We start from the raw sequence: 70,697 nt of genomic DNA, 5'->3' as shown, positions 1-70,697 counted from the left end.
TGGAATAGAACCCGGGGTGGTATTGTGCAAGGCCAGGGCCCTGACCTTTGTCTTATCTGGCCATTGATTGCATTTTTTAAACGCACAGAATCAGTAGCTTTTTCAATTCCTCATAGGCTTTTAGTTTGTTTGGTTTTCTTTGTGCAGGAGGGCCTGCCAAGCAGTGGTGTGAGGCCACCAGGACTAAGCCCAGCCTTGCCTGGCCTTCTGTGGTACTGGGGGTCAAACTTGATGGACAAGCACTCCTGCCCTTAGAGCTATCTTCCATCTCCGTATGTTAAGGTTTTTGGAAACGTGAAAATGAGAAGTAAATGTGCCTGTTTCTTTCCTTTGCGATTTCAGAGCCTTGGTACAAAGCATGCTTGAGAAATGTGATCAGTTTCTCTGGTCTCAGGCAGGCCTGAGTAGAAGAAGATTCAGCAGTCGTCAATGTATTTTGGGAGATCATGAGCCCTGCGCCTGAACCTGCTGCATGTGTTTGTTCAAGGGCAGGACCAGCCTACCTCCTTTGGGGAGTACACTTTAAGTAACCCTCTGCCATCTGACTCTCTCTGGGACTGCCCGTATTTCTCCATCAAAGATGAGTTGTAGCACTGTATCACTGTCCTCTTGTTGTTCATCGATTTGCTCGAGCGGGCACCAGTAATATCTCCATTCTGAAACTTGTTGTTGTTTTGCGCATATCGAATAAACAACAGGTAGCTTTTCAGGCTCTGCCCTGTGGGCAGGATGCTCTCAGTAGCTTGATGGGCTCTTCAAGAGGGACTGAGCAATTAATCTTTCATGTCAGCCGAGTGCAAGGCAAACTCCCTACCTGCTGTGGTTCAGTAATGGTTGAAAATTCACTGCTGAAGAGAGTACTCTGCAATCCAATTCTGAACGGTCACAGTACCGCCACCCATGTCTCAACTACAGTATTACTTGCCCCTTTCCGCTGGAGTGGAACAATTCTCGGCCATCAGGAAGCAGAAGTACCTTGTCCTGGGCACATGAATACAAAGTATAATTTATAGGAGTTGATCTTTACAGGTTACATGAGAATATTGCAAAACTTCTGAGATAGGACCTGGTGTCATGGGATTGACACACAGAATTTATGAAATAATGAAGATACAAAGGAGATGATTTAAGTCAAACTGCTTCTTATGAGCTCATGTTTAGTACTTACCCAGTATTTGTTCTCTTCTACTTTGAACCTCTGTACAGCTAACGTATTCCTAACAATATTTTATCTCAAATCTTTCCTAAACAAAATCGCCAAAAAGAAAAAACCAGGCTGCTCAGAGCCTGAGTTTCCCAGCTTCTAGTGGGGGAAGAGGCCTGACCTGCCGAGGAATTCTCAAGTTCAAGCAGCTGACTATCTTACTTTCCCATGCCAAGAGCCGGCAAATCCTCAAAGTACTGGGACAGCTCCTGAGATCTGTTTCTATCTCTGGCCAGTGAGTCCAAGTGACATGGCAGTGTGGATTCCTAGAGCATCCTTGGCGTGGGTTAATAGTTCTCACCTGTACTCAGTTACAAGGGCAGGATTCACACTAGACCAACCTGAACAAATTAACCTGAAACTAGACACCATTGTCTGCAAGCAGTGTCAGCAAACCCTATTCAGAAGCTCTTTTTGAATAAACCTATTGGGAAAGAATAAAAAAAAAGAGAAAGGAAGGGGGGAGGGGAAAAGAAAGAAGGGTCAGGGCCAGAGATATGTTACAGCCGGTAGGGCATTTGTCTTGCATGCAGCTGACCTTTCCTGCAGTGTTTCATCCCTGGCAACCTTTATGGTCTCCCAATTCCTCCAGGAGTAAGCCCTGAGTCCTGACAGATGTGTCAAAGAATTTTAAAAAGGAATGGACAGCCTTTGGACACCCGATCATGCTTCATGTAATGTCCTGAGGGGAACTGTATGCTGTTCTCGACTCATATTCATGTTCGCTATAGGCAGGAGTTGGATGACCCCAACTGGCTGGAACAAGGATTTCTGGCTTAGAATAAAGGTTGTGCTATCTCAGTTGGGGGTCACTGGAGGCGAATTCATAGTACAATGGGTAGGGCATTTGTTTTGTATGAGATCCAAGCTGGTTTCAGTCCCTGGAATCCCATATGGTCCCCGGACCACCGCCAGGAGTGATTCCTGAGTACAGAGTAGGAATAAACCCAGAGTGTCACCAGGTGTGATCCTGAAAGGAAAAAAAGAGAGAAAGAAACCTCCGTGAGGGGTAAGAGTAATATAGTACAGAAGGTAGAGCACTTGCTTTGCACGAAACCAACCTGTCTTCCATTCCTGGCATCCCATAGAATCCCCTGAGCACTGCCAGGTATGATCCCTGAGTGCAGAACCAGAGGAAACAAATCTGAGCAACGCTGGTGAAGCCAAAAGAAAAAAAACACTGACCTTAGTGATGTGAATCTTGTGGATTTTCTCTCTGCTATAAAGCTCTTCATACACCTGGCACATCTTACCACACAGTCTAAGGCAGAAGCTCCAGTCCTTGAGAGTACTCAAGGGTCCACGGGTCCTAGGGGTGGTTCGTGATGCCACACTGAGAGGGTCTTGGGGATTGTTCCTGGCAGTGCTCAGGGGAGCAATGTGGTGCAGGTCACGGAACTGCAGTTTGAGTTTGCAAGGCAAGCACCTTAACCCCTGTGCTATCTGTTAGGCCCAGAGGAGGAAAATTTTGTTCTGTTTCATTTTAAGGAAACTGCAATCTAATTCAGAAAGAGGGAACTGAGTAAGCTGAGTTATGTCGATCACTTTCGGGAGCAGCCCCTCCCTCATTTCCAGTGGAGCTGCTGGTCCCTCTGGCCCGGGACATCTACTGCCCAGCCAGTGCTCCTTCCTACAGGCGTCATGGGGAGAGAAGAAAGGGCAGGTGTGGAGCCCCGGAAAGTCCCTGCAAACCATAATTCTGGAAAATTGCACAGGAAAACTACTCAGACATCAGTGGTTTCTTCATCCTCAGGTTATGGTCCTGGTTGTGTAAACCTGAGCACACAGGGCTGTTTGCTGTTTGCCTGTGACCTGGGCCAGGAGTCCAGCTGTGCTGTGAGGGGCAGCCTGGCTGAGAGGGCACCTGAGGTCATGGTGCATATTGGAGCACCTGGATTCGGGCATCTAGGCTGCTGGACTGTGGGGTTTGGGAGGACAGGGACCCCATCTCGAAGGCTTGAAGTCTGTTTTTTCAGGATGATCCCTGCTGGTGTATCTGGCAGTTGTCAGAAATGAAATCCAAGGGCCATAGACATAGTCTGGCAGGGAAGGTGTTTGCCTGCAGCGGCCAACTCAGGTTCGATACCCAGCATTCTATATGGTACCCTGAGCACTGCCAGGAGTAAGTCCTGAATGCAGAGTAAAAAGTAATCCCTGTGCACTACTGGGTGGGCCAAAAACAAACAAAGTGAAATCTAAGAGGAAGTGGGGCCAAGATGGCAGGAAAGGGAGTTGAGGGAGAGAACTCTCTGGGTAGCTGAACAATGAAACAGAATTAGAGACAGAATTTTGTGTAGCGCCTTGTCCATAAAATTCAGAAAGATTAACCACCATATCTGGAAAAAACAGGAGGGCATCAGCCTAAGGAACTATTATTGAGGAACCTGATAGTACAGCAAGTTTGGCATTTTCCATGCACAAAGCTATCTGGGTTTGAACCCTGTAACCATGTGACTCCTGAACACCCCCTGCCAGCAAAAGGATCCCTGAGGACAGAGGCAGAAATAAACCCTCAATCCCGCTAAGTGTGTCCCTCTCACCCTACCCATTCCAACAAAAGGAATTGTAGTTGGCTCTATTGTGCTCAAGCTCTAATTTTTATACTCTCATGTTAACATAAATTTGGAGATTGCATCACATGATGTGGGATTTTATGTAGCCCATCAGTGGACGCCTGATGGGTGTGGATTATATAAGTGAATTGCCTGTGTAGTGTGACTGCCCATAATGCATGTAGAAAAGTTTGTTAGAGGAGGCAGAGCTGCAATATTAATCATATCGTACTGTGCTCTTGAGGCGGCAAACTAGGCATAAGAGTTGGTCCTGTCTGCACGTGTCTCGTGCATAAAGGACACTGCTGGCTCTTCATCCTTCATTCCCTCGGGTATTTCCCAATTATGGTTCTATTTCTATGGGGTTCAATATGCATACCCCTCTCCTCAACCCTGTCTCACTATTCCTCTCCATTCTCATTGCCTTTTTATGTTTATTTCTTTTAGTTCACGCCTGGCAGTGCTCTGGACTCACCCTAGCTCTGCACTCAGGAATTACTCCTGGTGATGCACAGGAGACTATAGGGGTTGCCAGGGATCGAGCTAGGTTGGCCCCAGGCAAGGCAAGTGTCCCACCTGCCGTCCCATCTCTCCAGCTCCTGTCTGCCTTTAAAATCATCTCTCATCTTGCTTCTCCAACAAAAGACTATCGATAATTTCCCAAAGTCAGTAGAGTCAGAGGTAACAACTTGACCTTACAAATAGGAGCCCTTTCCGATAAAAGTCCTTTACCTCCTTAGTTAAGCTGATTCTGAGGTCCTTGATATTTTGAGGTCCAATTGTGAATGGGATTGCTTTTTTCATGTCATTTCTTCTCTCTCATTATTTCTGTATAGCAAAGTCATGGCCTTTTGGGTATTGATTTTATGGCCTGCAACTTTGCTATATGTGTCTATTGCGAAGAGGCAAATGGCTATATTAGAAATGACATCTGCATTTGTATGTTCACTGCAGCACTGTTTACAATAGCCAAAATCTGGAAAAAACCAGAGTGCTCCACAAGAGTTGACTGGTTCAAAAAAACCTTGGTATATCTACACAATGGAATACTATGCAGCTGTTAGAAAAGATGAAATCATAAAATTTGCATAAAAGTGGATCAACATGGAATGATCATGTTCAGTGAATGAGTCAGAAAGAGAGAGACAGACATAGAAAATTGCACTCATTTGTGGAATATAAAGTAGCAGAATTCGAGACTAATACCCAAGAGTAGTAGAGATAAGAACCAGAAGGTTTGCCCTACACCTTGGAAACTGGCCTCACATGCTGGGAGAAAAGGCAGCTGAGATAGAGAAAGGAACACTTAGTAGAGAATGTTGGGAGGATCCACTCAGATTGAAAGCTGTGTGCTGAAAGTAGACTATAGACCAAACATTATGACCATTAGATACCTCTATTGCAAACTACATCATCCAACAGGAGTGAGAACAAAAGGGAATGCGCTGCCTCAGAGGTAGGGTGGCTTGGTGGGGCTGGGTTGGGGGTGGTGGGAGGGATAATGGGAACATTGGTGGAGGAGAATGGGCACTGGTCCAGGGATGTAAACGAAATGCAAACATGAAAGCTCATAAGTTTTAAATATCCCTCATGGTGATTCAATAATACAATTCTTAAAAAGTATAAAAAAATTATATATATATATAAATATATATATATAAAATAGGAGCCCTTGTTCATTGCTGGGCTAATTCGAAATGAGGTCCATGACAAATCCTAATGTAGCACCAGGAACGAAATGTGGCAGTGATGATGATGGCGTTGGTGGCGGTGATGGTGATGATAATCGGCATTTATCTGGCCCTGAAAATTCCTCAGCTATTTTGAACTGTTAAAATTGCCGAGTAGGGGCCGGAGTGATAGCACAGCGGGTAGAGCATTTGCCTTGCATGTGGGTGGCAGACCTGGGTTTGTTTCCCAGCATCCCATATGGTCCTTCCCGTACACCGCCAAGAGTAATTCCTCAGTTCATAAGCCAGGAGTCAGTAACCCCTTTGCATTGCCCCGTGTGACCCAAAAAGAAAAAAAAACTGTCTGAAGAAGATTTGAAAACAAGAGTTCTCTTAGTATTCGGTTCAATAATATCAGAGGAAGAATAAAACAAGTTCAAAAATAGTTTGATTAAAAAAAATAAAAAGGTGGGGCTGGAGCTTTTCAGTCCCGCTGCCTGCCAGGGCACAGCCGGCCTGGGCAGCCCACGGCTCTCGGGGCCAGCGGCCAGTGGATGGCCCGGAGTGGAGGGCAGCCAACCACACAGATGACCCTGACGTGATCCTGCATAAGAAAATCAACACGGAGAACACCCATGAAATCTCCTTACACCATAGGTGCATTCGATACTTGGCAAAGTCTCTCGGAATGAGACAGCGAAGCTATATCAGGGTTCATAATTGAGGGGACCCAGAGGATGATGAGAACATGAAAAAGTGAGTACAAATACCAGGGATCAACTCACAAAGCCCACTGCTAATGACTGAGTAAGGAGAGAGAGAATCACAAAAATAACTAACCCTCCCCTGAAGGAGCACTCGAGCTCATTGGGGCCCTGGTCCGGCAGATTCAGCCTGGACATTTCCTCTCCCACAATAATCTTCATTTGTCAATGTGGTTTGGCACAAGCCTCAGGCAACCACAAGCTGAGGTCGAGTTCAAAAAACTGTGCAGAGATGTGATAAAAGAAGACCTCAAAGAGAGAAGAATAGCAGTGTTGGCCGATGTGGCAGAAGCTGGAAAAAATATTCGCAACGCTCGCCTATTCTTCGCCAACTACAAGACCAAAGTGACTGCCCTCCAACATCCTGGAGACCTCTATTTTTAATTTAACTAATAAAGGTATTTATTTATTTATTTATTCATTTATTTATTTATTTATTTTGCTTTTTGGGTCACACCCAGCGATGCTCAGGGGTTACTCCTGGCTTTGCACTCAGGAATTACTCCTGGCGGTGCTTGGGGGACCATATGGGATGCTGGGGATCAAACCTGGGTCGGCCGCGTGCAAGGCAAACACCCTACCTGCTGTGCTATCGCTCCGGCCCCTAATAAAGGTATTTAATGTTAAAAAAAAGTGGAGCAGGAGCGAAAGCACAGCGAGTAGGGTGTTGACCATGCGTGCAGCCAACCCTGGTTTGATTCCCAGCATCCCACATGGTCCCCCAAGCACCACCATAACAAATTCTTGAGTACATCAACAATGTAACCGAAAAGGCAAAAAAACCCAGAAAACAAAAACTAGAGTCTGGAGAGATGGCACAGTGGGTAGGGCATTTACTTTGCAGGTGGCCCACCTGGGTTCATTTCCAGCATCCCATAAGGTCTCCTGCGCACTGCCAGGGTAAATTCCTGAGTGCAGAGCCAAGAGTGACCCCTGGGCATCATCGGGTATGACCCTAAAAGATAAAAAAAAAAATTAAAAGGTTCAGGATAGTAGAGGAGTTGAGGATTGTCTTCATGCAGCTGAGCCTGGTTTGGTCCCTGGCACTACCTGCTTCTCTTGAGCACCTTAGAAGCAAGCGGTGAGCATAGATTTGAGAGTATCCCATGAGGACCATTAAGTGTAGACTAAACACCCTCCCAAGCAAAAGGAGAGCAGTCATTCAGCAGAGAGGAAATCAACAGTAGCTGACCTTTAAAAAGATAAAGGTACAAGAGACTCAAGGACATAAAGGAAGGAGCCAAAGCTCAGATCTGTGACCTCCAGGAGAGGGTAAACAATAGCATCAATACATATGAGCGAAAATAAAAATAGACTTTCAATGGAGAGATGGGCTGTAGAGATTCCAGGGATTAAGACTCGATCCTTGTTTGTGCTGACTCCAGTTAGATCCCCAGAATCTCACAGGGTCCTCTGATCGCCATCAGGAGTGATTCCTGAGCACAGAGCCAGGAGTGAGGCCTGAGCACCTCCAGGTATGACCAAACCCAACTCTCCTTCAAAAGGAACAGAGCTTAAGAGATCTACGGGACAACAATAAGAGGAAAGAACTCATCATTGTTTCAACCCAGGGGTGGAACTCAGGTCAGTTGTGTGCAAACCAAGTGCACCACCCGCTATCTTATTGCTCAGGCTTGAAATAGAATTCTTAGCGGAAAAATTGTAGTCTATATTTTCCCCAATGTGTGAGGGATGATCTTTACACTGAGCCAGGAGGCCCAAGGAGTTCCAACAAAACAAAGCCAAACAGAACACATGGCTCTCTGCCCTTGGAGAAGCCTGTGTTCTCTCTTGAATGCATCTCTCTCTCTTTCTCTTTCTCTCTCCCTCTATCTCTCTCTCTCTCACTCTCTCTCTCAATCTTTCCCTCCACACCTTCAAAAACCTCCAAATATAATCTATTTTACTTCACTGCTTGTCTACCCCGGAAATTCCTTTCTGCCAGTGAGATAAGAACCCAGTAAAGCTGGGTCCCGGGTGGCAGAGGCAAATCAGTAGAAAGTGACCGTCCTACACCTCCGCACTCCAAATGAGCACCTCGAGGGGTCCAATGACTTCAGTCCTTGGCGAGGTCTCTCCTGGTGAGAGCTGGTCTACTTTGTCCACCAGTTCCTTGCTTACAGAGGCTGTCAAACCATGCTGCCCAGCCACCTACCTGCAAAAGCTCCCAGCCATGACCTTCACAGACCTTTCCAGAAAGGCTCGAGCAGATTTACAAGAATTCCAGAAATTGGCAGCGGAACTCCATCTTGCACACCGGGGACATCTCCCAATTTGTGCAATCAGGGAATGTGTGCTCTGCACACAAGGGATTTCCCCAAACGCACTGTTTTGCCTCAACCCTCTCTTCCCATGTGCTCTGGGAACAAGTGTCTGTATATATAGCAGAGACACCTTCCCCAGCAGATAGCGCAGACTGCTGGGCCGCACCAGGACACTCAGCAGGAAGAGGCAGCCAAAGGTGAGTTTCTAGAACATTCCAAGTTTCCTTCTGTAGGTGGGGGTGGGGGGCAATCCTCTTCCTCAGCAGCGTTCTTGGGCTGCATCCTTCCTGACTGAACTTTCTGACCATTGGGTCTCCTCAGATGTGCTTCTCATTTTGGCATTGTTGTTGCTGGGCCTCCCAGCACTATTCAGGGTTCCGGGGACAGCTCCCAGTGCTCTATGACTCTGCTCAGAAACTGTGTTTGAGTCACCAGGGTCACTCTGACAGTGCCTAGAAGCCGCCCCCGTCCCAGCCAGCCCAAGTTCAAAATACTGGGGCACCTGTGGAAGCAAAGCAGTTGCTCCAGCCCTTTGAGTTAACTCCCAGCCCCATGAATACTTTTCAGTCTCGCAAATCATTAGAAATTATGTTGTTTGTGCCTGCGATGGGCAGTCATTGGTGGCTAGAGGAGACACACCACAAATATTGGTGGAGTTTTAAACTCAGGGGCTATTTCAGAGTTAGGATCCTCCCATGGATCCAGGAAAACCTGCTACGCAGTTAGATCTCAGAGCTGAGGAGGGGTGCTTGGAATGGAGAACGGTTTACACTGAAAGCCCAGTGTAATTACTGTGAGTATCAAGCCTCTAGTAAATCCTAGAAAAGTGCTACGATTCTGAAGAAACAATAGAAACGGAAAATAAATATTCTAAATGTGTCTTCGATGATCAGAATATATCTCTCCACATCTATTATCTATCTACATGCCAATCTATGCATGTAAGTGGAAGTTCTTTGCAGAATGTGAGCCTGGGTCAATCTTACAGAGCAACAGCCTGAATTGCCTCATTGTTGCTTGTGTACCTGCAGCAAGATGAAACTGTCCACGGCTGTCATTTTCTGCTCTTTGTTTCTCTGCGTCAACAGCCAAAATTGGTTGTCGTTCATAAAGGAAGCTGGTCAAGGTAAGGCCCCAGGGATATTGGGGGTCTGGGTGTGTAACCAGGCTGTCCCCTGTAGTTACCCTAGCAGAGGACACGGTACCTCCCTGGATAGACAAGGAGTTCTGATTTTTTTTTTTTTTTGCAGGGGCCGGGGAGTTTACACCCAGCGATTATCAGGGGTTACTCCTAGCTCTGCACTCAGAAATCAATTCTGGTGGTGCAGGGACGGGGGGGGGGAGGGGCCCATATGGGATACTGGAAACCTAACCAGGTTGGCCACATGCAAGGCGAGCACCCTTCCCACAGAACTATCACTCAGCCCTCAGTAAGGATTTTATCCCAGAATTTTACCAGTTTTTTTCCCTCTTTTATGGATACCTGTAGGTCCCAGGGCACATAAAGTTCCGACCCCAGCTTTTAACAGGTTTGAGAATGAGAGCTGGAATTCAGAGGTGCTTGTTCCTTAAATTACTGTCACTGCCATCCTGTTGCCCGTCGATTTGCTCGAGCGGGCAGCAGTAACATCTCCATTGTGAGACTTGTTACTATTTTTGGCACATTGAATACAAGAAGGGTAGCTTGTCAGGCTCTGCCTTGAGTAAGAGCTAAGGAATTGGAAACCCAACTCCCAGGTTTGACAGTCACCAGAGCAGCATCAACATGCTTAGCTCGAACGTCCATTAGGGGGCAATAGGTTCCCTACTTGTATTATGTAATTTTTTTTTTTTTTTTGAGAAAGCAAAGATGTTTATTACAGGAACATTCTGAAGCCACACTGGAAAAGATGTTCATGAGGTGTATCTGTTGGAGACGACCTTGGAGTAGATATTCTTTGCGTACTCCGGGGTCTCTCTTGAGGCACCCCTTGCCTGCCTTATCACCTGAGACCTGGTGCATCCTTCCCATCAGGTCTTCAGGCTACAGAGACTCTCATGAAGGAAGGTCTCCCTTTGGCCACGGCCCCTAGCTTTTACAGCAAGGACAGTCACTACTCTAAACAGATTCCCAACCCTCACCCTTGACGTAATGCACATCTTCTCAGCAGCCAGGTTCCTCAGTCATGAAACGCCCATAGACAGGCACAGGGAGGGGTCCTAGGTGAGGATGTCGTGGGCCTGGTGCTCCACCAGCATCTCCATGCTCTTCACATCGGTGCACCAGAACTCTAGGTGGTCCTTCATCCCCTTGATCTGTTGCAGATCCAACACGCTGGGCTGCACCCAGGTCATGTGAATCATGTGGGCATGGTGCTCTCAGTGGCTTGCTGTGCTCTCTGAGAGGGTTGGAGGAATTGAACCCAGCTCAGTCACGTGTAAGGCAAATATCCTACTAGCTGTGCTACCCCTGAGAGGTTCCTTACATAATACAAGTAGGGACCTACTGCCCCCAATGGACGTTGGAGCTAAGCATGTTGATGCTGCTCTGGTGACTGTCAAAGCTGGGAGTTGGGTTTCCAATTCCTTAGCTCTTACTCAAAGTTTTTGGTGATGGCGTGGGGCCACACCTGACTGTGCCTAGGGCCTCTCCTGGCTCTATGGGCAGGGATCAGTCCTGGTGAAATTTGGGGTCTCTCTGTTGTACTGGCGATCAAACTAGGTCAGCTGCGTGCAGGGCAAGTGCCTCTCCTACCCCCCTGACCCCAGCCTCAGTAGTACAGTCAAAATATTGGAATTTTTAATAAGGCAAAGCCTTTTTAAAGTTCTCAAATGCAAATAAGCCATTTAGTAGTTTTCAAATGAGTTTATTTTTATGTTCATGTTCTAATCCTTTGATCCTTTGAGGTAGGTATCTTTATTATTATTATTACTTTGCTTTTTGTGTCACACTGACCAATGCACAGGGGTTACTCCTTCCTCTGCACTGAGGAATTACTCCTGGTGGTGCTCAGGGGACTATATGGGATGCTGGGAAATGAACCTGGGTTGGCCGTGTGCAAGCAAATGCCCTATCCACTGTGCTATTGCTCCATCCCTGATGCAGACATCTCTTAACAGAGAAACTGAGGCACAAAGAGCTAAGAGAGCATAGTCCAAGGGGAGATGGGAGATAGTCCAAGGGTTGGGGTGTATACCCCACACACAGCCATCGTCAAAGCAGCATCAGGGGTCAGAGGGGAGCACAGAGAATCAGTCTTGTACTGCGTCTCTCAATGGTAACCAGAGGGAGGGGAAAGGGACCTTCATTTCAAAGCCCATCTGCTTTCCAGGAGCTTTGTCCCAAGCTCTTGAAATCTGGGCAGGAGCATTTTAAATGTATTTCCCCACATCGTGATTGTCTGGGTCTCATCACTTTGTTTTCCTTCCAGGGACCAGAGACATGTGGAGAGCCTACAGAGACATGCGAGAGGCCAATTACAAAAATTCAGACAAATACTTCCACGCCCGGGGGAACTATGATGCTGCGCGAAGGGGCCCTGGCGGTGCCTGGGCGGCCAAAGTGATCAGGTGAGGGGCCTTAGGGGTGCAGGGGTGGGTGAGAAAATTCTGACTGTGTTCAGCAGGGAGTCAGTGGAGGGAGTGGTCTTCCCCTCTGCCACTCTCCTCTGTGCCCAAGGAGATGGGAGTGCCTGAGAGAGTGAGAATAAGGCCAGTGGGGAGGGCGAGTCCCACCCACAGCTCAGGGCTGTTCTCCCAGCACACAGGGGTCAGTGTGGGCAGAGCTGGGCTATGCCCCTGCAGGGCCAATCCTACAGCTTCTCTCTTCTTGGCTCCCTTGGAAAGGGAGAGAGATGCGAGGGTGGGACTATTGCTCTTCTGCCCGTTGTTTACCTTTTGCTCCTTCACTCTGTTCCAGTGATGCCAGAGAGGCTTATCCGAGAATCACAGACTTTTTTCTGCATGGAGACAGTGGCCACGGACTGGAAGACTCCAGGGCCGACCAATTTGCCAATGAATGGGGCAGGAGTGGCAAAGACCCCAATCACTTCCGGCCTAGAGGCCTGCCTGAGAAGTACTGAGTTTCATCCTCACCTGCACTCTGGAGACCCGACTGTGAGCCTCAGCGGGGCAAGGCAGCTGCCAACCCAATTTCAAATATTGAATCTAAATTAAATACTAAATCTCTCGTACTTGACACTTGATAAAGAGAGCAGCAATCGTTTAATAAACGTTTGTGAAATCCAAGTTGTTGTTGGTGTCTGGGTACAAAATAGTAGGGGACATTCCCTGAGTACATGAGCTATTTTGTACTCTAGGGATGATCTGTAAGAATCCCAGAAACTTCTAATAACCAAATTACAAAAGGAATATGCGTGGATTGGGGTATCCGACTGTGCTCAGGCCCTACTCCTTGCTTAGTGCTCAGGAATCACTCCTGACTACTCTCAAGGGACCATTATAGAGTTCGGGGAATAGAATCTGGGCTGTACTGTGTAACACAAGTGATTTATCGGCTGTGCTATGACCCCAGTTTCTAAATAACCATGGGTAAATAAAGAGAATTAACATTTCTATTTTTGTTATAGAAAATAATCTTCCATTGTCATATAAAGAGAGGATCGAAGCGAGCTCAGTAAAGATACATTTTTTAAGAGCTTGTAAACAAGCAGGGTGCCGAGGATGTGACGTGTGTGCTGATATGTAGACTAAGAACCAATCATGATGGCCTCTCAGTATCTGTATTGCAAACCATAATGCCCCAAAGTAGCTAGAGACAGAGTAAGAATAAAAGTGTCTACCATAGAAAGGTGAGGGGCTTGGTGGCGGCAGAGGTCCTGGCAGGTCCTGGGGACATTGGGATGGGAAATGTACACTGGTGGAGGGATGGGTGTTTGAACACTGTATGACTGAAACTCAATCATGAAAGCTTTGTAACAGTTATCGAGATTCAATTGGAAAAAAAAAATTTTCTTTAAACTGGTGTATGGTGCCACCAGGAAGTCAAGGTGTACCTGCAGGGCAAGGACATCAGTAGCCTGATGGTGCCTTCAGGCTTCCTGACACGACAAAATTGCCACTAGGCCTTTGGCCCAACCCTCACAACTTGGGACCAAGTTTACCGAGAAATTAAACGTCCAAATTTAGGTACGAGGGAGTCGGGCCCACAAACCACCTCAAGCTCAGCTATACAAGCTAATTTATCGGCCTGGCTTTAAGGACTTGTATAAATACATATCAGAAGAAATTAAAATTAGGCATTTCAGCACATTAACGACCATGATTCAGAGGCTCGCAAAAGAATATTGGAATAGAGTAGCAGGCTACAGAGATGCCTCCAACCCCAAATAATATTAGAATTCCAGGAGCAACATCTCATACTCTTCATTCTGAGCAATGCAAAATAAGTAATTTAGCATCTGCTAGGGGTCAGGCTTGGGTCGTGGTGGGGAGAAAATTCAAAATAATGGTGTTTGGAAGGTGTCATGGTGGTGGGATTGATGTTGAATTATGGAATGGGAACAGTTACTGGAAACAAGTCTCTGAAAGCACATTTAAAAAACTTATTCAAAAAATTAATAAAGGGAGAAAATATCCTGAAAAAAAAAGTAGTTCTCGAGACTTGGAGCCTAGTGGCGGGTCCCATAGTAGACACACGGCTGGAACGGGGCCGGGAGCCTCGGGTGCTTCCCGCTGCCTTTGCCCAGCCCGTGACCGAGTGTCTCTCTCAGAGAGTTTACCAGAACCTGTGGTGTCCTGAGGATTGCTGGGGAAAGGCAGAGGTGATGCTTCTCTGTCATGTGCTTATAATGCCTTCTACGGAGTCCTTAGGAATGTAGAACCTCACAGATTTAGAGGTGGCAAGGCTGGGTACAGAGCCAGGAATCAGCCCCGAATCAAAAACAAGAAAAGGGAAGAGGGGGCTGGAGCAATAGCACAGGAGGTAGGGCATTTGCCTTGCACGCGGCCAACCCGGGTTCGATTCCCAGCATCCCATATGGTCACCCCCGCACCCCCCCCTTGTAACTGATAAATTTCACTTTACTTTCTATTTACTTTGGTTACATTCAATACTTCAACACAAACCTCACTATTATTGTTAGGAGTACCCCACTAGAGTCAGACCTGTTGTGAAGAGATAGGTGGTTTTGGATTTCTGTACTTTAGCCACTAAGTCCAGGGAGATTTCTTCCAGATATTGGATCATTGCAAGCTTGTAAACCCCATCTGTGGTCGTCATAATATGGCGGTCACCACGCCCTTCACTCCCGGCAAGGAAGAGGCGAGAGAGAAATACCTTTCCCCTTTTGGGCGGGCATGGGGCCACGGCTTAGTTCTCAGTCCTGAGACATTCTGCGAAGAACTGCCCATGCCGAAAGTAGTTTAGCTGGGTCTGGAGTCACGCTCGTGCAGCTGCGGAGAGGCCACACACACGTGCGGCCCCCAGTATCACATCTTGGCGGCCTGCTGGTGCTCATTGACCATATCCGATGCCGTAAATCAATCCTACCATACCTAATGGACTATCACTCCAGTCTCTGAAACTTTTTAATTCCTTAATCTCTCATCAACAAATTGGAGCTTCATACCCATTAAGCAATAATTTTTAGTTATCTCTTCCAAATAGCCCTCTGAGAACCACAGTTCTACTGATATGGGATTCTAGGGATTCAACCCTGGCCAGCCACATACAAGGCAAGCTCCTCACCCAATGTACCATCTGTTTTGACCCTTATTTGTTTTTTGTCAGATGAGTTCGTTATATGTCCTGGATACAAATCCTTTATCAAATATGATCTGCAAATATTTTCTCCTCTTCTATAGGACTGAATTCCTTTCCTATAAGAGACTCCTCTTCACTCTATTGATTATATTTTACACCCAGCGATTTTCATAGGTTACTCCTAGCTCTGCACTCAGAAATTAATCCTGGTGGTGCGGGGATGGCGGGGTGTGGGGGAAGAGCCCATATGGGATACTGGAAACCTAACCAGGTTTTGCCACATGTAAGGGGAGTGCCCTCCCCACAGAACTATCATTCTAGCCCTGAGTAAGGATTTTATCGCAGCATTTTACCAGTTTTTTCCCTCTTCTGTGCATACCTGTAGACCCCAGGGCACATAAAGTTGGTTGCCCAGGTTTTAACAGGATTGAGGATGAGACTTGTCATTCAGAGGTGCTTGTTTCTTAAATCAGTGTCACTGTCATCCTGTTGCCCATCGATTTGCTCGAGCAGGCACCAGTAACATCTCCATTGTGAGACTTGTTACTATTTTTGTCACATCAAATACACCAAGGGTAGCTTGCCAGGCTCTGCTCTGTGGGCGAGAGGCTCTTGGTAGCTTGCCGGGCTCTCTGAGAGGAGTGGAGGAATTGAACCCAGGTTGGCCCCATGAAAGGCAAATGCCCTACCCTCTAGCTATTGCTGAGAGGTTGCCAAAGAATGGGGCTGGAATAATAGCACAGCCTGTGGGGCGTTTGCTTTGCTCGTGGCCCACCCGGGATCAATTTCCAGCATCCCATTGGTTCCCTGAGCAACACCAGGAGTAATTCCTGAGTGCAGAACCAGGAGAAACCCCTGTGCATTGCCAGGTGTGACCCAAAAAGCAAAAAAATATAAAAATAAAATGATAATAATAATATAAAGAAGGACCTATTGCCCCCTAATGGACGTTCGAGCTAAGCATTTTGATGCTCTCTGAAGTGACTGTCAAACCTGGGAGTTGGGTTTCCAATCCCTTAGCAGTTACTCAAAGTTCTTGGTGATGGGGTTGGGCCACAGCTGACTGTGCTCAGGTTTCCTCATAGCTCTATCAGTCCTAGTGAATCTTGGGGGGAATGTGTGTACTGCTGATCAAACCAGGGCAGCTACGTTCGTGGCAAGTGCCTCTCCTATGTCTCTGGCCCCAGCTTAAGAAGTACAGTCAAAATAATGGAATTTTTAATAAGGCGAAGTCATTTTATAGTTTTCAAATGCAAATGAGCCATTTAGTAGTTTTCAAGTGCAAAAAAAGCTCATTTTTATTTTCATGTTCTAATCCTTTGATCCTTTGAAGTAGGCAACCCCCCCCTCTTTTTTTTTTTTTTTTGCATTTTGGATCACGCTGGGCGATGCACAGGGGTGACTCCCGGCTCTGTAGTCAGGAATTACTCAAGGCAGTGCTCGGGGGATCATATAGGATGCTGGGAAACGAACCCAGTTCGGCCACATACAAGGCAAACACCCTACCTGCTGTGCTATTGCTCCAGCCTTGATTTAGTCATCTCTTAACGTAGAAACTGAGGCACAAAGATCTAAGAGAGCATAGTCTAAGGGGAGATGGGTGATAGTTCAAGGCTTGGGGTGTATACCCCACACACAGCCATCGTCCAAGCAGCAACAGGGGTCAGAGGGGAATACACAGAATCAGTCTTGTACTGAGTCTCTCAATGGTAACCAGAGGAAGCGGAAACGGACCTTCATTTCAAAGCCCATCTGCCTTCCAGGAGCTTTGTCCCAAGCTCTTGAAATCTGGGCAGGAGCATTTTAAATGTATTTCCCCACATCGGGATCGTCTGCCTTTCATCACTTTCATTCCAGGGCTCAGAGACAGTTGGAGAGCCTACAGAGACTACAGAGACAACATGCAAGAGGAGAATGACAGAAATTTTGGCAAATTCATCTTTCCGCGAGGGAACTATGATGATGGGCCAAGGGGCGGTGGCAGATTAATCTATCTGCTAGGGAAGTATGATGATGGGCCAAGGGGCGGTGCCAGATTGTGGCCCGCCTAGAGGATCAGGTAAGGATTCAGGAGTGGGTGAGAAGGGCCAGAAAATTCTGACTGTGTTCAGCAGGGAGTCGTGGAGGGAGTGGTCTTCCCCTCTGCCACTCTCCTCTGTGCCCAAGGTGAGATGGGAGTGCCTGAGAGAGTGAGAATATGGCCAGTGGGGAGGGGGAGTCCCACCCACAGCTCAGGGCTGTTCTCCCAGCACACAGGGGTCAGTGTGGGCAGAGCTGGGCTATGCCCCTGCAGGGCCAATCCTACAGCTTCTCTCTTCTTGGCTCGTTGGAAAGGGAGAGAGATGCGAAGGTGGGACTATTGCTCTTCTGCCCGTGGTTTATCTTTTTCTCCTTCACTCTGTTCCAGTGTCGCCAGAGAGAATTATCCAAGAATCACAAAATTTTTGATGTTTGGAGACAGTAGCCCCGGACAAGAAGATACCATCTTTGACCCATTTCCCAAAGAACGGGGCCGGATTGGCAACAACCCCAATGCCTTCCGGCCTTATGGCCTGCCTGAAAAGTATTGAGTTTCATCCACACCTGCTCTCAGGAGACCCGGCTGTGAGCCTCAGTGGGGCAGGACAGCTGCTGACCCAAGTTCAAATATTGAATCTATATTGAATACTAAATCTCTAGTACTTGATACTTGATAAAAAAGAGCAAGAAATGTTTAATAAATGGGTGTGAAATCCAATTTGTTGGTGTTGTCTGGGTATAAAATAGTAGGGGACATTTCCTGAGTACATGAACCTATTCTGTACTATAGGGATCATCCATAAGCACAGAGAAAGTTCTTAAGCAAATTGAAAAAGGAATATGTTGGGACTGGGGCAACCAGCTGTTCTCAGGTCTTACTCCTTGCTTAGTGCTCAGGAATCACTCCTGACTAGTCTCAAGGGACCATAGAGAGTTTTAGGAACGGAATGTGGGTCGGCAGTGTGTAACACAAGTGCTTACCAGCTTCCTATGACTCCAGTCCCCACGTCAACAAAGGAATCTTGGACTAGAGCAGCAGGCCACAGAGATGCCTCCAACCCCAAACTATTTTAGAATTCCAGGAGCAACATCTCATATCTCCATTCTGAGCAATGCAAAATAAGTAATTTAGCATCTGCTAAGGGGCAGGCTTGGGTCGTGGTGGGGAGAAAATTCAAAATAATGGTGGTGGGAAGGTGTCATGGTGGTGGGATTGGTGTTGAAGTATTGAATGGAAACAATTACTGGGAACAAGTCTCTGAAAACAAAATTTTAAAAATGTATTCAAAAATTAATAAAGGGATAAACACAATAAATAAATAAATAAAATAAACAAATTAATTAATAAATTATTAATTAATAATAAAATAAATTAATTATTAATTACTAAATTCTTCCCCCCCCAAAAAAAAAAAACTGTTCCCGGGACATTGGCCCTAGGGGCGAATCCCATAGTAGACACAGCGCGGGGCTAAAGACACAGGGCCCGCGGGCGGCAGGGGGCGCTGTGGCAGGAGGAGGACAAGGCCTGGGGGACTGCATAGGGGACAGGGTACACAGCAAGCACTGGCTCTTCCAAATGCTCAGCGGACTCACCCAGGTGCACCCGCCCCGCCCAACCCCCACGCTGCTTTTGCACATTTGCCCAGGCTGGAATGGGGCCTGGAGCCGCGCGCGCTTCCCGCTGCCTTTGCCCAGCGCACGACCCAGTGTGTCCCTTCCCAGGAAAAATGCTGATTAAACTGAGCTAAAGACCTGTTCCATAGGAGTCATCGGTAGCTGGGTTTCAGTATCTTCGCGTCCCTGGAGAGGCTTTTTAAAAGCCCCTCAGATCTCATCCTTAGACGGGAGATCGTGAAAGGTTCACAATGACTGAATGTGAATGATAGAATAATGGGCGATGGAATAATCCTTTTCTTTTTGTTTAGTTTTGCTTTTGAGACACACCTGGTGGAGCTCGAATGTTACTCCTGTCTTTGCACACAGAAATCATTCCTTGTGGGAGCTGGAGGACCATATGGATGCCAGGAATGAGCCCCAGGTGCAAATCAAACGTCCTATCTGTTGACTAGAATATGGCCTTTGGCTTCTCTTCCTCTTAGGATTACCTAAAATGCTCGGATCACCTGGCACTACTGTTGGCTAAGACCCTGGGCCGGGATTAGGTCTGTTCCCCGCCTCAGGAGGGCAGTCTGACCCATGGGCTCTCAGAGAGCTTAACAGAACCTGTGATATCCTGAGGATTGCTGAGCAAAGGCAGAGGTGATGCTTGTCTGTCATGCGCTTATACTGCTCCCTACGGAGTGCTTGGGAATGTAGAACTCACAGATTTAGAGGTGGCAAGGCTGTCAATCCAAGGGTTTAGGAAGAGACTAAGGGGGCAGGAGCTACAGTTCAGTGGGTAGGGCTCTTGACTTGCATGCAGCCAGCCCGGATTCAATCCCCGGCATTCCATATGTTCCCCTGAGCACTGCCAGCAGTGATTCCTAGTTACAGAGCCAGGAGTCAGCCCAAAATCAAAACCAAGAAAAAGGAAGAGGCTCACATATTTTGTTCAGTTATGACCAAAACATTGTTTAGTGATACAAAATCTGATATGACTTGACTCTTTAAGACTATTACTGGGAGAATGAGAGAAACAGCAGAGGGTAAGGTGCTGCCTTATGTATGGCAGATCACAGTTTGACCTCCCAAACATTCCTGGGTGCAGCTACCAAGTACAGGATCAGAAGTAGCTCCTGAGCACTTCTGGGTGTCCTCGCCAGCCCTGCCCTAAATAAAAAAAAGTTATTGGGGACCAGAGACAGCCCTGTAGAATGAGTGCATGCTCTGTATGTGGGTCCAGTTTGTATTCCTGGAACCTCATGGCTCTCACCCCACCTCCCCCCCCCCCAGAGCACTGGTATGAGTGATCCACATGTACCAAGCTCGGTATAGACCCAGAGCAACACTGGGTGAGACCAAGATAAAATATCCAAAAACAAATGTCCTTGGTACCAGGGCCAGAGATTGCTCAGCAGGCTAGAACACATGCTAGTGTGCAGGAGGCCTGGGTTAAGTCTCTAGCACTACACAGTCCTCCAAGATATAATCTGATAGTAGCCCTGAGGAGTCCTGGGGTGGCCAGAAAAAAACAAAAGACTGTTATTGGTACCAGATACCTAATTCTCTCAGTCATACTTTTTTTTTTTAATTTTACTGTGGTCAAATACTGATACCAAAATCAACCGTCTTACCCACTTATTAAGTATTGTAAAGTATATACACATGATTAAAATTACACAGCCAGTTTCAAATCTTTACATCTTGTAGAAATAAAAAATATTTTTTTCCTCTCTGGGTCATACCAGGCAATGCTCGTGGGCTACTTCTCGCTCTGCACTCAGGAATTACCATACTAAGATATGGTGCTCAGGTACCATATCTTGCCCCTTTCCAGTGTAGTGGAGAAATTCTCACCCATTCAGGAAGCAGAAGTTTCTCATCCTGGGCACATGAAGACAAAATACAATTTACAGGAGTTGATCTTTATAGGTTACATGAGAATGTTGCAAAACTCCTAGTGTCATGGGGTGTCATGGGACTGACACACAGAATAAGTGAAATGGTGAATATACAAATGTGATGATTTAAGTCAAATTGCTTCTTATGAGCTCATGTTTAGTATTTTCTCAGTATTTGTGCTCTTCTAATTTGAGCCTCTGTACAGCTAACTTATTCCTAACAATGTTTTATCTCTAACCTTTCCTAAACAAAATCGCCCAAAGGAATCATGTACTTTTTTTTTTTTTCAAATGCCCTACCCCCTGTGTTATTGCTCCAGCCCCGGGAATCATGCACTTTTTAAATATTATTTTTAAAAACCTATAATAAAGGAAAGCTGAATTCTAATAAAGACTGTCACAGTGCTTGTGTTATTTAAACTAAAATCATTAAGCTTCTTATACCTGTGCACTGGCACCTGTCTGCATCCCAGTCCTGAAGTTAGAACCTAGGTAATGGGCAGATTATCAACAGTCTGCAGTTTTCCACACAATAGGACCTGGGGCTGAAAATTCGTGACTGACTTAAACCTTGTACTGGATTGAGGGACTGAAGTGATAGTACAGCAGGTAGGGCAATTGCACACAGCAGTCTGGATTTGATCCCCCAAATCCCATGTGGTCCCCTGAGCACCCCCAGGAGCTTTGGCTAAAAATTAAATAATACCAAAGAGCTATGTAGTAGATTTTTTGTTCAGATCCTGTACATTTACATTGCATGTTACATTGACAATAAATATAAAATTGTTAATAGTACATGTATTTACATTTATGCACTAGATTGTTGAACTCGAGAGATAGCACAGAGAGTAGGGCGTTTGCCTTGCACATGGCGACTGGGTTCAATTCCTCCGCCCCTCTCAGAGAGCCCAGCAAGCTACCAAGAGTATCCCGCTTGCATGGCAAAGCCTGGCAAGAGCCCATGATGTATTTGATATGCCAAAACCCGTAACAAGTCTCACAATGGAGACGTTACTGTTGCTCGCTCGAGCAAATCCATGAACAACAGGACAGGATGACAGTGCTACAGTGCGACAGTGCTCTAGATCGCTATTTGTTCAATTTCTATATATTTACATGGTGGGTTCCATTAACAATACGTGTAAAATCTGAAGAAAAACTGCCAGTGTTCTACCCCCCCACCCACCACACACACAAAAAGAAATTTTCTTGTGAAGTAGGAAGAATGAGTATGGATAGAAAGTAGTCAGGAGAAGTTTTTGTGTTCATCAGAGAGAATGGAGTGAGCATTGAGGAACATACAATGAATATATGTTACACAGACAGGGACAGTGTCATCCTGGGGAGGGTGGGCATTCAGTTGCTAACAGAGTTGAGGAGGCTGGAAGCCCACGGACTCTTCCGAGCAGTCTCTCCCACCCCAACTGCCCGCTCAGGGGCCTGGTGCTTATCTGCACGGAAGTGACCCTAAAGCCCCACTCTGGCCCCCTCAGGCCAACGATGCAAGAGGGAACTGGAATTCCATACAGTCCCCTGAGCATCACCAGGAGTAATACCTGAGTGCAGAGTAGAATAACCCCAGAGTATCACCAGGTGTGATCCATAAAGGCCAAAAAGAGAAACAAAGAAACCTCCGTGAGGGGTAAGAGTAATATAGTACAACAGGTAGGACACTTTCTTTGCGAGCAACCAACGGGGGTTCCATTCCTGGCATCCCCTAAAGTCCCCTGAGCACTTACTGCCAGTTAGGATCCCTGAGTGCAGAACCAGAGGGAAAAAATCTGATCAACACTGGCTGTAGCCTAAAGAAAACAACAAAGACCATAGTGATGTGAATCTTGTGGTTTTTCTCTCTGCTAAAAAGCTATTCATACACCTGGCATATCTTACCACACAGTCTAAGGCAGAAGCTCCAGCCCTTGAGAGTACTCAAGGGTCCAAGGGTCCTAGGGGTGGTCCGTGATGCCACACTGAGAGGGTCTTGGGGATTGCTCTTGGCAGTGCTCAGGGGGACCATGTGGTGCTAGACATGGAACTGGAGTTGGTGTCTGCAAGGCAAGCACCTTAGCCCCTGTGCTATTTTTGAGGCCCAGAGGAGAAAAATATGTTTTGTTTGGTTTTAAGGAAACTGCGATCTAATTCAGAAAGAGGGAACTGAGTAAGCTGAGTTATGTCGATCACTTTTGGGAGCAGCCCCTCCCTGATTTCCAGTGGAGCTGCTGGTCCCTCTGGCTCAGGAGATCTACTACTCTACAAGTGCTCCCTCCTACAGGCGTCTTGGGGGAGAAGAAAAAGCAGGTGTGGAGCCCAGGAAAGTCCCTGCAAACCACAATTCTGGAAAATTGCACAGGAAAACTTCCCAGACATCAGTCCTTTCGTCATCCTCAGGTTATGGTCCTGGTTGTGTAAACCTGAGCACACAGGGCTGTTTGCTGTTTGCCTGTGACCTGGGCCAGGAGTCCAGCTGTGCTGTGAGGGGCAGCCTGGCTGAGAGGGCACCCTAGGTCATGAAGCATATTGGAGCATCTGGATTTGGGCATCTAGGCTTCTTCTGTGGAGTTTGGAGGACAAGGACTCTATCTCGAAGGCTTGAAGTCTGTTTTTTCAGGATGATCCCTGCTGGTGTATCTGGCAGGTGTTTTTAGGGGTGGCAGATCTCTGCTGGGGGAGGCTAGGAGAAACAAAAGAACACAACCAAGACAACACTTTCTGCAAATGCATGGGGTTTATTTAAGCCAATATAGCTTTACTGGGACCTTCAACTGTGCCTCAATAGGGTGGCATAGCCGAAGGCCTGGAACTCAAAAAGCTAGCTGTTTTTATACCCTTTTGGGGGAGAAATGAAAATCTCACATATCAAAGGGAATCACATCTATAGATCAAAGGCGATCACACATAGGTCACTTAATTTGCATATCTAAACATTTGTTGACTGTTAACTGTTTCCCTGCAAATGTTTGCTTACAGTTTCTAGGGCAGTTTGTTGGCCCATTTGGTGACAGTTTCCTGCCCAGCGGGAGGTCCTGAAGAAAACCTTTTTCAAAGCAGTCAAACAGTTACAAAGGAAAATTTAACCCTCAACCTGCCCTCCTCTTCAAATCCCCACTTCTTGTTGTGGATATCTCTAATCTTAGAGATTGTGAAGGGGGTCATCTCCCGTTGTCTGGACATGCCACTAGTCGATGTCATTCTGGTTCCAAGAGGGGAGGCAGCTTTTTGATTCCATCCTCCTTCAAAGCAGTTGGTGTGTTCAGGATCACAGACCTCTCCACGGGGGTTCTCTGGTGGTGGCAGTTTTTATCACCTGATTCAAACTAGATGTCTCAATGCATACGGATGAGGAGTTCACTCTGGCAGTGTGCTCCCAGTCCCCATGGAGCTCGGCCTTGATACCTGTAAAGACTAGTAATAACTGGGAAAGAGAGAGAGATCATATTCTGGCTTATACTTCCTTTTCAAGGCTAAGTTAGAACAGTGGCAGTTGACCCCCAAAAAATTTTTAAAAGAGAACAGAGTTCCTTCATTAATGGGGTTAACACTCACAACAGAGCAGTTGGGATTTTCAAGGTTGGAGGGGCTTCCTTAATCTACCTACCTACTTCGTATTCCCCTAGAGATTCCACCACCTTTAATCCTTAAAGGGAAAATGGTCGAAGTTCTGTCTTCTGGAGCTGCTTCATGCTGACAGAGGGGCGCTGGCCCTGCCTGCACAAGGGGTGAAACCTCAGGCTACCTTAGTTTAGTGGGCCCCAGGCAATGAATTTGTTGGGTTCCTCAAGTTATCTGAAAGAAAAGTTCAGATCAATTAGACTGAGGGATGGCACTTAGACCCTGGAGATGTGGAAGTTCCTTTCTGACCTAGTAACAACAAAATAGTTTGCTATCTTAGAAAACATAAGAGTTAAAGCAACAGAAACCAAAGCAACGTAATGCCATACCCATTTCTATCCTAAAAGCAATGGAAAGGAATAACTGCTTTACCCACGGTTGATAGAAAATGACTTCTTATGTCCAGATTTTTCTAGTAACATAGAAACACCAAGCTACTTGTCAGATAGGAAAAGCTATCCATCCACTGAAACTATCAGTTGGAGCCAGTAGATATTTATAGCTTGAATATAAGCGTTTGATCATTTGCATGTCAAGCTGCCAATCCTCTCCTTGATAAGTTCCTTGAAGTTACAAGTGTTAGGAAAGGAGGCCCACGATTCATTAACAAAACAGAAAGCACAGTTCTGAGTTCCTTTCCATGAAAGATGGCTTTCAATAGTGTTGGAAGCTTAGTGTAACCCTTTATCTATCAATTTCCTTTTGAAAACATTGTTCCAATGCCTATTGTCCCTCTTTTGCAGAGTATTTTAGATGAGTATTCTCTGGATGGGGTATTAATCCCATGATGGAACGAGAATTAAGAGCTGTTAAAATTCTAGTTCTCTCCAAATGACTGTGTTCATAGAACTAAAAGTGAATACTTAGACGTCCACTCTTGGCACTGTAGCCAATTGACAGGTTGGGGGAAAGTAATTAATTCTGCACTTTGAGCTGAGGTTCCCCCACTAAAGCTCTGGCTTCCAATACCCTGGTCAGACTAGTGACAGCATCTTCAACATTGAGTCCCAAAGACTAGGCTGCTTACTTTACAGTCAGCAAAACACATTGTACTGAATGACTCAAAAGGGATACCTTTTAGATCAAGATTAGAATACATTTACTAGATCACTCTGTAGAATTTGAATCTGATTCTTTAAAAAGCAAGTTACAAAAACATGGTTTCTCTCCACCTTCATTTTAAAATTTGCCTGATGGCTTAACAAATCTGACTTGTTCTTTTGCATAAACACAGCAAGATTGGAGAACTCTCCATTTGGGGTACCCCATTACTTACTGAGAAGTCCTGGGGGACTTTAGCCATTGGTATGGCTAAAGACAGGAGGCATACCAATACCGGCATTAATCTTATGTGGCACGTCAGAGTTACCCAGGCCTGGCCATAAATGTCCCACGATAAACTGGATGGCTTCAGGTCTTCAGGTTGAACTGGAGGTGACCTTGAGCCTCATTTGCCATAGAGGCATCCTGGCAGAAAGGAGTCCCTCCCCTCCCTTCTTCAGGGCTGGGAGAGAACCTAGTTTCCAGGGTTTTTCTTGATGCTGAGAGTAAGCCAGGCCGTGTCAGTCACATAGATTTCTGGATTCCTCATTCTCCATAGCAGTGATGATTTCCATTCTTTCCTTGAGCCGGCCTGCCTCTAGGGTCTCCCTGAGGTTTGTGGGGTACTTGAAACAGTACCTGTTAAAGACATGCTCCTGTCATTTAGACCAATCCCTTGCTGTTTCCCTGGAAGAGGGTTTTGGGGTCCCATAACTGATTTTCCTGTCTGCATGAGGGGTAGACCCTATTACAGAGAGGAAAGACTTTTATCTGAATTTATGCAAACCAACACAGTGCCATGAAACATCAAAAACATACTGAAGGTACAAAAGAAGAGAAAAGCAAACATTTCATTTTACTCACAGTAAGATGCAACACACCCATTTGTTGTGGGTCCTAGTCAAAGGAGCTAAAATCTGTAGAGGAAAAGTGTACAATTTAACATCGTATTTAACCCATTCAATCCTATGTTGAAAACCTTGACTTCCCATTAATAAAAACACTGTACTGGGAGTACTAGAACAAGTCTGCATGTGATTTAAAGAGTTTCTTAAAGCAGTGATCAATTTCTTTCCTTCAAACACAACTTCAAACCTTCTACACATTCCTTTATATTCATTCTGTCCTGTAACTTTCCTTCAACCCATTTCAAAATCAACTTCACTGTAACAGGATTCCTTGCCTTTTTCCAACTGATGATATCTGCATCCATTATCTTTCTGACTTAAGACATACATCTATATTCCTTATAGTCATCCCACAAGTTCAAACTCTTATTTTACTGAACTTAGTACAACATAACCTCCCAAATTTGGACACTAGTTACCAATCATCTCATTTAACACGACAAAATTACTTGCAGTGCTATTTCAAAAGCATTAGGTCAATTCTATAGATATTCAAAAAACTTTAAGGATGCTCACAACTAAAGTTCTTACAACATATTCATTGGGCAAGGGTTCACTTCACATTAGAAATTAACAGGGAGACATCTTAGAATTCCGATTTCTAGGAAAACACAAATATAAAGATTAAAACACTCATAGATTACCATAAAACATTAAGGATCTCACACTTGGCATACAAAGTTCTCTGAGGTTCAGGATAAAGTTGGTACCGTGAATGCCAGACTAAGTCCTCAGGCCAATTTGGCCTGTCCTTTCTTCCTCAGATTTCCCTGTGATTTCCAGCTGAGATCTGTTTGAGGTGGTTTGGGGTCTTTATCAGGAAAATGAAGTTTACTCCAGATGAAGCCAAGCCAAGGCAGGAGCCAGAACATTAGTAGGTGTTATCTGTTAAAATATAAGCATAGACTTTTCCTCCTACAAGGGGGTTTCACACTATTTCTTTTTTGTGTGTTCTTAAGGCGTCAAACTAGGGACAAGAGTTGGTCCTGTCTGCACGTGTCTCCTGCCTGAAGGACACTGCTAGTTCTTCATCCTCCACTCCCTCTGGTGCTTCCCAACTACGGTTCTATTTCTATTGGGTCCAATATGCATACCCCTCTCCTCAACCTTCTCTCACTATTATGCTCCATTCTCATTGCCTTTTTATTCTTATTTTTTCTTTTGTTCACACCCTGTGGTTCTCAGGGCTCACCCTGACTCTGCACTCAGGAATTACTCCTGGTGATGCACAGGAGACTATAGGGGTTGCGGGGATCGAGCTGGTTTGGCCTCAGGAAAGTCAAGTGTCCCACCTGCTGTCCCATCTCTCCAGCCAGCTGTCTCCCTTTAAAATCATCTCTGATCTTGCTTCTCCAACAAAAGAGCATCGATATTGCCAATAATCAGTAGAGTCAGAGGTATCAACCTGACCTTACAAATAGGAGCTCTTTTCCGTACAAGTCCTTTACCTCCTTAGTTAAGCTGACTCCCAGGTACTTGATATTTTGAGGTCCAATTGTGAATGGGATTGGTTTTATCATGTCACTTCTTCTCTCTCATAATTTGCGTATAGGAAAGCTATGGACTTTTGGGTATTGATTTTATTAATTTATTTATTTTTGCTTTTTGGGTCACACCCAGCAATGCACAGGGGTCACTTCTGGCTCATGCACTCAGGAATCACCCCTGGCGGTGCTCAGGGGACCATATGGGATGCTGGGATTTGAACCCAGGTCGGCCGCTTGCAAGGCAAATGCCCTACCCGCTGTGCTATCACTCCAGCCCCTGGGTATTGATTTTATAGCCTGCAACTTTGCTATCCGAGTCTATCGAGAAGAAGCAACCGGGTATAGTAGAAATGACATCTGCATTTGTATGTTCATTGCAGCACTGTTTACAATAGCCAAAATCTAGAAAAAACCAGAGTGCCCAAAAGAGATGACTGGTTAAAAAACTTTGGTATATCTACACAATGGAATACTATGCTGCTGTTAGAAAAGATGAAGTCATGGAATTTGCATATAAGTGGACAACATGGATATTATCATTTAAGTGAAATGAGTCAAAAAGAGAGAGACAGACATATAAAGTTCGCACACATATGTAGAATATAAAGTAGTAGAATGGGACTCTAACACCCGAGAGTAGTAGAGTAAGAACCAGAAGATTTGCCCCACAGCTTGGAAACTGGCCTCCCATGCTGGGGAAAAAGGCAGCTGAGATACAGAAAGGAACACTTAGTAGAGAATGTTGGGAGGATTCGCTCAGGTTGAAAGCTGTGTGCCAAAAGTAGGCTATAGACTGAATATGATGGCCATTCCATACCTCTATTGCAAACTACAATATCCAACAGGAGAGAGAACAAAAGGGAATGCCCTGCCGCAGAGACTGGGTGTGCTGGTGGGGTTGGGGTGGGGGTGGTGGAAGGGATACTGGGAACATTGGTGGAGAAGATTGGGCACTGGTGGAGGGATGTAAGCAAAATGCAAACATGAAAGTTCTTAAGTTTGTAACTGTTCCTCATGGTGATTCACCAGTAAGAATTTTAAAAATAAAAAAAAATAAAATAAAATCGGACCCCTGTTCATTGCTCGCCTAATTTGAACTTGAGGTCCATGACAAATGCCAATGTAGCACCAGAAACAAAATGGTGGTGATGATGATGATGATGATGATGATGATGATGATGATGATGATGATGATGGTGGTGGTGGTGGTGATGGTGATGTTAATAGGCATTTATCTGGCCCTGGGCAGTCCTCAGCTATTTTGAACTGTTCAAACTGCCCAAGGAGGGACTGGAGTGATAGCACAGCGGGTAGGGCATTTGCCTTGCATGTAGGCATGAAAAGCTGGGTTCATTTCCCAACATCCCATATGGTCCTCCCCGTACACCGCCAAGAGTAATTCCTCAGTGCATGAGCAGGATTAAGTAACCCCTTTGCATTTTCGGGTGTGACCGGGTAAAAAAAAAACTGCCCGAGGAGATTTGAAAACAAGAATTCTCTTTCTGTTCGGTTCAGTAATATCAGAGGAAGAATAAAACAAGTTTAAAATAGTTTGATTAAAAAAAAAACTAAAAGGTGAATCTGGAGATTTTCAGTCCTGCTGCCTGCCAGGGCACAGCCGGCCCATGCGGCCCATGGGCTCTCAGCAGCGGCCAGTGGACGGCCCGAAGCGGAGGGCAGCCAGCACACAGATGACCCCAAAGTGATCCTGCATAAGAAAAGTCATCACGGAGAACACCCCATGAAGTCTCCTTACACCAAAGGTGCATTTGGTAATTGACGATGTCTCTCGGTGGGAGACAGGGAAGCTATATCAGGATTCATATTTGAGGGGGCCCCAGAGGATTATGAGAATATGGAAACGTGAGTACTGGTACCAGGGGTCCACTCACAAAGCCCACTGCTAATGACTTAGTAATGAGAGAGAGAATCACAAAAATAACTAACCCTCACGTGAAGGAGCACTAGAGCTCATTGGGGCCCTGGTCCAGCAGATTCAGCCCAGACATTTTCTCCTCCCACAACAATCTTGAAGTTCCTATGCAAATGGTTGCATGAGGAGGCCAGGAGAAAAGGGTCCCACACTTTCCACTGACAAAAACAATCAAGGGATAGAGGGAATATGATGGAATCCCCCATAGTGCATGTGTGCGGAGCATCATACAAGCTTTGCCCAGTGACAATGATTTCAAACGCCCTTATGAAACCATTCACTCCCCTTCAGTGGACTGTTTTCCTCTCAACTGTGAGAGGCTTGGAGGCAACAGGGAGTCACAGTTTCCTGCTTACCTAGAAACAGCTTTTTTTTGGGTGGAGCAGTGGCAGAGGCTACTTGTTTGACAGTGGACCTTCCTGTCACACACTACATCCAACGAGGACATCTGGTCACAAAGCTTACCACAGCAGAAACCCTAAAGCTATCCTGGCAAACGAGGGCTTGCTGAAAATTGAGAGGAATTCGCATCCCCTTTTCCATACTGGAGATGCAGTGAATACTCTAGAGCTTACATCAAAGGTTCCCAAAACACAGGGTCTGAAAATTCTACAGCCTGGTTCTTAGCTTTCCCCTGCTGTGTAAGATCTGGATCCTGTCCTGGGTAAATCAAGCTTAAGATAAGGTTACAAAAGCTGCCAGTGTGCAGTCAAGCAAGAAACATCTCCTGCTTGGAAAGCTGAGACTTAATGGGGGTCTCAGACATTTCTTTAGCAGAACAGGACCAGAGTGATAGTACAGCGGCTAAGGCACTTAACCCTGCACACAGCCAACCTGGGTTCAATCCACAGCACCCCACAGGCTAAGTGTGCGGGCTGACTGCATATCCAACATATGGCCCCCAACTCCTCAGCTGTGTATCTCTTACCCTTTGTCCTACCAATATGAACTGACATAAAGAATTGTATGTGTGGGGGGCTGGAGTTATAGCACAGCGGGTAGGGCATTTGTCTTGCATCCGGCCTATCTGGGTTCAAATCCCAGCATCCCGTATGGTCACCTGAGCACCGCCAGGAGTAATTCCTGAGTGCAGAATCAGGAGTAACCTCTGTGCATCGCCGGGTGTGACCCAAAAAGAAAAAAAAAAGAATTGTGTGTGTGATACAATTAGGAGTATGGTGCTTGTACTTTAGAAAGGCTGGCATTTTGGCAGCTGCCACCTCTGGGTATCCAGCCTATACACTGTCATCTATACCCGGCACACATCGGACAGTTCTATCAAAATGCCAATCAAGGATTGCTTTGTTTGGGGACTTAAAGACATGTGTGTATGGCTGCACTCCTATGTATTCAATGCCTTGGGCTATTCTGTGCCAAATGTCTCTAATCGTCCTGGTTTATTATGTCAGGAAATGTCTCACTCAGCAAGAAATGACAATGGCATGCCTTGTAGAACAGGTGGGGTAACCTCAGTCCCGTGAAGCTAATACACCGAGATACCATTAAAACTTGCTCTCCTAGGAATTGGAATGTTGATCCTTTTGATATATTGCAGCACCAAGATGCTGTTGAGGATTTGGAGCTGGTGTCACTACCCCTAAACCTGACAGGACCACTCCCAGATACCAGCACCATCTTCTGTGTATGAAAAATGTGCCAGAAGAGGCAAGTGCTGCTCATTCATTTGTTTAAAGCAAGGGCCGAGATGAGGGAGATGACCCGCTAATATGGATCCCGAGATCTGGGTGGTCTTCTGGATAAAACAATTTTAGACAAGTTGAGAGGTTGTGGCTGTAAACCAAGGAGGAAGGACATAACCTACTAGGACATAACATGGTGTTCTCAGAACAAAGTTTTTCAATTTGTATAATTGCATTGAAACTCAGAAGTGAGCAGGATTTTGGTGGAAAGGGGTCATCCGTGAGCACATTACATTTACCATGTACAACTACCTCCATTTTTCATTTGACTAATAGAGGTATTTACTGTTCAAAAAAATGTGGGGCTACCAGAACGGATGACTGGTTGAGGAAACTTTGGTACATCTATACAATGGAATACTATGCAGCTGTTAGAAAAAAGGAGGTCAAGAATTTTGTAGTTAAGTGGATGGGCATGAAAAGTTTCATGCTGAGTGAAATGAGTCAGAAAGAGAGAGACAGACATAGAAAGATTGCACTCATCTATGGTATATAGAATAACAGAGTGGGAGACTAACACCCAAGAACTCTAGAAATAAGTACCAGGAGGTTGACTCCATGGCTTCGAGGCTGGCCTCACGTTCCGGGGAAAGGTCAACTCAGAGAAGCGATCACCAACTACATTGTAGTCGAAGGCCATGTGGGGGAAGGGAGTTGCGGGCTGAATGAGGGCTAGAGACTGAGCACAGCGGCCACTCAACACCTTTATTGCAAACCACAACAGCTAATTAGAGAGAGAAAACAGAAGGGAATGCCTTGCCACAGTGGCAGGGTGGGGTGGGGGAGAGATGGGATTGGGGAGGGTGGGAGGGACACTGGGTTTACGGGTGGTGGAGAATGGGCACTGGTGAAGGGATGGGTTCCCAAACTTTGTATGAGGGAAGTATAAGCACAAAAGTGTATAAATCTGTAACTGTACCCTCACGGTGATTCTCTAATTAAAAATAAATAAATTAAAAAAAAATGTGGGGCTAGAGCGAAAGCACAGCGGGTATTGTGTTGGCCTAGCATGCAGTAACCCCAGGTTTGATTCCCAGCATCTCACACTGTCCCCCAAGCACCACCCAGAGTAATTCCTGAGTGCATCGCCAGGTGTGACCCAAAGAGAAAAAACAAAAAAACAAGGGTCTGGAGAGATAGCACAGTGGGTAGGGCATTTACGTTGCAGGTGGCCCACCTGGGTTCATTTCCAGCATTCCACATGGTCTCCTGAGCACCACCAGGGGTAATTCCTGAGTGCAGAGCCAAGAGCCACCCCTGGGCATCTTCGGGTGTGACCCAAAAAGATAAAAAATATGAAAAGGTTGGGGATAGTAGAGGAGTTGAGGGTTGTCTTGCATGCAGCTGAGCCTGGTTTGGTCTCTGGCACTATCTCTTCTCTTGAACACCTCCAGGAGCAATCGCTGAGCACAGTGTAGAGAGTAGCCCATTAGTACCACTGAGTGTACACTAAACACCCCCCCCCCCAAGAAATAGGAGAGCAGTCATTCAGCAGAGAGGAAATCTACAGTGGCTGACATTTAAAAAGATACAGGTGCAAGAGACTCAAGGACATAAAGGAAGGAGCCAAAGCTCAGATCTGCGACCTCCAGGAGAAGGTAAACAATAGCATCAATACATATGAGCGAAAATAAAAATAGACTTTCAATGGAGAGATGGGCTGTAGAGATTCCAGGGATTAAAACTCGATCCTTGTTTGTGCTGACTCCAGTTAGATCCCCAGCATCTCACAGGGTCCTCTGATCGCCACCAGGAGTGATTCCTGAGCACAGAGCCAGGAGTGAGGCCTGAGCACCTCCAGGTGTGGCCAAACCCAACTCCCCTTCAAAATGAACAGAGCTTAAGAGATCTACTGGACTACTGGACAGCAATAAGTGGAAGGACATCATCATATTTTCAACCCAGGGATTGAACTTTGGTCAATGTGTGCAATCCAAGTGCACCACATGCTATCTAATTGCTCAGGCTCAAAAGAAGAATTCTTCCCGGAATATTTGTAGTCTAGATTTTCACCAATGTGTAAGGAATGACCTTTACAGTGATTGAGGAGGCCCCATGAGTTCCAACAAAACATGAAAAGAACCCATATTTCTCCCCCCTTCGAGAAGATCGCGTTCTCTCTTGAATGCATCTCTCTGTCTCTTTCTCCCTCTCTCTGTCTCTTTCACTTGCTCGCTCTCTTTTCCTCCACACCTTCAAGATCCTCCAAATTTTAACTGTTTTACTTCACTGCTTGTCTACTCCTGAAATTCCTTTTTGCAAGTGAGACAGCCCTGGGTCCTGTGTGGAAGAGGCAGATCAAGAGAAAGAGACCGTCCCACACCTCCCCACTCCAAATGAGCCACTCGTGGCGTCCACCGACTTTAGTACTTGGTGAGGTCTCCCCCGGTGAGAGCAGATCTCCTTTGCACACTAATTCCTTGCTTACAAAGCCCTGTCAAACCATGCTGCCCAACCACCTACCTGCAAAAGCTCCCAGCCATGACCTTCACAGACCTTTCCAGAAAGGCTCGAGCAGATTTACAAGAACTTCAGAAATTGGCAGCAGAACTCCATCTTGCACACATGGGACATCTCCCAATTTGTGCAATCAGGGAATGTGTGCTCTGCACACAAGGGGTTTCCCCAAACGCACTGTTTTGCCTCAACCCTCTCTTCCCATGTGCTCTGTGAACAAGTGTCTGTATATATAGCAGAGACACCTTCCCCAGCAGATAGCACAGACTGCTGGGCCGCACCAGGAGACTCAGCAGGAAGAGACAGCAAAGGTGAGGCTCTAGAACATTCCAAGTTTCCTTCTGTATGTGGGGGTGGGGGGCAATCCTCTTCCTCAGCAGCATTCTTGGGCTGCATCCTTCCTGACTGAACTTTCTGACCATTGGGTCTCCTCAGATGGGCTACCCGTTTTGGCATTGTTGTTGCTGGACCTCCCAGCACTATTCAGGCTTCTGGGGACCGCTCAACCAGTGCACTGTGACTCTGCTCAGAAATTGTGTTCGTGTCAGCAGGGTCACTTTGACAGTGTACAGATAACCCCCTCTCCCAGCCCAAGTTCAAAATGCTGGAGCACCTGCGGGAGCAAAGCTGGTGCCCCAGCCCTTTGAGGTAACTCCCCAGCCCCCCCGAATACATTTCAGTCTCGAAAATCATTAGAAATTATGTTGTTTGTGCCTGCGATGGGCAGCCAGTGGTGGCTAGAGGAGACACACCACAAATATTGGTGGAGTTTTAAACTCAGGGGCTATTTCAGAGTTAGGATCCTCCCATGGATCCAGGAAAACCTGCTATGCAGTTAGATCTCAGAGCTGAGGAGGGATGCTAGGAATGGACAACGGTTTACACTGAAAGCCCAGTGTAATTGCTGTGAGTATCAAGCCTCTAGTAAATCCTAGAAAAGCACTAGGATTCTGAAGAAACAAGTAGAAACAAAGAATAAATATTCTAAATGTGTCTTAGATGATCAGGACATATCTCTCCACATCTATTATCTATCTACATGCCAGTCTATGCATGTAAGTGGAAGTTCTTTGCAGAATGTGAGCCTGGGTCAATCTTACAGAGCAACAGCCTGAATTGCCTCATTGTTGCTTGTGTACCTACAGCAAGATGCAATTGTCCACAGCCGTCATTTTCTGCTCTTTGTTTCTCTGCGTCAGCAGCCAAAGTTGGTTCTCATTCATGAGGGATTTTGGTGAAGGTAAGGCCCCGGGGATATTGGGGGTCAGGGTCTGTAACGAGGCTGTCCCCTGTAGTTTCCATAGCAGAGGACACGGTCCCCCAGTGGATAGACAGGAAGTTCTGATTTTTTTTTTTTGCCGGGTTGGGTTGGGAGGGTTTACACCAAAGGCTTATCATGGGTTACTCCTAGCTCTGCACTCAGAAATTAATCCTGGTGATGCGGGGACGGGTCGGGGGAGGGGCCCATATGGGATACTGGAAACCTAACCGGGTTTTGCCACATGCAAGGTGAGTGCCTTCCCCACAGAACTATCACTCAACCCTGAGGAAGGATTTTACCCCAGCATTTTACCAGTTTTTTTTCCTCTTCTGTGGATACCTGTAGACCCCAGGGCACATAAAGTTGGTCGCCCAGGTTTTAACAGGATTGAGGATGAGAGTTGGAATTCAGAGATGCTTGTTCCTTAAATCACTGTCACTACCATTTTGATGCTCATCGATTTGCTCGAGCAGGGACCAGTAACATCTCCATTGTGAGACTTGGTACTACTTTTGGCACATCAAATACGCCAAGGGTAGCTTGCCAAGATCTGCCTTGTGGGGGAAATGCTTTTGGTAGCTTGCCGGGCTCTCTGAGAGGGGTGCAGGAATTGAACCCAGATTGGCCACGTGCAAGGCAAATGCCCTACCCTCTGGGCTCTTGCTGAGAGGTTCCTTAAATAATGCAAAGAAGGACCTACTGCTCCCTAATCGAGGTTCGAGCTAAGCATTTTGATGCTCTCTGAAGTGACTTTGTCAAACCTAGGAATTAGGTTTCCAATTCTTTCACTCTTAAAGTTTATGGTAATGGGGTGGGGCCACACCTGAGTGTGCTCAGGGCTTCCTCCTGGCTCTATGCTCAGGTGTCAGTCCTAGTGAATCTTGGGGGGAATCTCTGTTGTAGTGCTCATCAAACCAGGTCAGCTGCGTGCAGGGCAAGTGCCTCTCCTACTTCTCTGGCTGAAGCCTCAGTAGTACAGTCAAAATAATAGAATTTTTAATAAGGCGAAGCCATTTTAAAGTTTTCAAATGCAAATGAGTCATTTAGTAGTTTTCAAGTGCGAAAAAGCTCATTTTTATCTTCATGTCGTAATCCTTGGATCCTTTGAGGTAGGCATCTCTCTCTTCTATTTATTTATTCATTTATTTATTTTTTGCTTTTTGGACCACACTGGGCAATGCACAGGAGTTACTCCTAGCTCTGCACTCAGGAATTACTCCTGGCGGTGCTCAGGGGACCATATGGGATGCTGGGAATAAAACATGTGTCAGCCGAGTAAAAGGCAAAGGCCCTATCCGCTGTGCTATTGCTCCATCCCTGATGCAGGCATCTCTTAACAGAGAAACTGAGGCACAAGGGGGTAACAGAGCATAGTCCAAAGAGAGATGGGAGATAGTACAAGGGTTGGGGTGTATACTCCACACACAGCCATCGTCAAAGCAGCAACAGGGGTCAGAGGGGGACACACAGAATCAGTCTTGTATTGAGTTTCTCAATGGTAACCAGAGGGAGGGGAAAGGGACCTTCATTTCAAAGCCCATCTGCTTCCAGGTGCTTTGTCCCAAGCTCTTGAAATCTGGGCAGGAGCATTTTAAATGTAATTCCCCGCATCGTGATCTTCTGCGTTTCATCACTTTCTTTTAGTTCCAGAGGCCATGGTGGGACCCTACCGAGCCCACAAATTCATGCAAGAGGTCGAGAACGAAAATTTAGGCAGATTGATCCTTGCCCTAATGAACTATGTTGCTGAACCAAGGGGCCCTGGCGGTGTCTCAGCAGACAAAGTGACCAGGTAAGGGTGCAGGGGTGGGTGAGAAGGGTCAGAAAATTCTAACTGTGTTCAGCAGGGTGTCGGTGGAGGGAGTGGTCTTCCCCTCTGCCACTCTCCTCTGTGCCCAAGGAGAGATGGGAGTGTCTGAGAGAGTGAGAATAAGGCCAGGGGGAGGGCGAGTCCCACCCACAGCTCAGGGCTGTTCTCCCAGCACACAGGGGTCAGTGTGGGCAGAGCTGGGCAATGCCCCCGCAGGGCCAATCCTACAGCTTCTCTCTTCTTGGCTCCCTGGAAAGGGAGAGAGATGCGAAGGTGGGAATATTGCTCTTCTACCCCTGGTTTATCTTTTTCTCCTGCACTCTGTTCCAGGGATTCAGAGAGACTTACCCAAGAAGCACAGACTTTAAACCATGGAGACAGTGGCCACGGACAGAAAGATTCCATGGATGACCAATTTGCCAATGAATGGGACTGGATTGATGAAGACGTCAATATCTTCCGGCATTGAGGCCTGTCTAGGAAGTACTGAGTTTCATCCTCACCTGCTCTCAGGAGACCCGGCTGTGAGCCTCAGCGGGGCAGGACAGCTCCTGACCTAAATTCGAGTATTGAACCTACATTGAATACTAATTTTTAGCACTTGATACTTGATAAAGAGAGCAGCAAGTGTTTAATAAAGGTTTGTGAAATCCAAGTTGTTGTTGGTGTCTGGGTATAAAATAGTAGGGGACATTTCCTGAGTACATGAGCCTATTTGTACTATAGGGATATACCATGAGCATCCCAGAAAATTCTAATAACCAAATTAAAATAGGAATATGTGGGGATTGGGGCATCTGGTGGTGCTCAGGCCCTACTCCTTGCTTAGTGCTCAGTAATCACTCCTGACTGGTCTCAGGGGACCATAGAGAGTTTTAGGAACGGAATGTGGGTCGGCAGTGTGTACCACAAGTGCCTTGCCAGCTGTACTATGACTCCAGTCCCCACGTCAACAAATGAATCTTGGAATAGAGTAGCAGGCCGCAGAGGTGCCTCCAACCCCAAACTATTTTAGAATTCCACGAGCAACATCTCATACTCTTCATTCTAAGCATTTTCAAAATAAGTAATTTAGCATCTGCTAGGGGGAGGCTTGGGTGGTGGTGTGTATGGGGGGGGAAATCCAAAATAATGGTGGTGGGAAGGTGTCATGGTCGTGGGATTGGTCTTGAAATACGGAATGGGAACAAGTCTCTGAAAACACGATAAAATACTCATTCAAAAAAATTAATAAAGTGAGAAAATATCCTGAAAAAAAAAAATAGTTCCCCAGACCTGGAACCTAGGGGCGAGTCCCATAGTAGACACAGAGCGCTGCTAAAGCCGCACGACCCGCGGGCGGCAGGGGGCGCTGTGGCGGGAGGCGGACGAGGCCTGGGGAACTGCTTAGGGGACAGGTGCACAGCAAGCACTGGCTCTTCTGCGTGCTCTAGCTACACAGTCCTCCAAGCAATGATCTGACAGTAGCCCAGAGCAGTCCTGGGGCGGACAGAAAATGCAGAAGAGTTTTCTTAGTACCGAATAGCTAGTTATCTCAGTCCCACTTTTTGTATTTTATGGTTGGTAAAATAATGATACCAAAATCACCGTCTTACCCATTGTTAAGTATTGTAAAGTATATTCACATGATTAAAATTACACAGCCAGTTTCTAATCTTTACATCTTGCAGAACTAAACTTTTCTTTCCCTATTTTGGTCACACCCGGCAATGCTCAGGGGCTACTCCTGGCTCTACACTCAGGAATTACTCCTGGTGGTGCTCAAGGACCATATCAGATGCCGTAAATCAAACCAGCCATACCCACTGGACTATCACTCCAGTCTCTGAAACTTTTAATTCCTTTATATCTCTTCAACAAACTGGAGCTTCATACCCATTCAGCAATAATTTTTAGTTATCTCCTCCAAATAGCCCCCTAAGAATCACAGTTCTACTGATATGGGATTCTAGGGATTCAACCCTGGTCAGCCACTTACAAGGCAAGCTCCCCACCCAATGTGCCATCTGTTTTGACCCTTATTTGTTTTTGGTCAGATGAGTTCGTTATATATCCTGGGTACAGGATATAAGACAGAAGTCCTTTCCTATAGGATACCTTTTCACTCTATTGATTATATTTTTTGTTTGTCTTTGGTACCAAACCTGTTGATACCCAGGGGTTACTCCTAGATCTTCACTCTGCAAGTAAACTGTCAGTGTTTTAGGACCATGTGGTATGGGATCAAACTCAGGTTGGCTGCATGCGGGGTGAACGCTTTACTTGATATATTATAATTATAGCCCATAGCCTCTTTCTTTCTCTCTTTCTTTCTTTCTTTCTTTCTTTCTTTCTTTCTTTCTTTCTTTCTTTCTTTCTTTCTTTCTTTCTTTCTTTCTTTTTTTCTTTCTTTCCTTAAGTTTTTTAGCAACACCTGGCTTTTCTCAGGACTTACTTCTGGGCCGGTGCTGAAGAGTCATTCCTGGTATCTCAGTTAGAGAAGGGAACACCAAGTAGAGGATGTTGAGAGAGCCCATTTTGGTTGTAAAATTCGAGCTGAAAGTAGGCTATACACCGAATATGAAGACCACTCAATACCTCTACTGCAAACTACAACACCCAAAAAAGAGTGAGAACAAAAGGGAATACGCATCTGAAGAGGTTTAGGTTGGGGTGGTGGCTGTTTGTGTAGGGATGGTGAGAGGGATACTGGGATCATTGGTGGAGGAGATTAGGCACTAGTGGAGGGATGGTAAACGATCACTGTATGAGTGAAATGCAGACACAAAAGTTCATAACCTAGTAACTGTACATCACAGTGATTAAAAAAATTTTTAAAAAGGAGTCATTCCTGGCAGGGTTTTTGGGGAAGCATATAGGGGGCTTGGAATAGAACCCGGGGTGGTATTGTGCAAGGCCAGGGCCCTGACCTTTGTCTTATCTGGCCATTGATTGCATTTTTTAAACGCACAGAATCAGTAGCTTTTTCAATTCCTCATAGGCTTTTAGTTTGTTTGGTTTTCTTTGTGCAGGAGGGCCTGCCAAGCAGTGGTGTGAGGCCACCAGGACTAAGCCCAGCCTTGCCTGGCCTTCTGTGGTACTGGGGGTCAAACTTGATGGACAAGCACTCCTGCCCTTAGAGCTATCTTCCATCCCCGTATGTTAAGGTTTTTGTAAATGTGAAAATGAGAAGTAAATGTGCCTGTTTCTTTCCTTTGCGACTTCAGAGCCTTGGTACAAAGCATGCTTGAGAAATGTGATCAGTTTCTCTGGTCTCCGCAGGCCTGAGTGGAAGAAGATTCAGCAGTCGTCAATGTATTTTGGGAGAACATGAGCCCTGCGCCTGAACCTGCTGTTCAGGCGCAGGTAGCAGGTTACATGAGAATGTTGCAAAACTACTGAGATAGGACCTGGGTCATGGGATTGACACACAGAATTAGTGAAATGGTGAAGATACAAAGGAGATGATTTAAGTCAAATTGCTTCTTATGAGCTCATGTTTAGTATTTACCCAGTATTTGTCCTCTTCTAATTTGAGCCTCTGTACAGCTAACTTATTCCTAACAATGTTTTATCTCTAACCTTTCCTAAACAAAATCGCCCAAAGGAATCATGTACTTTTTTAAATTTCAAACGCCCTACCCGCTGTGCTATTGCTCCAGCCCCGGGAATCATGCACTTTTTAAATATTATTTTTAGAATCCTATAATAAAGGAAAGCTGAATTCTAATAAAGACTGTCACAGTGCTTGTATTATTTAAACTAATGTTCTTTAAGCTTCTTATAGCTGTGCACTGGCACCTGTCTGCATCCCAGTCTCTGAAGTTAGAATCTAGGTAATGGGCAGATTACCAACGGTCTGCAGTTTTCCACACAATAGGACATGGGGCTGAAAATTTGTGACTGACTTAAACCTTGTACTGGATTGAGGGACTGAAGTGATAGTACAGCAGGTAGGGCAATTGCACACAGCAGGTCTGGATTTGGTCCCCCAAATCCCATTTGGTCCTCTGAGTACCTCCAGGAGCTTTGGCTAAAAAAGTGAAAACCAAAGAGTTATATACTAGATTTCTTTGTTCAAATCCTGTACATTTACATCGCATGTTACATTAACAATGAATATAAAATTATTAATAGTACATGTATTTACATTGTATGCACTAGATTGTTGGACTCGAGAGATAGCACAGAGCGTAGGACATTTGCCTTGCACACGGCCGACCCGGGTTTGATTCCTCCGTCCCTCTCAGAGAGCCCAGCAAGCTACCAAGAGTATCCCGCTTGCATAGCAAAGCCTGGCAAGAGCCCATGATGTATTTGATATGCCAAAACTCGTAACAAGTCTCACAATGGAGACGTTACTGTTGCCCGCTCGAGCAAATCCATGAACAACAGGACAGGATGACAGTGCTACAGTGCGACAGTGCACTAGATCGCTATTTGTTCAATTTTTATATATTTAAATGGTGGGTTCTATTAACAATAAGTGTAAAATCTGAAGTAAAACTGCCAAGTGTTCTACCCACCCCCACCACCACCAAAAAAAAAAAAAGAAATTTTCTTGTGAAGTAGGAAGAGTGAATATTGATAGAAAGTAGTCAGGAGAAGTTTTCGTGTTCCTTTAGAGAGAATGGAGTGAGCATTGAGGAACATACAATGAATATATGTTACACAGACAGGGACAGTGTCATCCTGGGGAGGGTGGGCGTTCAGTTGCTAACAGAGTTGAGGAGGCTGGAAGTCCACGGACTCTTCCGAGCAGTCTCTCTCTCCCACCCCAACTTCCGGCTCAGGGGCCTGGGTGCTTATCTGCATGGAAGTGACCCTAAAGCCCCACTTTGGCCCCCTCAGGCCCAATGATGCAAGAATTGGAACTGGAATCCCATACAGTCCCCTGAGCACCACCAGGAGTAATTCCTGAGTGCAGAGTAGAACAACCCCAGAGTATCACCAGGTGTGATCCATAAAGGCCAAAAACAAAAACAAAGAAACCTTCGTGAGGCGTAAGAGTAATATAGTACAACAGGTAGGGCACTTGCTTAGTGAGCAACCAATGTGGGTTCCATTCCTGGCATCCCCTAGAGTCTCCTGATCACTGTCTGGTAGGATCCCTGAGTGCAGAACCAGAGGGAAAAAATCTGAGCAACGCTGGGTGTAGCCAAAAGAAAAAAACAAAGACCTTAGTGATGTGAATCTTGTGGTTTTCTCTCTGCTATAAACCTCTTCACTCACCTGACACACAGTCTAAGCTCTGGCTTCCAATACCCTGGTCAGACTAGTGACAGCATCTTCAACATTGAGTCCCAAAGACTAGGTTGCTTACTTTACAGTCAGCAAAACACATTGTACTGAATGACTCAAAAGGGATACCTTTTAGATCAAGATTAGAATACATTTACTAGATCACTCTGTAGAATTTGAATCTGATTCTTTAAAAAGCAAGTTACAAAAACATGGTTTTCTCTCCACCTTCATTTTAAAATTTGCCTGATGGCTTAACAAATCTGACTTGTTCTTTTGCATACACACAGCAAGATTGGAGAACTCTCCATTTGGGGTACCCCATAACTTACTGAGAAGTCCTGGGGGGTGGCTAAAGACAGGAGGCATACCAATACCGGCATTAATCTTATGTGGCACGTCAGAGTTACCCAGGCCTGGCCATAAATGTCCCACGATAAACTGGATGGCTTCAGGTCTTCAGGTTGAACTGGAGGTGACCTTGAGCCTCATTTGCCATAGAGGCATCCTGGCAGAAAGGAGTCCCTCCCCTCCCTTCTTCAGGGCTGGGTGAGATCCTAGTTTCCAGGGTTTTTCTTGATGCTGAGAGTAAGCCAGGCCGTGTCAGTCACATAGATTTCCGGATTCCTCATTCTCCATAGCAGTGATGATTTCCATTCTTTTCTTGAGCCGGCCTGCCTCTAGGGTCTCCCTGAGGTTTGTAGAGTACTTGAAACAGTACCTGTTAAAGACATGCTCCTGTCATTTAGACTAATCCCTTGCTGTTTCCCTGAAAGTGGGTTTTGGGGTCCCATAACTGATTTTCCTGTCTGCATGAGGGGTAGACCCTATTACAGAGAGGAAAGACTTTTATCTGAATTTATGCAAACCAACACAGTGCCATGAAACATCAAAAACATACTGAAGGTACAAAAGAAGAGAAAAGCAAACATCTCACTTTACTCACAGTAAGATACAACACACCCATTTGTTGTGGGTCCTAGTCAAAGGAGCTAAAATCTGTAGAGGAAAAGTGTACAATTTAACATCGTATTTAACCCATTCAATCCTATGTTGAAAACCTTGACTTCCCATTAATAAAAGCACTGTACTGGGAGTACTAGAACAGTTCTTCATTTGATTTAAAGAGTTTCTTAAAGCAGTGATCAATTTCTTTCCTTCAAACACAACTTCAAACCTTCTACACAAAATTCCTTTATATTCATTCTGTCCTGAAACTTTCCTTCAACCCATTTCAAAATCAACTTCACTTTAACAGGATTCCTTGCCTTTTTCCAACTGATGAGATCTGCATCCATTATCTTTCTGACTTAAGACATACATCTATATTCCTTATAGTCATCCCACAAGTTTAAACTCTTATTTTACTGAACTTAGTACAACATAACCTCCCAAATTTGGACACTAGTTACCAATCATCTCATTTAACATGACAAAATTACTTGCAGTGCTATTTCAAAAGCATTAGGTCAATTCTATAGATATTCAAAAAACTTTAAAGAGGCTCACAACTAAAGTTCTTACAACATATTCATTGGGCAAGGGTTCACTTCACATTAGAAATTAACCAGGAGACATCTTAGAATTCTGATTTCTAGGAAAACACAAATATAAAGATTAAAACACTCATAGATTACCATAAAACATTAAGGGTCTCACACTTGGCATACAAAGTTCTCTGAGGTTCAGGATAAAGTTGGTACCGTAAATCCCAGACTAAGTCCTCAGGCCAATTCGGCCTGTCCTTTCTTCCTCAGATTTCCCTGTGATTTCCAGCTGAGATCTGTTTGAGGTGGTTTGGGGTCTTTATCAGGAAAATGAAGTTTACTCCAGATGAAGCCAAGCCATAGCAGGACCCAGAGTACATTAGTAGGTGTTATCTGTTAAAATATAAGCATAGACTTTTCCTCCTACAAGGGGATTTCACACTATTTCTTTTTTGTGTGTTCTTAAGGCGTCAAACTAGGGACAAGAGTTGGTCCTGTCTGCACGTGTCTCCTGCCTGAAGGACACTGCTAGTTCTTCATCCTCCACTCCCTCTGGTGCTTCCCAACTACAGTTCTATTTCTATTGGGTCCAATATGCATACCCCTCTCCTCAACCTTCTCTCACTATTATGCTCCATTCTCATTGCCTTTTTATTCTTATTTTTTCTTTTGTTCACACCCTGTGGTTCTCAGGGCTCACCCTGACTCTGCACTCAGGAATTACTCCTGGTGATGCACAGGAGACTATAGGGGTTGCGGGGATCGAGCTGGTTTGGCCTCAGGAAAGTCAAGTGTCCCACCTGCTGTCCCATCTCTCCAGCTCCTGTCTGCCTTTAAAATCATCTCTGATCTTGCTTCTATAGCAAAAGAGCATCGATATTGCCAATAATCAGTAGAGTCAGAGGTATCAACCTGACCTTACGAATAGGAGCTCTTTTCCATACAAGTCCTTTACCTCCTTAGTTAAGCTGACTCCCAGGTACTTGATATTTTGAGGTCCAATTGTGAATGGGATTGCTTTTATCATGTCACTTCTCTCTCATAATTTGCGTATAGGAAAGCCATGGACTTTTGGGTATTGATTTTATTTATTTATTTATTAATTTTTGCCTTTTGGGTCACACCCAGCAATGCACAGGGGTTACTTCTGGCTCATGCACTCAGGAATCACCCCTGGAGGTGCTCAGGAGACCATATGGGATGCTGGGATTTGAACCCGGGTCGGCAGCGTGCAAGGCAAACGCCCTACCTGCTGTGCTATCACTCCAGCCCCTGGGTATTGATTTTATAGCCTGCAACTTTGCTATCCGAGTCTATCGAGAAGAAGCAACCGGGTATAGTAGAAATGACATCTGCATTTGTATGTTCATTGCAGCACTGTTTACAATAGCCAAAATCTAGAAAAAACCAGAGTGCCCAAAAGAGATGACTGGTTAAAAAACTTTGGTATATCTACACAATGGAATACTGTGCTGCTGTTAGAAAAGATGAAGTCATGGAATTTGCATATAAGTGGACAACATGGATATTATCATTTAAGTGAAATGAGTCAAAAAGAGAGAGACAAACATAGAAAGATCGCACTCATATGTGGAATATAAAGTAGTAGAATGGGAGTCTAACACCCGAGAGTAGTAGAGTAAGAACCAGAAGATTTGCCCCACAGCTTGGAAACTGGCCTCACATGCTGGGGAAAAAAGGCAGCTGAGATACAGAAAGGAACACTTAGTAGAGAATGTTGGGAGGATCCACTCAGATTGAAAGCTGTGTGCCAAAAGTAGGCTATAGACTGAATATGATGGCCATTCCATACCTCTATTGCAAACTACAATATCCAACAGGAGAGAGAACAAAAGGGAATGCCCTGCCGCAGAGGCTGGGTGTGCTGGTGGGGTTGGGGTGGGGGTGGTGGAAGGGATACTGGGAACATTGGTGGAGGAGATTGGGCACTGGTGGAGGGATGTAAGCAAAATGCAAACATGAAAGTTCTTAAGTTTGTAACTGTTCCTCATGGTGATTCACCAGTAAGAATTTTTAAAATAAAAATAAATAAATAAAATCGGACCCCTGTTCACTGCTCGCCTAATTTGAACTTGAGGTACATGACAAATGCCAATGTAGCACCAGAAACAAAATGGTGGTGATGATGATGATGATGATGATGATGATGATGATGATGGTGGTGGTGTTGGTGGTGATGGTGATGTTAATAGGCATTTATCTGGCCCTGGGTGGTCCTCAGCTAGTTTGAACTGTTCAAACTGCCCAAGGAGGGACTGGAGTGATAGCACAGCGGGTAGGGCATTTGCCTTGCATGTAGGCATGAAAACCTGGGTTCGTTTCCCAGCATCCCATATGGTCCTCCCCGTACACCGCCAAGAGTAATTCCTCAGTGCATGAGCAGGATTAAGTAACCCCTTTGCACTTTCGGGTGTGACCGGGTAAAAAAAAAACTGCCCGAGGAAGATTTGAAAACAAGAATTCTCTTTCTGTTCGGTTCAGTAATATCAGAGGAAGAATAAATCAAGTTTAAAATAGTTTGATTAAAAAAAAAACAAAAAGGTGGAGCTGGAGATTTTCAGTCCTGCTGCCTGCCAGGGCACAGCCGTCCTGGGCAGCCCACAGGCTCTCAGCGGTGGCCAGTGGACGGCCCGAAGCGGAGGGCAAACAGCTACACAGATGACACCAACGTGATCCTGCATAAGAAAAGTCATCACAGAGAACACCCCATGAAGTCTCCGTACACCAAAGTTGCATTTGGTAATGGACGATGTCACGTGGTGGGAGACAGGGAAGCTATATCAGGATTCATAATTGAGGGGGCCCCAGAGGACGATGAGAACATGGAAACGTGAGTACAGCTACCAGGGGTCAACTCACGAAGCCCACTGCTAATGACTGAGTAAGGAGAGAGAGAATCACAAAAATAACTAACCCTCCCCTGAAGGAGCACTCGAGCTCATTGGGGCCCTGGTCCAGCAGATTCAGCCCAGACATTTCCCCTCCCACAACAATCTTGAAGTTCCTATGCAAATGCTTGCATGAGGAGGCCAGGAGAGAAGGGTCCCACACTCTCCACTGACAAAGAAAATCAAGGGATAGAGGGAATATGATGGAATCCCCCATAGTGCAAGTGTGCGGAGCATCATACAAGCTTTGCCCAGTGACAATGATTTCAAACGCCCTTATGAAACCATTCACTCCCCTTCAGTGGACTGTTTTCCTCTCAACTGTGAGAGGCTTAGACGCAACAGGGAGTCAAGTGCCTTGCTTACCTATGAACAGCTGTTTTGGGGTGGAGCAGTGGCAGAGGCTACTTGTTCGACAGTGGCCCTTCCTGTCACACACTACATCCAACTAGGACATCTGGTCACAAAGCTTGCCACAGCAGAAACCCTAAAGCTACCCAGGCAAATGGGGGCTAGCTGGAAATTGAGAGGAATGTGCGTCTCCCTCTGCGTACTGGAGATGCAGTGAATCCTCTAGAGCTGATTTCAAAAGTTCCCAAAACACAGGGTCTGAAAACTCTAGAACCTGGTTACTAGCCTTCCCCTGCTGTGTAAGATCTGGATCCTGTCCTGGGTAAGTCAAGATTAAGATAAGTTTACAAAAGCTGCCAGTGTGCAGCCAAGCAAGAAACATCCTGCTTGGGAAAGCTGAGATGTAACGGGGGTCTCAGACATTTCTTTAGCAAAGCAGGACCAGAGTGATAGTACAGTGGCTAAGGCACTGAACCCTGCACACAGCCAACCTGGGTTCAATCCACAGCACCCCATAGGCTAAGTGTGTGGGCTGACTGCATATCCAACATACGGCCTCAGCTGTGCATCTCTTTTTTTTAATTATTTTATTTTATCACCATGTGGAAAGTTACAGAGTTCTCAGGTTTATGTCTTAGTTATACCATATTCAATCACCATCCCTTCACCAGTGCCCTTATTCCACCACCAAAATCACCGGTATACCCCCTGCCACCCACCCCAACTGTATAACTGATGAATTTCACTTCATTTTCTCTTCACCTTGATTACGTTCCATATTTCAACACAAAACTCACTATTGTTGTGGGAGTTATACCCCTGAACAAGATAACCCTATTAAGGAAGCATTTAATAATTAGTTTTCCATTAAAAGATTGTATGTTTTCAGGTTTTAACGCGGCCGAGCGGCTCGATGTGTCCCAGTCCCAAATCCCGGAGTCGTTTTAGTTGCTGCTCAGTGTCGCCAGGGCTCCATCTGGAGAAGGTGTGCAGGCTCCACCTCCTCCTTCCGGCTCCCTGCTGTTGTTGGCCCCAATTCGGGTCCGGAGCATTTTCCGGGCCACGTTGCTCACCAGAATGCCTGCCACTTCTCTGTTGATTGTGGCAAGATGGCGCCGAGGGTGGGTCGAGGGCGTGACTTCTAGCGGCAGGGACCACTTGGAATTTTGGGCTGTCAGCTGTGCATCTCTTACTCTTAGTCCTGCCAATGTGAACTGACAAAAAGAAGTGTATGTGTGATACAATTAGGAATATGGTGGTTGTACTCCAGAAAGGCTGGCATTTTGGCAGCTGCCACCTCTGGGTATCCAGCCTATACACTGTCATCTGTACAGTGTACACATTGGACAGTTCTATCAAAATCCCATTTAAGGATTTTTTTGTTTGATGCTTAAATACAGATGTGTATGGCTACACTCCTATGTATTCAATGCCTTGGGCTATTCTGTGCCAAATTTCTCAAATAGTCCTGGTTTATTATGCCAGGAAATGTCTCACACGGCAAGAAATGACAACGGCGTGCCTTGTAAAACAGTTGGGGTAACCTTAATCATGTGAAGCTAATACACCGAGATACCATTAAAACTTGCTCTTCTAGGAATTGGAATGTTGATCCTTTTGATATATTGCAGCACCAAGATGCTGTTGAGGATTTGGAGCTGGTGTCACTACCCCTCAACCCAACAGGACCACTTCCAGATACCAGCAGCATCTTCTGTTAATGAAAAATGTGCCAGAAAAGGCAAAAGGTTCTAATTCATTTTATTAAAGCAATTGCCGAGATGTGGGTGATGACCCACTAATACGAATCCCAAGATCTGGGTGGTCTTCTGGATAAAACAAGTTTGGACAAGTTGAGAGGTTGTGGCTTTAACCAAGCAGGAAGGACATAACCTGCTCGGACATAGCAGGGTGTTCTCAGAACAAAGTTTTTCAATTTGTATAATTGCATTGAAACTCAGAAGTGAGCAGAATTTTTGTGAAAAGGGGTCATCAATGAGCACATTACATCTACCACGTACTCAGGAGTGATTCCTGAGCACGGAGCCAGGAGTAAGCCCTGAACACCTCCAGGTGTGGCCAAACCCAACTCCCCTTCAAAATGAACAGAGCTTAAGAGATCTCCGGGACAAATATAAGAGGAAAGAACTCATCACTGTTTCAAACCAGGCATTGAACTCAGGTCACTTGTGTGCAAACCAAGTGCGCCACCCGCTCTACTATTGCTCAGGCTCAAAAGAGGTATACTTAGCAGAAGAATTGGAGTCTAGATTTTCAGAAATGTGTGAGGGATGACCTTTACCCTGAGGCAGGAGGCCCAATGAGTTCCAACAACACAAACCTGAACAGAACCCATGGCTCTCCTCCCTTGGGGAAGCCCACATTCTCTCTTGAATGCAGCTGTCTCTCTCTCTCACTCTCGCTCCTTCTTTCTCTTTCACTCCACACCTTTAAAATCCTCCGAAGATAATGTATAATCTGTTTTACTTCACTGTTTGCCTACTCCTAAAATTCCTTTCTGTGAGTGAGACAAGAATACAGTAACCCTGGGTCCTGGGTGGCAGAGGCAGATCTGGAGAAAGTGACCGTCTTTCTCCTCCCCACTCCAAATGAGCCACTTGTGGGGTCCACTGACTTCAGTCCTTAATGAGGTCTCCCCTAATGAGAGCAGGTCTCCTTTGCACACCAGCTCCTTGCTTACAGAGCCCTGTCAAACCATGCTGCCCAACCACCTACCTGCAAACGCTCCCAGCCATGACCTTCACCGACATTTCCAGAAAGACTCGAGCAGATTTAGAAGAACTCCAGAAATTGGCAGCAGACCCTCATTTTGCACACAGGGGACATCTCCCAATTTGTGCAATCCCAGAATGTGTACTCTGGACACTGGGATTTCCCCAAATGCACTGTTTTGCCTGAACCCTCTCTTCCCATGTGCTGTGTGAACAAGTGTCTGTATATATAGCAGAGACACCTTCCCCAGCAGATAGCGCAGACTGCTGGACCACACCAGGAGACTCAGCAGGAAGAGACAGCCAAAGGTGAGGTTCTAGAACATTCCAAGTTTCCTTCTGTAGTTGCGGGTGGGGGCAATCCTCTTCTACAGCAGCGATCTTAGGCTGCATCCTTCCTGACTGAACTTTCTGACCATTGGGTCTCCTCAGATGTGCTTCTCATTTTGGCATTGTTGTTGCTGGACTTCCCTGCACCATTCAGGCTTCTGGGGACCACTCCCAGTGCTCTGTGATTCTGCTCAGAAATGGTGCTCGAGTCACCAGGGTCACTCTGACAGTGCCTAGAAACTGACCCCCTCCTAACCAGCCCAAGTTCAAAATGCTGGAGCACCTGCGGGAGCAAAGCAGGTGCTCCAGCCCTTGGAGTTAAATCCCAGCCCCATGAATACTTTTCAGTCTCGCAAATCATTAGAAATTATGTTGTTTGTGCCTGTGATGGGAAGTCAGTGGTGGCTAGAGGAGACACACCACAAATATTGGTGGAGTTTTAAACTCAGGGGCTATTTCAGAGGTAGGATCCTCCCATGGATCCAGGAAAACCTGCTACGCAGTTAGATCTCAGCGCTGAGGAGGGATGCTAGGAATGGACAACGGTTTACACTGAAAGCCCAGTGTAATTGCTGTGAGTATCAAGCCTCTAGTAAATCCTAGAAAAGCACTAGGATTCTGAAGAAACAAGTTGAAACGGAGATTAAATATTCTAAATGTATCTTAGATGATCAGAATGTATCTCTCCACATCTGTTATCTATCTACATGCCAATCTACACATGTAAGTGGAAGTTCTTTGCAGATTGTGAGCCTGGGTCAATCTTACAGAGCAACAGCCTGAATTGCCTCATTGTTGCTTGTGTACCTACAGCAAGATGAAACTGTCCACGGCTGTCATTTTCTGCTCTTTGTTTCTCTGCGTCAACAGCAACACTTTGTTCTCAACCATGAGGAACGCTGGTCAAGGTAAGGCCCCAGGGATATTGGGGGTCTGGGTGTGTAACCAGGCTGTCCCCTCTAATTACCATAGCAGAGGACACCGTACCTCCCTGGATAGACAAGGAGTTCCGATTTTTTTTTTTTGCTTTTTTTTTTTTTTGGCTGGGGCCGGGGAGTTTACATGCAGTGATTATCAGGGGATACTCCTGGCTCTGCACTCAGAAATTAATCCTGGTGGTTCGGGGGCGAGTGGGTCGAATATGGGATACTGGAAACCTAACCAGGTTGACCACATACAAGGAGAGCACCCTCCTCACAGTACTATCACTTCAGCCCTGAGTAAGGATTTTATCCCAGCATTTTACCAGTTATTTTTCCCTCTTATCTGGATACCTGTAGGCCCCAGGGCACATAAAGTTGGGCTCCCAGCTTCTAACAGGATTGAGGATGAGAGTTGGAATTCAGAAGTGCTTGTTCCTTATATCACTGTCACTACCATTTTGTTGCTCATTGATATGCTCGAGCGTGCACCAGTCACATCTCCATTGTGAGACTTGTTACTACTTTTGGCACATCAAATACGCCAAGGGTAGCCTGCCAGGCTCTGCCCTGTGGGCGAGATACTGTTGGTAGCTTGCCGGGCTCTCTGCGAGGGGTGGAGGAATTGAATCCAGGTTGGCCACTTGCAAGGCAAATGCCCTACCCTCTGTGCTCTTGCTGAGAGGTTCCTTCAATAATACAAGTAAGGACCTACTGCCCCCTAATGGGCTTTCGAGCTAAGCATTTTGATGCTCTCTGAAGTGACTGTCAAACCTGGGAGTTGGGTTTCCAATTCCTTAGCTCTTACTCAAAGTTTTTGGTGATGGGGTGGGGCCACAGCTGACTGTGCTCAGGGCTTCCTCCTGGCTCTATGCTCAGGTGTCAGTCCTAGTGAACCTTGGGGGGAATCTCTGTTGTAGTGCTGATCAAAGCAGGTCAGCTGCGTGCAGGGCAAGTGCGTCTCCTACCTCTCTTGCCACAGCCTCAGTAGTACAGTCAAACTAATGGAATTTTTAATAAGGTGAGGCCATTTTATAGTTTTCAAATGTAAATGAGCCACTTTGTAGTTTTCAACTGCAAAAAAGCTCATTTTTATTTTCATGTTCTAATCCTTTGAGGTAGGCATTTTTCTTTCTCTCTCTCACTCTTTTTTTTTTTTTTTTTTTTGCTTTTTCCGTTACACTGGGCGACGCACAGGAGTTACTCCTGGCTCTGCCCCCAGGAATTACTTCTGGTTGTGCTCAGGGGACCATATGGGATGTTGGGAAACGAACCTGTTTCAGCCGCGTGCAAGGCAAATGCCCTATCTGATGTGCTATTGCTCCATCCCCGATGCAGACATCTCTTAACAGAGAAACAGAGGCACAAAGAGCTAAGAGAACATCGTCCAAGGGGAGATGGGTGATAGTCCAAGTGTTGGGTCTATACTCAACACACAGCCATCATCAAAGCAGCAACAGGGGTCAGAGGGGAACACAGAGAATCAGTCTTGTACTGAGTCTCTCAATGGTAACCAGAGGGAGGGGAAAGGGACCTTCATTTCAAAGCTCATCTGCTTTCCAGGAGCTTTGTCCCAAGCTCTTGAAATCTGGGCAGGAGCATTTTAAATGTATTTCTCCACATCGTGATTGTCTGGGTCTCATCACTTTGTTTTCCTTCCAGCGGTCAGAGACATGCAGAGAGCCTACAGAGAGAGGCAAAAGAACAATTACAGAAATTTAGGCAAATTAACCATTCCGCGGTCGAACTATAATGATGGGCCAAGGGGCAGTGGCCGATTGTGGCCGGCCAAAGTGATCAGGTAAGGGTTCAGGGTTGGGTGAGAATACCAGAAAATTCTGACTGTGGTCAGCAGGGTGTCGGTGGAGGGAGTGGTCTTCCCCTCTGCCACTCTCCTCTGTGCCCAAGGTGAGATGGCAGTGCCTGAGAGAGTCAGAATAAGGCCAGTGGGGAGGGCGAGTCCCACCCACAGCTCAGGGCTGTTCTCCCAGCACACAGAGGTCAGAGTGGGCAGAGCTGGGCTATGCCCCGGCAGGGCCAATCCTACAGCTTCTCTCTTCTTGGCTCCCTGGAAAGGGAGAGAGATGTGAGGGTGGGACTATTGCTCTTCTGCCCCTGGTTTATCTTTTTTTTGTTCCAGTGATTCAGAAAGACTTATCTGAAAATCAGAGACTTTTTGAAGCATGGACCAGTGGCCATGGACTGCAAGATTCCTTGGATAACCAATTTGCCAATGAATGGGGCAGGAGTGACAAAGACCCCAATGACTTCCGGCCTGAAGGCCTGCCTAGCAAGTACTGAGTTTCATCCTCACCTGCTCTCAGGAGACCCGGCTGTGTGCCTCAGCGGGGCAGGACAGCTGCTGACCTAAATTCAAATACTGAATCTACATTGAATACTAAATCTCTAGTACTTGATACTTGATAAAAAGAGCAACTAGTGTTCAATAAACGTTTGTGAAATCCAATTAGTTGTTGGTGTCTGGGTATAAAATACTAGAGGACATTTCCTGAGTACATGAGCCTATTCTGTACTATATGGATGATCCATAAGCATCCCAGAAAATTCTAATACCTAATTAAAATGAACATGTGGGGATTGGGGCATCCGGCTCTGCTCAGGCCATCCTCCTTGCTTAGTGCTCAGGAATCACTCCTCACTGGTCTCAGGGGACCATAGAGAGTTTTAGAAATGGAATCAGGGTCGGCAGTGTGTAACACAAGTGCCTTACCAGCTGCACTATGACTCCAGTCACCACGTCAACAAATGAATCTTGGAATAAAGCAGCAGGCCGCAGAGATGCCTCCAACCCCAAACAATTTTAGAATTCCAGAAGCAACATCTCATACTCTTCATTCTGAGCAATGCAAAATAAGTAATTTAGCATCTGCTAGGGGGCAGGCTTGGGTGGTGGTGGTGGGAAAATCCAAAATAATGGTTGTTGGAAGGTGTCATGGTGGTGGGATTGGTGTTGAAATATGGAATGGGAACAATTACTGGGAACAAGTCTCTTAAAATAAAATTTAAAATGTTTATTCAAAAAAATTAATAAAGGGAGGAAATATTCTAAAAAAAAAAAAAAAACAGTTCCCCGGACATGGGCCCTAGGGGCGAGTCCCATAGTAGACACAGCGCGCTGCTAAAGCCACAGGGCCCGCGGGCGGCAGGGGGCGCTGTGGCGGGAGGAGGACGAGGCCTGGGGGACTGCATAGGGGACAGGGTGCACAGCAAGCACTGGCTCTTCCTCTTGCTCAGCGGACTCACCCAGGTGCACCCGCCCCGCCCAACCCCCAGGCTGCTTTTGCACATTTGCCCTGGCTGGAGCGGGGCCGGGAGCTTCGCGAGCTTCCCGCTGCCTTTCCCCAGCGCGGGACGGAGTGTGTCCCTTCTCGGGAAAAATGCTGATTAAACGGAGCTAAAGACCTGTTCCATAGGAGTCATCGGTAGCTGGGTTTCAGTATTTTCCCGATCCTGGAGAGGCTTTTTAAAAGCCCCTCCGATGCTTATCTCATCCTTAGGAGCTTGTGAAAGGTTCACAATGACTGAATGTGAATGAGAGAATAATGGGCGAAGGAATAATCCTTTTCTTTTTGTTTAGTTTTGCTTTGGAGTCACACCTGCTGGAGCTCAAGGGTTACTCCTGGCTTTGTGCTCAGAAATCAATCCTGGTGGGAGCTGGGGGACCATACGGATGCCAGGGATTGAACTTCACGTGCAAGTCAAAAGTCCTATCTGTTGACTAGAGAATCTGGCCTTTGGCATCACTTCCTCTTAGGATTGATTACCTAAAATGCTTGGGTCACGTGGCACTACTGTTGGCTAAGACCACATGGGCACGGATCAGGCCTGTTCACTGCTGCGGGAGGGCAGTCTGACCCATGAGCTCTCAGAGAGTTTACCAGAACCTGTGATATCCTGAGGATTGCTGAGATAAAGGCAGAGGTGAAACTTGTCTCTGGTGGCTTATTGTGCCCTCTAAGGAGTGCTGGAGAATGTAGCACCTCACAGATTTAGAGGTGGCAAGGCTGTCAATCAAAGGGATTAGGAAGAGACTAAGGGGCAGGAGCTATAGTTCAGTGGGTAGGGCTCTTGGCTTGCACGCAGCCAACCAGGGTTGAATCCCCGGCATTCCATATGCTCCCCTGAGCACTGATAAAAGGAAAAAGGAAAAGGAAGAGGATCGTATACTTTGTTCAGTCATGACCAAAACATTGTTTAGTTATACCAAAACCTGATATGACTTGTGTCTTTAAGACTGTTACTGGGAGAATGAGAGAGACAGCACAGGGTAAGGTGCTTGCCTTGTGTACTGCAGATCTCACTTTGATCCCCCAAGCATTTCTGGGTGCAGCTTGCCAATACAGATTCAGAAATAGCTCCTGAGCACTTCTGGGAGTGCTCACAACCTCGAATTATAGCTACACAGTCCTCCAAGCAATAATCTGATAGTAGCCCAGAGCAGTCCTGGGGTGGACAGAAAATGCAGAAGGCTGTTCTTACTACCAAATAGCTCATTATCTCAGTCCGACTTTTAGTATTTTACGGTGGTAAAATACTGATACCAAAATCACCGTCTTACCCACTTGTTAAGTATTGTAAAGTATATTCACAAGATTAAAATTACACAGCCAGTTTCAAATCTTTACATCTTGCAGAACTAAACTTTTCTTTCCCTATTTTGGTCACACCCGGCAATGCTAAGGGCTACTCCTGGCTCTGCACTCAGGAATTACTCCTGGTGGTGCTCAGGGACTATATCAGATGCCGTAAATCAAACCAGCCATACTCACTGGACTATCACTCCAGTCCCTGAAACTTTTAATTCCTTTATGTCTCTTCAACAAACTGGAGCTTCATACCCATTCAGCAATAATTTTTAGTTATCTCCTCCAAATAGCCCTCTGAGAACCACAGTTCTACTGATATGGGATTCTAGGGATTCAACCCTGGCCAGCCACATACAAGGCAAACTCCCCACCCAATGTACCATCTGGTTGACCCTTATTTGTTTTTGGTCAGATGAGTTCGTTATATATCCTGGATACAAACCCTTTATCAAATATGATCTGCAAATATTTTCTCCTGTAGGACAGAATTCCTTTCCTATAGGGTACCTTTTCACTCTATTGATAATATTTTTTGTTTGTTTCTCTTTGGTACCACACCAGTTGATACCCAGCGGTTACTCCTAGATCTTTACTCAGCAATGACCCCTGTCAGTGTTTTAGGACCATGTGGTATGGGATCAAACTCAGGTTGGCTGCATGCGGGGTGAACGCTTTACTTGATATATTATAATTATAGCCCATAGCCTCCCTTCTTCCTTCCTTCCTTCCTTCCTTCCTTCCTTCCTTCCTTCCTTTCTTTCTTTCTTTCTTTCTTTCTTTCTTTCTTTCTTTCTTTCTTTCTTTCTTTCTTTCTTTCTTTCTTTCTTTCTTTCTTTCTGTTTTTCAGCAACACCTGGCTTTTCTCAGGACTTCCTCCCGGCCCTGTGCTCAAGAGTCATTCCGGGCAGCTTAGATAGAGAAGGAACACTAAGTAGAGGATGTTGGGAGGACCCATTCAGATTCCAAGATCGAGCTGAAAGTAGATTATTGACTGAATATGAAGACAACTGAATACCTCTACTGCAAACTACAACACCCAAAAAAGAGTGAGAACAAAAGGGAATACGCTTCCAAAGAGATAGGTTGGGGTGGTGGATGTTTGGGTAGGGATGGTGAGAGGGATACTGGGATCATTGGTGGAGGAGAATGAGCACTAGTGCAGGGATGGTAAAAGATCACTGTATGAGTGAAATGCAGACACAAAAGTTCATAACCTAGTAACTGTACATCACAGTGATTCACTAAAAATTTTTTTTTAAAAAAGAGTCATTCCTGGCAGGTTAGGGGGAAGCATATAGGGGGCTTGGAATAGAACCCGGGGTGGTATTGTGCAAGGCCAGGGCCCTGACCTTTGTAATATCTTGCCATTGATTGCATTTTTTAAACGCACAGAATCAGTAGCTTTTTCAATTCCTCATAGGCTTTTAGTTTGTTTGGTTTTCTTTGTGCAGGAGGGCCTGCCAAGTAGTGGTGTGAGGCCACCAGGACTAAGCCCAGCCTTGCCTGGCCTTCTGTGGTACTGGGGGTCAAACTGATGGACAAGCACTCCTGCCCTTAGAGCTATCTTCCATCCCCGTATGTTAAGGTTTTTGGAAACGTGAAAATGAGAAGTAAATGTGCCTGTTTCTTTCCTTTGCGATTTCAGAGCCTTGGTACAAAGCATGCTTGAGAATTGTGATCAGTTTCTCTGGTCTCAGCAGGCCTGGGTGGAAGAAGATTCAGCAATCCACATTGTATGTTGGGAGATCATGAACCAAGCGCCTGAACCTGCTGAATGTGTTTGTTCAAGTGCAGGACCAGCCTACCTCCTTTGGGGAGTACACTTTAAGTAACCCTCTGCCATCTGACTCTCTCTGGGACTGCCCGTATTTCTCAACCAAAGATGAGTTGTAACATTGTATCACTGTCCTCCTGTTGTTCATCGATTTCCTCGAGCAGGCACCAGTAATATCTCCATTACAAAACTTGTTGTTATTGTTTTTGGCATATCGAATGCACCACACGTAGCTTGCCAGGCTCTGCCCTGTGGGCGGGATGCTCTTAGCAGCTTGAAGGGCTCTCCCAGAGGGACTGAGCAATTAATCTTTCATGTCAGCCGAGTGCAAGGCAAACTCCCTACCTGCTGTGGTACAGTAATGATTGGACATTCACTGCTGAAGAGAGTACTCTGGAATCCAATTCTGAACGGTCACAGTGCCGCCACCCATGTCTCAACTACAGTATTACTTGTCCCTTTCTGGTGGAGTGGAACAATTCTCGGCCATCAGGAAGCAGAAGTTTCTTGTCCTGGACACATGAAGACAAAGTATAATTTATAGGAGTTGACCTTTACACGTTACATGAGAATATTGCAAAAGTACTGAGATAGGACTTGGTGTCATGGGATTGACACACAGAATTTATGAAATAATGAAGATACAAAGGAGTTGATTTAAGTCAAATTGCTTCTTATGAGCTCATGTTTAGTACTTACCCAGTATTTGTTCTCTTCTACTTTGAACCTCTGTATAGCTAACTTATTCCTAACTATGTTTTATCTTGAATCTTTCCTAAACAAAATCGCCCAAAAAAAACCCCCAGGCTGCTCTGAGCCTCAGTTTCCCAGCTTCTAGTGGGGGAAGAGGCCTGACCTGCCCAAAATTCTCAAGTTCAAGCAGCTGACTATCTTACTTTCCCATGCCAAGGGCTGGCAAATCCTCAAAGTACTGAGGACAGCTCCTGAGATCTGTTTCTATCTCTGGCCAGTGAGTCCAAGTGACATGGCAGTGTGGATTCCTAGAGCATCCTTGGCGTGTGTTAATAGTTCTCACCTGGGGGCTGGAGCGATAGCACAGCGGGTAGGACCTTTGCCTTGCACGCGGCCGACCCGGGTTCAATTCCCAGCATCCCATATGGTCCCCTGAGCACTGCCAGGGGTGGTTCCTGAGTGCAGAGCCAGGAGTAACCCCTGTGCATTGCCGGGTGTGACCCAAAAAGCAAAAAAAAAAATAGTTCTCACCTGTACTCAGTTACAAGGGCAGGATTCACACTAGAACAACCTGAACATATTAACCTGTAACTAGACACCATTGTCTGAAAGCAGTGCCAGCAAACCCTATTCAGAAGCTCTCTTTGAATAAACCTATTGGGAAAGAATAAAAAAAAGAGAAATGAAGGGGGAAGAGGAAAAGAAAGAAGGGTCAGGGCCAGAGATATATTACAGTGAGTAGGGCGTTTGTCTTGCATGCAGCTGACCTCTCCTGCAGTGTTTGATCCCTGGCAACTTTTATGGTCTCTAAGTTCCTCCAGGAGTAAGCCCTGAGCCCTGACAGATGTGTCAAAGAATTTTAAAAAGGACTGGACAGCCTTTGGACAGATGATCATGCTTCATGCAATGTCCTGAGGGGAACTGTATACTGTTCCGGACTCATATTCATGTTCGCTATAGGCAGGAGTTGGATGACCCCAGCTGGCTGGGACAAGGATTTCTGGCTTAGAATAAAGGTTGTGTTATCTCTAAGAACTCAGTTGGGGTCACTGGAGGCGAATTCATAGTATAATGTGTTGGGCATTAGTTTTGTATGAGGTCCAAGCTGGTTTCAGTCCCTGGAATCCCATATGGTCCCCGGAGCACCACTAGGAGTGATTGCTGAGTGCAGAGTAGGAATAAACCCAGAGTATCACCAGGTGTGATCCTAAAAGGAACAAAAGGAAAGAAAGGAACCTCCGTGAGGAGTAAGAATAATATAGTACAGAAGGTAGAGCCCTTGCTTTGCACGCAACCAACCTGTGGTCCATTCCTGGCATCCCATAGAATCCCCTGAGCACTGCCAGGTATGATCCCTGAGTGCAGAACCAGAGGAAACAAATCTGAGCAACGCTGGGTGTAGCCAAAAGAAAAAAAAAGCTGACCTTAGTGATGTGAATCTTGTGGATTTTCTCTCTGCTATAAAGCTCTTCATACACCTGGCACATCTTACCACACAGTCTAAGGCAGAAGCTCCAGTCCTTGAGAGTACTCAAGGGTCCACGGGTCCTAGGGGTGGTTCGTGATGCCACACTGAGAGGGTCTTGGGGATTGTTCCTGGCAGTGCTCAGGGGAGCAATGTGGTGTTGGTCACGGAACTGCAGTTTGAGTTTGCAAGGCAAGCACCTTAACCCCTGTGCTATCTGTTAGGCCCAGAGGAGGAAAATTTTGTTCTGTTTCATTTTAAGGAAACTGCAATCTAATTCAGAAAGAGGGAACTGAGTAAGCTGAGTTATGTCGATCACTTTCGGGAGCAGCCCCTCCCTCATTTCCAGTGGAGCTGCTGGTCCCTCTGGCCCGGGAGATCTACTGCCCCGCCAGTGCTCCTTCCTACAGGCGTCATGGGGAGAGAAGAAAGGGCAGGTGTGGAGCCCCGGAAAGTCCCTGCAAACCATAATTCTGGAAAATTGCACAGGAAAACTACTCAGACATCAGTGGTTTCTTCATCCTCAGGTTATGGTCCTGGTTGTGTAAACCTGAGCACACAGGGCTGTTTGCTGTTTGCCTGTGACCTGGGCCAGGAGTCCAGCTGTGCTGTGAGGGGCAGCCTGGCTGAGAGGGCACCTGAGGTCATGGTGCATATTGGAGCACCTGGATTCGGGCATCTAGGCTGCTGGACTGTGGGGTTTGGGAGGACAGGGACCCCATCTCGAAGGCTTGAAGTCTGTTTTTTTCAGGATGATCCCTGCTGGTGTATCTGGCAGTTGTCAGAAATGAAATCCAAGTGCCATAGACATAGTCTGACAGGGAGGTGTTTGCCTGCAGGTGGCCAACTCAGGTTCGATACCCAGCATTCTATATGATACCCTGAGCACTGCCAGGAGTAAGTCCTGAATGCAGAGTAAAAAGTAATCCATGTGCACTACTGGGTGGGCCAAAAACAAACAAAGTGAAATCTAAGAGGAAGTGGGGCCAAGATGGCAGGAAAGGGAGTTGAGGGAGAGAACTCTCTGGGTAGCTGAACAATGAAACAGAATTAGAGACAGAATTTTGTGTAGCGCCTTGTCCATAAAATTCAGAAAGATTAACCACCACGTCTGGAAAAATCAGGAGAGCATCAGCCTAAGCAACTATTATTGAGGAACCCGATAGTACAGCGAGTTTGGCATTTTCCATGCACAAAGCTATCTGGGTTTGAACCCTGTAACCATGTGACTCCTGAACACCCCCTGCCAGCAAAAGGATTCCTGAGGACAGAGGCAGAAATAAACCCTCAATCCCGCTAAATGTGTCCCTCTCACCCTACCCATTCCAACAAAAGGAATTGTAGTTGGCTCTATTGTGCTCAAGCTCTAATTTTTATACTCTTATGTTAACATAAATTTGGAGATTGCATCACATGATGTGGGATTTTATGTAGCACTTCAGTGGACGCCTGACGGGTGTGGATTATCTAAGTGAATTGCTTGTGTATTGTGACAGCCCATAATGCATGTAGAAAAGTTTGTTAGAGGAGGCAGAGCTGCAATATTAATCATATCATACTGTGCTCTTGAGGCGGCAAACTAGGCATAAGAGTTGGTCCTGTCTGCATGTGTCTCGTGCCTAAAGGACACTGCTAGATCTTCATCCTTCATTCCCTCGGGTATTTCCCAATTATGGTTCTATTTCTATGGGGTCCAATATGCATACCCCTCTCCTCAACCTTGTCTCACTATTCCTCTCCATTCTCTTTGCCTTTTTATGTTTATTTCTTTTAGTTCACGCCTAGCAGTGCTCAGGGCTCACCCTAGCTCTGCACTCAGGAATTACTCCTGGTGATGCACAGGAGACTATAGGGGTTGCCAGGGATCGAGCTAGGTTGGCCTCAGGCAAGGCAAGTGTCCCACCTGCCGTCCCATCTCTCCAGCTCCTGTCTGCCTTTAAAATCATCTCTGATCTTGCTTCTCCAACAAAAGAGCATCGATAATTTCCCAAAGTCAGTAGTGTCAGAGGTAACACCTTGACCTTACAAATAGGAGCCCTTTCCCATACAAGTCCTTTACCTCCTTAGTTAAGCTGATTCTGAGGTACTTGATATTTTGAGGTCCAATTGTGAATGGGATTGCTTTTTTCATGTCACTCTTCTCTCTTATTATTTCTGTATAGCAAAGTCATGGCCTTTTGGGTATTGATTTTATGGCCTGCAACTTTGCTATACGAGTCTATTGCAAAGAGGCAAATGGCTATATTAGAAATGACATCTGCATTTGTATGTTCATTGCAGCACTGTTTACAATAGCCAAAATCTGGAAAAAACCGGAGTGCCCCACAAGAGTTGACTGGTTCAAAAAAACCTTGGTATATCTACACAATGGAATACTATGCAGCTGTTAGAAAAGATGAAATCACAAAATTTGCATAAAAGTGGATCAATATGGAATGATCATGTTCAGTGAAATGAGTCAGAAAGAGAGAGACAGACATAGAAAATTGCACTCATTGGGAGACTAATACCCAAGAACTGTAGAAATAAGTACCAGGAGGTTGACCCCATGGCTTCGAGGCTGGCCTCACGTTCCGGGGAAAGGGCAACTCAGAGAAGCGATCACCAACTACATTGTAGTCGAAGGCCATGTGGGGGAAGGGAGTTGCGGTCTGAATGAAGGATAGAGACTGAGCACAGCGGCCACTCAACACCTTTATTGCAAACCACAACAGCTAATTAGAGAGAGAGAACAGAAGGGAATGCCCTGCCACAGTGGCAGGGTGGGGTGGGGGGAAGATGGGATTGGGGAGGGTGGGAGGGACGCTGGGTTTACGGGTGGTGGAGAATGGGCACTGGTGAAGGGATGGGTTCCCGAACTTTGTATGAGGGAAGTATAAGCACAAAAGTGTATAAATCTGTAACTGTACCCTCACGGTGATTCTCTAATTAAAAATAAATAAATTATAAAAAAAAATATAGACCATTCTTGCTAGTATGAGGTGATACCTCATTGTTGTTTTGATTTTCACTTTTCTGAGAGTGATAATAAATGCTTTTTTAATAAAAAAAAAGAAAATTGCACTCATTTGTGGAATATAAAGTAGCAGAATTCGAGACTAATACCCAAGAGTAGTAGAGATAAGAACCATAAGGTTTGCCCTACAGCTTGGAAACTGGCCTCACATGCTGGGAGAAAAGGCAGCTGAGATAGAGAAAGGAACACTTAGTAGAGAATGTTGGGAGGATCCACTCAGATTGAAAGCTGTGTGCTGAAAGTAGACTATAGACCAAACATTATGGCCATTAGATACCTCTATTGCAAACTACATCATCCAACAGGAGTGAGAAGAAAAGGGAATGCGCTGCCTCAGAGGTAGGGTGGCTTGGTGGGGCTGGGTTGGGGGTGGTGGGAGGGATAATGGGAACATTGGTGGAGGAGAATGGGCACTGGTCCAGGGATGTAAACGAAATGCAAACATGAAAGCTCATAAGTTTTAAATATCCCTCATGGTGATTCAATAATACAATTCTTAAAAAATCTAAAAAAAATTATATATATATATATGTATATATATATATATATAAAATAGGAGCCCTTGTTCATTGCTGGGCTAATTTGAAATGAGGTCCATGACAAATCCTAATGTAGCACCAGGAACAAAATGTGGCAGTGATGATGATGGCGTTGGTGGCGGTGATGGTGATGATAATCGGCATTTATCTGGCCCTGGAAATTCCTCAGCTATTTTGAACTGTTAAAATTGCTGAGTAGGGGCCGGAGTGATAGCACAGCGGGTAGAGCATTTGCCTTGCATGTGGGTGGCAGACCTGGGTTTGTTTCCCAGCATCCCATATGGTCCTTCCCGTACACCGCCAAGAGTAATTCCTCAGTTCATAAGCCAGGAGTCAGTAACCCCTTTGCATTGCCCCGTGTGACCCAAAAAGAAAAAAAACACTGTCTGAAGAAGATTTGAAAACAAGAGTTCTCTTAGTGTTCGGTTCAATAATATCAGAGGAAGAATAAAACAAGTTCAAAAATAGTTTGATTAAAAAAAATAAAAAGGTGGGGCTGGAGCTTTTCAGTCCCGCTGCCTGCCAGGGCACAGCCGGCCTGGGCAGCCCACGGCTCTCGGGGCCAGCGGCCAGTGGATGGCCCGGAGTGGAGGGCAGCCAACCACACAGATGACCCCGACGTGATCCTGCATAAGAAAAGTCAACACGGAGAACACCCATGAAATCTCCTTACACCATAGGTGCATTCGATAATTGGCAATGTCTCGCGGAATGAGACAGCGAAGCTATATCAGGGTTCATAATTGAGGGGACCCAGAGGATGATGAGAACATGAAAAAGTGAGTACAAATACCAGGGATCAACTCACAAAGCCCACTGCTAATGACTGAGTAAGGAGAGAGAGAATCACAAAAATAACTAACCCTCCCCTGAAGGAGCACTCGAGCTCATTGGGGCCCTGGTCCGGCAGATTCAGCCCAGACATTTCCTCTCCCACAATAATCTTCATTTGTCAATGTGGTTTGGCACAAGCCTCAAGCAACCACAAGCTGAGGTCGAGTTCAAAAAACTGTGCAGAGATGTGATAAAAGAAGACCTCAAAGAGAGAAGAATAGCAGTGTTGGCCGATGTGGCAGAAGCTGGAAAAAATATTCGCAACGCTCGCCTATTCTTCACCAACTACAAGACCAAAATGACTGCCCTCCAACATCCTGGAGACCTCTATTTTTAATTTAACTAATAAAGGTATTTATTTATTTATTTATTTATTTATTTATTTATTTATTTATTTTGCTTTTGGGGTCACACCCAGCGATGGTCAGGGGTTACTCCTGGCTTTGCACTCAGGAATTACTCCTGGCGGTGCCTGGGGGACCATATGGGATTCTGGGGATCGAACCTGGGTCGGCCGCGTGCAAGGCAAACGCCCTACCTGCTGTGTTATCGCTCCGGCCCCTAATAAAGGTATTTAATGTTAAAAAAAAAAGTGGAGCAGGAGCGAAAGCACAGCGAGTAGGGTGTTGACCATGCGTGCAGCCAACCCTGGTTTGATTCCCAGCATCCCACATGGCCCCCCAAGCACCACCATAACAAATTCTTGAGTACATCAACAATGTAACCGAAAAGGCAAAAAAACCCAGAAAACAAAAACTAGAGTCTGGAGAGATGGCACAGTGGGTAGGGCATTTACTTTGCAGGTGGCCCACCTGGGTTCATTTCCAGCATCCCATATGGTCTCCTGCGCACTGCCAGGGTAAATTCCTGAGTGCAGAGCCAAGAGTGACCCCTGGGCATCATCGGGTGTGACCCTAAAAGATAAAAAAAAAATTAAAAGGTTCGGGATAGTAGAGGAGTTGAGGATTGTCTTCATGCAGCTGAGCATGGTTTGGTCCCTGGCACTACCTGCTTCTCTTGAGCACCTTAGAAGCAAGCGGTGAGCATAGATTTGAGAGTATCCCATGAGCACCATTAAGTGTAGACTAAACACCCTCCCAAGCAAAAGGATAGCAGTCATTCAGCAGAGAGGAAATCAACAGTAGCTGACTTTTAAAAAGATAAAGGTACAAGAGACTCAAGGACATAAAGGAAGGAACCAAAGCTCAGATCTGTGACCTCCAGGAGAGGGTAAACAATAGCATCAATACATATGAGTGAAAATAAAAATAGACTTGCAATGGAGAGATGGGCTGTAGAGATTCCAGGGATTAAGACTCGATCCTTGTTTGTGCTGACTCCAGTTAGATCCCCAGCATCTCACAGGGTCCTCTGATCGCCATCAGGAGTGATTCCTGAGCACAGAGCCAGGAGTGAGGCCTGAGCACCTCCAGGTATGACCAAACCCAACTCTCCTTCAAAAGGTACAGAGCTTAAGAGATCTATGGGACAACAATAAGTGGAAAGAACTCATCATTGTTTCACCCCAGGGGTGGAACTCAGGTCAGTTGTGTGCAAACCAAGTGCACCACCCGCTATCTTATTGCTCAGGCTTGAAATAGAATTCTTAGCGGAAAAATTGTAGTCTATATTTTCCCCAATGTGTGAGGGATGATCTTTACACTGAGCCAGGAGGCCCAAGGAGTTCCAACAAAACAAACCCAAACAGAACACATGGCTCTCTGCCCTTGGAGAAGCCTGTGTTCTCTCTTGAATGCATCTCTCTCTCTTTCTCTTTCTCTCTCCCTCTATCTCTCTCTCTCTCTCACTCTCTCTCTCAATCTTTCCTTCCACACCTTCAAAAACCTCCAAATATAATCTATTTTACTTCACTGCTTGTCTACCCCGGAAATTCTTTTCTGCCAGTGAGATAAGAACCCAGTAAAGCTGGGTCCTGGGTGGCAAATGCAGATCAGTAGAAAGTGACCGTCCTACACCTCCGCACTCCAAATGAGCACCTCGAGGGGTCCAATGACTTCAGTCCTTGGCGAGGTCTCTCCTGGTGAGAGCTGGTCTACTTTGTCCACCAGTTCCTTGCTTACAGAGGCTGTCAAACCATGCTGCCCAGCCACCTACCTGCAAACGCTCCCAGCCATGACCTTCACAGACCTTTCCAGAAAGGCTCGAGCAGATTTACAAGAATTCCAGAAATTGGCAGCGGAACTCCATCTTGCACACCGGGGACATCTCCCAATTTGTGCAATCAGGGAATGTGTGCTCTGCACACAAGGGATTTCCCCAAACGCACTGTTTTGCCTCAACCCTCTCTTCCCATGTGCTCTGGGAACAAGTGTCTGTATATATAGCAGAGACACCTTCCCCAGCAGATAGCGCAGACTGCTGGGCCGCACCAGGAGACTCAGCAGGAAGAGGCAGCCAAAGGTGAGGTTCTAGAACATTCCAAGTTTCCTTCTGTAGGTGGGGGTGGGGGGCAATCCTCTTCCTCAACAGCGTTCTTGGGCTGCATCCTTCCTGACTGAACTTTCTGACCATTGGGTCTCCTCAGATGTGCTTCTCATTTTGGCATTGTTGTTGCTGGGCCTCCCAGCACTATTCAGGCTTCTGGGGACCGCTCCCAGTGCTCTATGACTCTGCTCAGAAATGGTGCTCGAATCACCAGGGTCACTCTGACAGTGCCTAGAAGCCGCCCCCGTCCCAGCCAGCCCAAGTTCAAAATATTGGGGCACCTGTGGAAGCAAAGCAGGTGCTCCAGCCCTTTGAGTTAACTCCCAGCCCCATGAATACTTTTCAGTCTCGAAAATCATTAGAAATTATGTAGTTTGTGCCTTCGATGGGCAGCCAGTGGTGGCTAGAGGAGACACACCACAAATATTGGTGGAGTTTTAAACTCAGGGGCTATTTCAGAGGTAGGATCCTCCCATGGATCCAGGAAAACCTGCGAGGCAGTAGATCTCAGAGCTGAGGAGGGATGCTAGGAATGGACAACGGTTTACACTGAAAGCCCAGTGTAATTACTGTGAGTATCAAGCCTCTAGTAAATCCTAGAAAAGTGCTAGGATTCTGAAGAAACAAGTAGAAACAAAGAATAAATATTCTAAATGTATCTTAGATGATCAGGACATATCTCTCCACATCTATTATCTATCTACATGCCAATCTATGCATGTAAGTGGAAGTTCTTTGCAGAATGTGAGCCTGGGTCAATCTTACATTGCAAGAGCCTGAATTGCCTCATTGTTGCTTGTGTACCTGCAGCAAGATGAAACTGTCCACGGCTGTCATTTTCTGCTCTTTGTTTCTCTGCGTCAGCAGCCAAAATTGGTTGTCGTTCATAAAGGAAGCTGGTCAAGGTAAGGCCCCAGGGATATTGGGGGTCTGGGTGTGTAACCAGGCTGTCCCCTGTAGTTACCCTAGCAGAGGACACGGTACCTCCCTGGATAGACAAGGAGTTCTGATTTTTTTTTTTTTTTGCAGGGGCCGGGGAGTTTACACCCAGCGATTATCAGGGGTTACTCCTAGCTCTGCACTCAGAAATCAATTCTGGTGGTGCAGGGACGGGGGGGAGGGGCCCATATGGGATACTGGAAACCTAACCAGGTTGGCCACATGCAAGGCGAGCACCCTTCCCACAGAACTATCACTCAGCCCTCAGTAAGGATTTTATCCCAGCATTTTACCAGTTTTTTTCCCTCTTTTATGGATACCTGTAGGTCCCAGGGCACATAAAGTTCCGACCCCAGCTTTTAACAGGTTTGAGAATGAGAGCTGGAATTCAGAGGTGCTTGTTCCTCAAATTACTGTCACTGCCATCCTGTTGCCCGTCGATTTGCTCGAGCGGGCAGCAGTAACATCTCCATTGTGAGACTTGTTACTATTTTTGGCACATTGAATACAAGAAGGGTAGCTTGTCAGGCTCTGCCTTGAGTAAGAGCTAAGGAATTGGAAACCCAACTCCCAGGTTTGACAGTCACCAGAGCAGCATCAACATGCTTAGCTCGAACGTCCATTAGGGGGCAATAGGTTCCCTACTTGTATTATGTAATTTTTTTTTTTTTTTTTGAGAAAGCAAAGATGTTTATTACAGGAACATTCTGAAGCCACACTGGAAAAGATGTTCATGAGGTGTATCTGTTGGAGACGACCTTGGAGTAGATATTCTTTGCGTACTCCGGGGTCTCTCTTGAGGCACCCCTTGCCTGCCTTATCACCTGAGACCTGGTGCATCCTTCCCATCAGGTCTTCAGGCTACAGAGACTCTCATGAAGGAAGGTCTCCCTTTGGCCACGGCCCCTAGCTTTTACAGCAAGGACAGTCACTACTCTAAACAGATTCCCAACCCTCACCCTTGATGTAATGCACATCTTCTCAGCAGCCAGGTTCCTCAGTCATGAAACGCCCATAGACAGGCACAGGGAGGGGTCCTAGGTGAGGATGTCGTGGGCCTGGTGCTCCACCAGCATCTCCATGCTCTTCACATCGGTGCACCAGAACTCTAGGTGGTCCTTCATCCCCTTGATCTGTTGCAGATGCAACACACGGGGCTGCACCCAGGTCATGTGAACCATGTGGGCATGGTGCTCTCAGTGGCTTACTGTGCTCTCTGAGAGGGTTGGAGGAATTGAACCCAGCTCAGTCACGTGTAAGGCAAATATCCTACTAGCTGTGCTACCCCTGAGAGGTTCCTTACATAATACAAATAGGGACCTACTGCCCCCTATGGACGTTGGAGCTAAGCATGTTGATGCTGCTCTGGTGACTCTCAAACCTGGGAGTTGGGCTTCCAATTCCTTAGCTCTTACTCAAAGTTTTTGGTGATGGCGTGGGGCCACACCTGACTGTGCCTAGGGCCTCTCCTGGCTCTATGGGCAGGGATCAGTCCTGGTGAAATTTGGGCTCTCTCTGTTGTACTGGCGATCAAACCATGTCAGCTGCGTGCAGGGCAAGTGCCTCTCCTACCCCCCTGACCCCAGCCTCAGTAGTACAGTCAAAATATTGGAATTTTTAATAAGGCAAAGCCTTTTTAAAGTTCTCAAATGCAAATAAGCCATTTAGTAGTTTTCAAATGAGTTTATTTTTATGTTCATGTTCTAATCCTTTGATCCTTTGAGGTAGGTATCTTTATTATTATTATTACTTTGCTTTTTGTGTCACACTGACCAATGCACAGGGGTTACTCCTTCCTCTGCACTGAGGAATTACTCCTGGTGGTGCTCAGGGGACTATATGGGATGCTGGGAAATGAACCTGGGTTGGCCGTGTGCAAGCAAACGCCCTATCCACTGTGCTATTGCTCCATCCCTGATGCAGACATCTCTTAACAGAGAAACTGAGGCACAAAGAGCTAAGAGAGCATAATCCAAGGGGAGATGGGAGATAGTCCAAGGGGAGATGGGAGATAGTCCAAGGGTTGGGGTGTATACCCCACACACAGCCATCGTCAAAGCAGCATCAGGGGTCAGAGGGGAGCACAGAGAATCAGTCTTGTACTGCGTCTCTCAATGGTAACCAGAGGGAGGGGAAAGGGACCTTCATTTGAAAGCCCATCAGCTTTCCAGGAGCTTTGTCCCAAGCTCTTGAAATCTGGGCAGGAGCATTTTAAATGTATTTCCCCACATCGTGATTGTCTGGGTCTCATCACTTTGTTTTCCTTCCAGGGACCAGAGACATGTGGAGAGCCTACAGAGACATGCGAGAGGCCAATTACAAAAATTCAGACAAATACTTCCACGCCCGGGGGAACTATGATGCTGCGCGAAGGGGCCCTGGCGGGGCCTGGGCGGCCAAAGTGATCAGGTGAGGGGCCTTAGGGGTGCAGGGGTGGGTGAGAAAATTCTGACTGTGTTCAGCAGGGAGTCAGTGGAGGGAGTGGTCTTCCCCTCTGCCACTCTCCTCTGTGCCCAAGGAGATGGGAGTGCCTGAGAGAGTGAGAATAAGGCCAGTGGGGAGGGCGAGTCCCACCCACAGCTCAGGGCTGTTCTCCCAGCACACAGGGGTCAGTGTGGGCAGAGCAGGGCAATGCCCCTGCAGGGCCAATCCTACAGCTTCTCTCTTCTTTGCTCCCTGGAAAGGGAGAGAGATGCGAGGGTGGGACTATTGCTCTTCTGCCCGTTGTTTACCTTTTGCTCCTTCACTCTGTTCCAGTGATGCCAGAGAGGCTTATCCGAGAATCACAGACTTTTTTCTGCATGGAGACAGTGGCCACGGACTGGAAGACTCCAGGGCCGACCAATTTGCCAATGAATGGGGCAGGAGTGGCAAAGACCCCAATCACTTCCGGCCTAGAGGCCTGCCTGAGAAGTACTGAGTTTCATCCTCACCTGCACTCTGGAGACCCGACTGTGAGCCTCAGCGGGGCAAGGCAGCTGCCGACCCAATTTCAAATATTGAATCTAAATTAAATACTAAATCTCTCGTACTTGACACTTGATAAAGAGAGCAGCAATCGTTTAATAAACGTTTGTGAAATCCAAGTTGTTGTTGGTGTCTGGGTACAAAATAGTAGGGGACATTCCCTGAGTACATGAGCTATTTTGTACTATACGGATGATCTGTAAGAATCCCAGAAACTTCTAATAACCAAATTACAAAAGGAATATGCGTGGATTGGGGTATCCGACTGTGCTCAGGCCCTACTCCTTGCTTAGTGCTCAGGAATCACTCCTGACTACTCTCAAGGGACCATTATAGAGTTCGGGGAATAGAATCTGGGCTGTACTGTGTAACACAAGTGATTTATCGGCTGTGCTATGACCCCAGTTTCTAAATAACCATGGGTAAATAAAGAGAATTAACATTTCTATTTTTGTTATAGAAAATAATCTTCCATTGTCATATAAAGAGAGGATCGAAGCGAGCTCAGTAAAGATACATTTTTTAAGAGCTTGTAAACAAGCAGGGTGCCGAGGATGTGACGTGTGTGCTGATATGTAGACTAA

General features: G+C 46.0%; 3 protein-coding genes across 4 annotated transcripts; all 3 read left to right on the top strand.

Annotated features, from left to right (window-relative positions):
* Positions 1-8,625: 8,625 nt before the first annotated feature.
* Positions 8,626-12,562, top strand: LOC129405640 (serum amyloid A-3 protein-like). Its single transcript, XM_055142425.1, has 4 exons — positions 8,626-8,651; positions 9,486-9,580; positions 11,865-12,003; positions 12,353-12,562. The coding sequence occupies exons 2-4, from the start codon at positions 9,490-9,492 to the stop codon at positions 12,513-12,515; spliced, it is 393 nt and encodes a 130-aa protein (XP_054998400.1). The 5' UTR covers positions 8,626-8,651; positions 9,486-9,489; the 3' UTR covers positions 12,516-12,562.
* A 21,541-nt stretch (positions 12,563-34,103) lies between these two features.
* Positions 34,104-37,423, top strand: LOC129405537 (serum amyloid A-2 protein-like). The gene is made up of 4 exons (XM_055141238.1): positions 34,104-34,125; positions 34,960-35,054; positions 36,720-36,867; positions 37,216-37,423. The coding sequence occupies exons 2-4, from the start codon at positions 34,964-34,966 to the stop codon at positions 37,352-37,354; spliced, it is 378 nt and encodes a 125-aa protein (XP_054997213.1). The 5' UTR covers positions 34,104-34,125; positions 34,960-34,963; the 3' UTR covers positions 37,355-37,423.
* Positions 37,424-49,863: 12,440 nt separating this feature from the next.
* LOC129405666 (serum amyloid A-3 protein-like) lies at positions 49,864-70,194 on the top strand. Of its 2 annotated transcripts, none has more exons than XM_055142627.1 (4): positions 49,864-49,893; positions 67,018-67,112; positions 69,417-69,555; positions 69,904-70,194. In XM_055142627.1, the coding sequence occupies exons 2-4, from the start codon at positions 67,022-67,024 to the stop codon at positions 70,064-70,066; spliced, it is 393 nt and encodes a 130-aa protein (XP_054998602.1). In that variant the 5' UTR covers positions 49,864-49,893; positions 67,018-67,021; the 3' UTR covers positions 70,067-70,194. The 2 variants fall into 2 exon arrangements, with proteins under 2 accessions (XP_054998602.1, XP_054998603.1); XM_055142628.1 differs by lacking the exon at positions 49,864-49,893 and adding an exon at positions 66,161-66,183.
* The last annotated feature ends 503 nt before the right edge of the window (positions 70,195-70,697 follow it).

The sequence above is a fragment of the Sorex araneus genome, chromosome 6 (assembly GCF_027595985.1).
Source record: "Sorex araneus isolate mSorAra2 chromosome 6, mSorAra2.pri, whole genome shotgun sequence".
NCBI classification, from domain to species: Eukaryota; Metazoa; Chordata; class Mammalia; order Eulipotyphla; family Soricidae; genus Sorex; species Sorex araneus.
Note: the sequence above shows the minus strand (reverse complement) of the source record. Positions and strands in the feature narration are given on the sequence as shown.

Excerpts from the sequence above, each read along its gene's own strand:
- LOC129405640 (XM_055142425.1), top strand. The coding sequence starts at position 9,490 with ATGAAACTGTCCACGGCTGTCATTTTCTGCTCTTTGTTTCTCTGCGTC. Across the intron at positions 9,581-11,864 it reads CATAAAGGAAGCTGGTCAAG|GGACCAGAGACATGTGGAGA; the intron begins GTAAGGCCCCAG and ends TTTTCCTTCCAG. Across the intron at positions 12,004-12,352 it reads TGGGCGGCCAAAGTGATCAG|TGATGCCAGAGAGGCTTATC; the intron begins GTGAGGGGCCTT and ends ACTCTGTTCCAG.
- LOC129405537 (XM_055141238.1), top strand. The coding sequence starts at position 34,964 with ATGCAATTGTCCACAGCCGTCATTTTCTGCTCTTTGTTTCTCTGCGTC. Across the intron at positions 35,055-36,719 it reads CATGAGGGATTTTGGTGAAG|TTCCAGAGGCCATGGTGGGA; the intron begins GTAAGGCCCCGG and ends ACTTTCTTTTAG. Across the intron at positions 36,868-37,215 it reads TCAGCAGACAAAGTGACCAG|GGATTCAGAGAGACTTACCC; the intron begins GTAAGGGTGCAG and ends ACTCTGTTCCAG.
- LOC129405666 (XM_055142627.1), top strand. The coding sequence starts at position 67,022 with ATGAAACTGTCCACGGCTGTCATTTTCTGCTCTTTGTTTCTCTGCGTC. Across the intron at positions 67,113-69,416 it reads CATAAAGGAAGCTGGTCAAG|GGACCAGAGACATGTGGAGA; the intron begins GTAAGGCCCCAG and ends TTTTCCTTCCAG. Across the intron at positions 69,556-69,903 it reads TGGGCGGCCAAAGTGATCAG|TGATGCCAGAGAGGCTTATC; the intron begins GTGAGGGGCCTT and ends ACTCTGTTCCAG.